This window comes from Dasypus novemcinctus, chromosome 5 (genome assembly GCF_030445035.2).
Source record: "Dasypus novemcinctus isolate mDasNov1 chromosome 5, mDasNov1.1.hap2, whole genome shotgun sequence".
Taxonomy (NCBI): domain Eukaryota; kingdom Metazoa; phylum Chordata; class Mammalia; order Cingulata; family Dasypodidae; genus Dasypus; species Dasypus novemcinctus.
The window spans coordinates 131,642,617-131,711,291 of record NC_080677.1 but is presented as its reverse complement, the minus strand read 5'-3'; the positions used below and the strand labels follow the sequence as shown (position 1 = coordinate 131,711,291).

At 50.6% G+C, this 68,675-nt stretch overlaps 4 protein-coding genes across 6 annotated transcripts; all 4 read left to right on the top strand.

Annotated features, from left to right (window-relative positions):
- The first annotated feature begins 44 nt into the window (after positions 1-44).
- H2BK1 (H2B.K variant histone 1) lies at positions 45-2,608 on the top strand. Its single transcript, XM_071215350.1, has 2 exons — positions 45-311; positions 2,335-2,608. The coding sequence occupies exons 1-2, from the start codon at positions 180-182 to the stop codon at positions 2,449-2,451; spliced, it is 249 nt and encodes an 82-aa protein (XP_071071451.1). The 5' UTR covers positions 45-179; the 3' UTR covers positions 2,452-2,608.
- A 1,962-nt stretch (positions 2,609-4,570) lies between these two features.
- On the top strand, positions 4,571-21,117 carry IQCA1L (IQ motif containing with AAA domain 1 like). Its single transcript, XM_004458284.2, has 19 exons — positions 4,571-4,601; positions 5,232-5,559; positions 6,463-6,582; positions 6,908-7,093; positions 12,419-12,490; positions 14,059-14,291; positions 14,699-14,783; positions 15,210-15,335; positions 15,487-15,562; positions 15,976-16,082; positions 16,785-16,868; positions 16,997-17,052; positions 17,854-17,936; positions 18,092-18,199; positions 18,445-18,644; positions 19,007-19,093; positions 19,405-19,582; positions 20,011-20,249; positions 20,893-21,117. The coding sequence occupies exons 1-19, from the start codon at positions 4,591-4,593 to the stop codon at positions 20,998-21,000; spliced, it is 2,487 nt and encodes an 828-aa protein (XP_004458341.2). The 5' UTR covers positions 4,571-4,590; the 3' UTR covers positions 21,001-21,117.
- A 3,691-nt stretch (positions 21,118-24,808) lies between these two features.
- ASB10 (ankyrin repeat and SOCS box containing 10) lies at positions 24,809-42,835 on the top strand. 3 transcript variants are annotated; one of them, XM_004458288.4, is made up of 6 exons: positions 24,809-25,455; positions 25,604-25,871; positions 27,966-28,485; positions 31,859-31,972; positions 32,238-32,424; positions 33,498-42,835. In XM_004458288.4, the coding sequence occupies exons 1-5, from the start codon at positions 25,143-25,145 to the stop codon at positions 32,421-32,423; spliced, it is 1,401 nt and encodes a 466-aa protein (XP_004458345.2). In that variant the 5' UTR covers positions 24,809-25,142; the 3' UTR covers position 32,424; positions 33,498-42,835. The 3 variants fall into 3 exon arrangements, with proteins under 3 accessions (XP_004458345.2, XP_004458343.2, XP_004458342.2); XM_004458286.4 differs by lacking the exon at positions 33,498-42,835 and adding an exon at positions 32,606-32,891; XM_004458285.4 differs by lacking the exon at positions 33,498-42,835 and adding an exon at positions 32,541-32,891.
- Positions 42,836-50,227: 7,392 nt separating this feature from the next.
- GBX1 (gastrulation brain homeobox 1) lies at positions 50,228-67,962 on the top strand. The gene is given in 3 exon segments (XM_058298005.1): positions 50,228-50,349; positions 50,446-51,053; positions 67,409-67,962. Coding segments are annotated over 3 exon segments (1,284 nt in total).
- Positions 67,963-68,675: the final 713 nt, after the last annotated feature.

Genomic DNA, 68,675 nt, shown 5'->3' with positions numbered 1-68,675 from the left:
TAATATTTTTTTTAAATGAATTAAAAAAAAAAAAAAAGAACCCAGAGTGTGTTAAGCCAAGCCCCTCCCCTGCTACCTCTCTGAACTAGGTGCTTAATCCCAGCCACACCTGGTGGAGCAGCTGACTCCACAGAAGCAGTTCCAAGGAGTGGGAGGAGGCTGTTACGTGGAGCAGGAGGATGAGCACTGAGCTTGGACAGGAGCAGCAGTCTAGGGGCAGAAGGGGCCGTAGTTCTGGGGACAAGAAGTCCAAAAAGCGTAGCCGGCGCAAAGAAACCTACTCAGTGTATATCTACAAGGTGTTGAAGCAGGTGAGAGTGGGGAGCAAAGGTGTGTGTGGAATACAGTGGCAAAAAGTACTTGAGAGGGCAACAGAACCGGGAGTCCTGACTGGGTTGTAGACCTAGTACTGAGGCAGGTGGCCTCAGAAAAGTCAGGCCTCTGCTTTTCAGCTATTTGAGCTTGATCTCGAGGGTCCCTACAGCTCTCAGCATCTGTTGTGTACCTGTGATATGCATGAAACATTTAAAATGTGTTCCCATCACCACGACCCAGAAGTCTACATGACTTTTGGACAAGATTATGTGGAACATGAGGTAGGATATAATTAAAGAACAAAGGGTCCCATGGAAGTGCCAGGCTGAAGCTAGATGATCAGGTGCTAAACACATGGTATTAGTGGTGGCTGCACAGAGAAGCAATTAGTGTGAACTGAATGCTTAAAAAGGGATATCTAGACAAGCAGGGCTCAACTCTTTGAAGGGTTTAGGTATTGGCCTCCTTACATAGAATGAAGATCCTTAGGTCCCTAAAGACACTGTTGTTTAACCTGATGGTGGCAGAGGCTGGGTTCCCCTTACAACTCCTCTTGCTTGTCCCATTCTAATACAGCACATGCTTCCAGGCACTCTCTGTGTGTCCTACCAGCCAGATGAGAGACATCTACTCTTGAGATATAGCACATTGACAAACATTTTGGGCACCAGTGGGTATCCCAACAACCAATGTGTCTGGAGAATCCAGAGCAATGTAGCCTTAAAGCCATTGCCTTGTTCAGCAGAGCTGTGTCTAGGTAGAGACTTCTTTGTTGCCTGGCCTGGATCTCTCCAACCTGCCTAAAATTTTTAACCCTCCATTAGATATGACTGCAGAAGGGGAACCTCTGTCTCCAGTCTGAAACCCATTAGCAGTTTTAGTAAATTGACAGCCTGTTGCTATCGAATGCTTTAATTGCTTATGGTGCCAGGAGACAGACTAAAGGGTCCTGAAGTTAGGGTAGAAGAAGGTTATATTGAGATCTGCAGCTTAGTCTACCTTTGGGGCAACAAATCAGTGAGTAAAGGATTGGATCAGAGTTGACTTGCAGAAAAGAGTGCTACTGAGGAAGTTTACCCCTTTACCCAAACATTGCAAAAATCACTTTTGCTGAGAATAGCAGCTGTTTTTAACTCAGGCAACTCTACGGATATTAAGGTTACAATGGCAACAGAAGAGATTTAGTTTAACCTTGTATTGACTGCAGATTTTCTCCTATCTATGGCAGCTAGAAGTGGTAGAAGGAGTATGTATGTGGCAGGAGTTAAAAACCTTGGGTTCTGGTTGTCTCCACCATGAACCTGATGTATGTCTTCAGGCAGTTACCTCCCCTCTGACAAAAAAAGTTAACAATGTCTACCTTACACTTAAGGATTATATTATTAGGTCCCTACCATTTGTTTTGCTGGAGATCATCTAGTTTAAAAGCTTATATGTGTCAGACAAGGCAAGTGCCTTATTCAAGGTCAGTGATTTCATGGCACTGCTATAGGCAGAACCTGGGTCCCCTGACTCCTAGTCTGATGTTGAACATGTGTTCTATGAAAATGCTCTTTGGAGAGTAATTTGGAAATTAGCAAGTACACAAACCCTAGAATTTAACCATCATGCTTATACAGGTTTTCAAAGGTGTGTGCTTCTTATAGATTGCCATCTAATGGCAAAAAACAAAACCCCTAACTTTCCATTACTAGAGGAATGGGTCATATAGACTATCATTCTATCCATGCTATGAAAAGCTATGCAGTTGCATGAATGAGAAAAGTGAGATGCACCTATAACTGATTACATTTGTTGATATAGATGCTTATGTGTACTTACATACAAGAAACTTAATGGTGTTATTTCCTGGGATTGGAAGATATTGGGGGGAAAAAATCCCTATTTCCATGTCTCGCAGAGGCCAGTGAGGTACTCTTGCAGTCCTGCCTCTGACTTTCTACCAGGCTCCAACTCAGTTGAGGTTTGAGGAGTTGGGCAGAGCCTGTGTTAACAAGCCGGTCCTGCTGCTTCTCCCAGGTGCACCCTGACATTGGCATCTCTTCCAAGGCCATGAGCATCATGAACTCCTTTGTGAATGATGTGTTTGAGAGGCTGGCTGGGGAGGCCACCCGGCTGGCCCAGTACTCCGGCTGAACCACACTGACTTCCCGAGAAGTCCAGACAGCAGTACGTCTGCTGCTACCTGGGGAGCTGGCCAAGCATGCTGTGTCTGAGGGCACCAAGGCTGTCACCAAGTACACCAGCTCCAAGTAACCTAGGCCTTAACATAAATAAAGGGTGAACTGCTCCAGTGTACTGTGGTGATTTGAAAGATGGGTGTGTTCTGGAGAGAAGAGTTAGCAGCACTTTTTGGCTGCTTACTATTCATTAGTAAGGTGGTAGTGCTTTTTAAACAGATGAGTATTTTAACCCGTTCTGAGCTGAAGTAGGACTTGGGATCTGCACTAAAATCCTGACTTTGCTGCCGGCTCTTTCCATCATAACTTCCCTGGGCCTGAAATTCCTCATTTGTGTGAACTCTTTCAAGGTTGCTCTCAGTCCTAACAGTTTAAGATTTTGCGATGCCATTTCCAGCAAATTACCACTGTGTCCTGTATGACAGGTACTGTGCTGCTGGCTCAGGGGCAGAAAGATCGCTTCTTTAAGGTACAAAACTTGAAGGCCTAAACCAACTTGGAAATAACGTGCTGAGATCAGTAAGAGGTTTTACTGCACTCTCCCCCCACCCTCTTGTTTTTCTTTCCCTTAATTTCCAAACAAATTGGTGGAGATGTTTTTTAGACTCATTTCCCCCCAATTTTATTTTGAAAAATTTCAAACCTACGGAAAAAGTGCAAGAATCTGCAGTGACCACTCATCTGTCCTTCACCTAGATCCACCACTTACCATCTGACCACATTTGCTTTCTCTCTCTGAGAGCCTCTTGTGGGCATGTGACCTATAAAATCTCCTCCAAACTTTGAGAGGGTGGGGTGAGGGGACAGGATTTAATGAACAAATCTGAAGTCCTACATTCCTTTGTAATTGGATAGACGAGCTTGTCATCTTCAACTTGTACTGCAAAGGCATCACCCTCTAGTAGTGGCTGACATTGGGATGCAGTGCTATGTACTTCACAAGTGTCTTCTTAAACACTTCCCAGTGAGATCCTAAGAGATGACAACTAATCCATATTTTGGTCACACAGCAAGAAAGGGGCAGGTCCAGGAAATCTGGCTTCTGACCCTCAACCCTCTAGCCCAATTTTTTTCATACCTTACTATTCAAGGTGTGATTCACAGAGCCAGCAGCATATACAGGATCTTGGCGCTTGTTGGAAATGCAGAGTCTTTGTCTACATATCAAATCTTTGAATCAAACTCTGCATCTTTTACAAGATCCTCAGGTAATTTGTATGTACATTAAAGTTTGAGAATTCCTTGTTTCTCAGTTCTTACTGCTTCCTCCCTTCTCCCTGTTTGCTTGGCTCATTCCTAAGTCCCTACCTAATGCTGAGCCAAATAGGTCACCCCTCAGCTGACCCAAGTCAGACTGCTGCTGCTATGTTTTGTATTTTCCAAAGAATGGTCTCCTGAGCCTGTAGCAGTGCTTCGGGTGTACCCACAGATGGCTCAGAATGAGCCCAAAACACCACCAAATACTCCCCTTCTATGCTTTCTAATATCATTCAGTACGTTTGTGCTCACTTCCAAGTGGAAGAAGTTGTGACTTTAGAGCCTGAACTCAGGCCTTCTGACTCCAAATGGAATGCCTTTCCACCCCCTCACATCATTCTTGCCTCCCAATGCAGTCATATACTAGAGTAAAGGTAGGTTGGGTGTAATAGGAGGCTATGTCTGAATTAAATTTGGGTTTCCTCTGGATGAGAAATAGCAACTGGAGCAATGCCTTTAGGACTAACATTTATCCAGAGCCTTGCAGCTTACAGGCTGCTTTCCAATAGAGACCATATTTGGTTCTCACATAATAACTAGCCACAGTTGACCCTATAAGCTGTGTGTCCTAAGATTTACTACTTGGGAGCCTGCACCACAGCTCTCCCTTCCCTTCAGTGTGCTGCCTTCAGGACATCCTCCATGATAAGTGGTTCCTAATCCTGTACCCTCCAGCGCCTCGACAACAGTCTTAGAATATTGGTACAATGGAACAGAACTCTTAAAGTCAGGCTGTTCTGCTACCTGACTTTGAGGGGTAGAGTCAGTGGAACCACTGAGGTTCTGTGGATTCCACAGTCAGCTCACAAAGGGCAGCGTGAGGGAGCGAGTGGGCACCATGTCTGAGGGGTGAGTCGGGTGGTGGGATGGAGCCAGCAAAGTGTCCCCCAGATCCCAGCAGGCTGAGGCAGTGGTTGCTGGGGGTGGGGGAGGGGCTGGTGCTGTGCAGGCACTCTAGCCCCACCTGGTCCCAGGCACATAGCCACCGCTCCCTTGGCTCCACTTGCCTGGGGTACGGTTTTCTCTCCTCAAACTTCCCGGGGGACTACTCATTCCAGAAGCAGGGCCCTTCTCTGTATTCATTCCTCACCCCCACTTCCCACTCTCAAACCCAGACCACTGCAGCATTTCTGGGCTGCACCCTTACCCTGAAGGGGCAGACTGTCCCCTGACCCCCAAAAGGTCCCTTTCTTACAGGGAGCCTCAGCCCTACACCCATCCCTCTTGAGCCCCTGACTAAATGCCATGCCCACTCTTCACTCCCCTTGCTAATCCACCAGTGGATTCCCCTCACTGACCCCAAGCTCACACCCATGTCGGCGCCCACTGTAACCGTGATCCCACGCCCCTGCTGATCCCTCACCTCACTGAACCCCACACGCTCCAGAACCCAGAGTTCACCACAGACCTCAAAAGGCTCAGCAGCTCCCAACTCCCCCAACTGCTGCTCCCCACCCCTCCATGCTCCCTCCTCTCCAGGGCTTACCAACGTCTCTGGGACTCCTCCCACGTGACCCTGCAAGAGCTGCTGGACAAAGAGCAGCCCCTGCTGGAACCCGTACCCGACCGGGAGCGTCAGTCCTTCCAGTACAAGCTCTCGTCGCTCTATCTGTACTACCTGGGGCTGATGCGCCGGCTCGACACGGTCTACGACCAGATGGTGCAGCCGCAGAAGCGGCGCCTGCTGCGGCGCCTGCTGGACGGCGTGGCGGGCCGCGTGCTGGAGCTCAAGGACGAGCTGGTGCGCGCCGATTTGAGCGAGTGCCACTGCCTGGACAAAGCGCTGCAGGACCTGAAGCTCACGCCGGTGGGCGTGGCTGGGGGGGGTGGCTGCGTGGAGCCACGCCTCCGGGTGGGGGGAAGGGGGTGGAGAGAAGGGCTGGCTTTGACTTGCCACGGACACCCCTAGTGCTGGGACATGAGTGGGGCGGGGGCGCGGGGAAACGGACCACCGAAAGGGAAGGAGGGCGGGGGGCAGAGGATGGAGTTTGGGCTTGTAAAAAGGGCTCAGGAACCAGGGGCGCACGCAGAGCGGGGTATGGATGGGGGCCCTCGCGCATGGGAAGACTCACGAACCGCACGGATTGGTGAGGAAAGGCCGTGGACCAACGGCGTGGGCATCACCTGGGAGCTGATTAGAAAATCCGAATTTCAGGCCCCATCCCAGACCTACTGAACCAAAAACCTGCATTTTAACAAGATCCTCGGGTGATTTGTAAGGTCAAGTTTGAGAAGGCTGGTCTAGAGCACAGAGCACATGCAGGCGGCCTCCAGCCCTGCCCCAAGTTCCCAGTTGAGTCACTGCTCCAAGTCCACACCAGACACTCTCCAACAAAGTGTCCACGCCCAACTGCATCGGACTCAGCTGTGCACTTTTAAAAACCAAAACAGATATCCCAGGCCCTGCCATTCTGATACGGCGTATCTGGAGAGGATCTAGGAATATGTATTTTTAAGAGCTTCCCAGAAGATTCTGATGTGCAGTCAGGCTAGGAACCACTGCCCATGACCTCCCATGATCTTCCAGAATTCAACCCCAGAAAGGCGGAAAGAGGGAAGGTCCTTGGAGGGATCTGCCCCGAAACGCATGCAACCCCACCCCAGGGCTCTAGGACTGAGGAAAGTGGTGTGGGACTGGGTAAGCAGCCAAAAATGGTAATGGACCTGGACTTTGGGTTCCTGACTCTTCTTCCCCCATATTGCCCCAAAGGTAGAACTGGAGGTTCCAATTCCCAAATACTTCCTTTTGGAGCAGTCCATAGTTCTGAAGGAACGCGAGCTGCTGCTGCTGGAGATCCTGAGAAGAATAGAGCCCGTGTCCTCAGAGGAGGTGAGGGTGTGTGGGAGACTCCCCTCCCGGATCCTCACTTCCTGCCTCCCCAAAAAGAGATGCTCCCTTCCAGAACACAGGCCCTGCCCTTCCTATGCCCCACCTCAGAGTGCTCTTCTGGTAACCTCTGGCCGCCTTCAAGGCTGCTCTTGCGTTCCTTGCAAGCCTCCAACATGAAACGAGAGGTGCAGGCGCCAGGCAGCCAGATGCCCCTGGGAGTACCAGGCCTCTAGCTCATCCTTTGGTGGCTGGTCTCCCTGCTGCCCACTCTGTAGGCAAGTCCTAATCTCATCTCTTCCTGCCCCTTTGCCTCTGCTCTGGCCAGAGTTTTCCCGAAATGCACCGGACCGAGGCCATAATCCTGTTGCAAAGGGCTGAGCGTGCCAGACAAGGCCGTCTCCGAGCCAAGTTCATGCGAGAGATTCGGAAAGAGGAAGAGAGGGATCAGAAGATTCGGGAGGCTGGGAAGGACAAGTTCACCCAGAATCAAGCAGCTACCAGCATCCAGAAGGTAACCCTGGGCTCCTAGTAGGAGGGCCGGGCAGAGTCAGCAGGGTCAGCTCCTGCAGGAAACTGCCTGGCTCAGGCAACTGATCACAAGAGGTTTCAGGGCGTGCATTCTCTTTCCCCATAATTTGATTCTAAACTGCTTGTGGATAGAGACCTTAATTGGTCAATAAACATGTATGCTATTTGTTTATTATTTATTCTATGTCTCCATCCCCAAAAGGAGTTGGAGTGGGATATCATAAAAGTCCCAAAAACAGAGGATCATTAAATGTAGGGAAGAGCTATAATAGTGTAGAACATAATTCTAGAAACTCTTAAGCTTGTTAAATATGAGCCCCTAAATATATCCTGAGCCTCCTGGTAACCAAGGTGTATTAGTCAGCCAAAGGGGTGCTGATGCAAAATACCAGAAATTGGTTGGTTTTTATAAAGGGTATTTATTTGGGATAGGAGTTTACAGATATCAGGCCATAAGCGTAAGTTACTTCCCTCACCAAAATCTATTTTCACATGTTGGAGCAAGATGGCTGCCGACATCTGTGAGGGTTCAGGCTTCCTGGGCTCCTCCCTTCCAGGGTCTTGCTTCTCTCTGGGTTCAGGGTTCCTTTCTTCCCAGGGCTTGCTTCTTCCTGGACTCGGGATTCCTCTCTTCCTGGGGCTTGCTTCTGTTTCCTCTGTGAGGTTGCTTCCTGGGGTTCCAGCTTAAGGCTTCAGCGTCAAACTCCAACATCAAATCTCTAACATCAAAAACCCTCAACTCTGTCCTTTGCCATGCCTTTTATCTGTGAGTCCCCACCCAACAACGGGTGGGGACTAACACCCTAATGATGTGGCCCAATCAAAGCCCTAATTATAACTTAACCATGCCCAGGTACAGACCAGACTACAAACATAATCCAATATCTATTTTTGGAATTCATAACCACATCAAACTGCTACACTCTACCCTCTGAATTCCAAAAAGATATTACAATATTGGAAAAAACTCTAAATCAGTAAGAATGCAAGTACTAAATCACATCACAGTCAATTTAAAGAAATAGTTTGTCTTTGGGCAAAGTCCTATCTGCTACAGACCTCTGAACCTCACAAAACAATTTATCTGTTTCCAATACACAAATAGACAGACAAACGATAAACATTTTCATTACAGTAAAGAGAAATTGGGAGGGAAACATGAGCCACCAATCCTCTACAGTTCAATAAACCTGCAGGGCATCCTCCATTCGATTTCAGTCTGAGAGTCATTCTTAAAATGATGGGTTCTTCTCCTTGGGGCCTTATGGGAACCCACCCTTTCCACATGCTTGCCCAGTGGCCATTTTCTTGGTTTCACCCTCATCAAGCATCTGGGTGTCGACCAAGCTCCAGACCTCACCCTCCAAGAGTGTTGGGGTGATTGCCACACTTTACCCAATCTTTGGATTAGCGTCTTAACCCCCCTAGTACAGTGATGTGAAGACAACATTCCCCCTAACCTTTGGCATACAGGTTCAATCCTCTCAGAGCAACAAGTTGACCCCCTGGCTTTCCCTAACCTTTGGCATGCAGTTTCAACCCTCTCAGAGCAATGAGTTGACCACCTGACCTTCCCTAATCTATGGGAGACAGGTCCACCCCTCTCAGACCTGTGTAGTGCTGACCTTAACTGCCCTAATCCTTGGGGAATGTGCTCCACCCTCTCTGTACCCTGGGGTGTCAAAACTCTCCCAGAACATTGGATAGGAACATCCACCCTCTTCAACTGCTGGTGCAAACTCACCCTCTCTGTACACATGGGTGGGGTTCCTCTCTTGGCCCAAGGTGATGTCTTTTTTTTTTAAGATTTATTTATTTATTCCCCCACCCTCACCCCATTGTCTGCTCTCTGTGTGCATTCACTGTGTTCTTCTGCGTCCACTTGTATTCTCATCAGGTGGCACTGGGGATCTGTGTCTTTTCTGGTTGCGTCATCTTGCTGCGTCAGCTCTCCGTGTGTATGGCACCACTCCTGGACAGGCTGCAGTTTCACACGGGGCAGCTCTCCTTACACAGGGGCCACTCCTTGCATGGAGGGCACCTTTACGCGGGGGCATTCCTTGGTGGGCCGGCACTCCTTGCACGCAGCAGCACTGCATGTGGACCAACTCGCCACGTGAGCCAGGAGGCCCTGGGTATTGAACCCTTGGACCTCCTATATGGTAGGCAGATGCTCTATTTGTTGAGCCACATCCACTTCCCCCAAGATGATGTCTTAATTCAAGATCTCAGCTTCCGTGGTTTTCCTCTTAAAGCTGTTTCTCCTTCAATCTCTCTTTTCCATGTCCCTTTTAGTCCAGGCTGACAGTGGTTTTGTTCATACAGCTGTCTCAAAAACCTTGTTGGTTTAGCAGGCAAGAAGCAGGGGTCCAAGGCATCAGACAGTAAGACTTTCCACAAGTCTTTCCGAGATAACTGCATCTTCAATCCTGATTTACCAGTTCCAAGTTTAGTTAAGTCCTCCAATGGGGCACTTTCATCTGGAACTTTGATTTCCAGAGGCTTGGAACTTCCAGAATCAGTTTCTGTTTTCTTTGTGCCTGACAGTTCAGTCCTCAGCATATCTCTTTCATCTAGCATTTTGCTATAAGCTGCAAGCAGAAGCCAAGCAGCATTCTCCAGGTTTACTTTGGAAAGTTCTACAGCTAAATGCCCAGGCTTGCCATTTTCAAATTCTGCCTTCCATACAACACCAGAAGTTAATCTTGCTAAGTTCTCTGCAACTTCAAAACATGGATCGCTTTTCCTCCAGTTTCCAATAATAGTTTCATCATTAACTTCTAAGGCATCATAAAAAAGTCACTTTACCATCCATCTCACAATTATTTCCTTCTAAGGCCTTACCAAAAATAACTTTAGGCTTCATATTGCTACCAACAGTCTCTGCAAAGCAATTTAGGCTTTTTCCATCAAGCATCTCACAATTCCTCCAAAAAATACCCCTTACCCATTTATAAAACTGTTCCAGCATTTTGGTAATTGCAAAAGCACTACCCCACTCCCGGTACCAAATTCAGTAGTAGTCAGCCAAAGGGATGTTGATGCAAAATACCAGAGATTGGTTGGTTTTTATAAAGGGTATTTATTTTATAAAGGGTATCTGTAGGAGCTTACAGATACCAGACCATAAAGCATAAGTTACTTCTCTCACCAAAGTCTATTTTTACATGTTGGAGCAAGATGGCTGCCGACATCTGCGAGGGTTCAGGCTTCCTGGGTTCCTCCCTTCCAGGGTCTTGCTTCTCTCTGAGTTAAAGGTTCCTTTCTTCCCAGGGCTTGCTTCTTCCTGGACTCGGGATTCCTCTCTTCCTGGGGCTTGCTTCTGTTTCCTCTGTGAGCTTACTTCTTGGGCCTCCAGCTTAAGGCTTCAGCATCAAATTCCAACATCAAAACTCCAACATTAAAACCCCTCAGCTCTATCCTTTGCCATGCCTTTTCTCTGTGAGTCCCCACCCACCAAGAGGTGGGGACTAATGCACTAATGACGTGGCCCAATCAAAGCCCTAATCATAACTTAACCATGCCCAGGTACAGACTAGACTACAAACATAATCCAATATCTATTTTTGCAATTCATAACCATATCAAACTGCTATATAAGGTAAAGGGAAACATTATGAATTTGAGTTTGCTGACTATTATAATCCAGGTATTCTCAAATTTTGTGCCTCCTAAGGTCATTCTTTTTCTTTAATATCCAAATAGTATAGTATTGTCCCCATCCTGCGTCACTGCAGGAAACCCCACTCCCTCCTTCAGTTTCCCAGTGAATTCTTACCTGCCCTGGTTGCCATGCCTGTCCTTTTGCTCTGGATGACCACGCCACCTTTTATGTGGTCAGCTCTTGCTCTCTACACCCTCCTGATACCAGGCACCCTCCAGGCAGCAGTGGTCAACAGTTTTACTAAAGGCCAGAGGGGCCCTAAGAAAATGCAGAGAAGGAGCACTTCCTGCTCCTGCAGCAGTCACTGCTCCTGAAGGCCATTGGCCATGCCTGGTCACAGGATGCCTCTTGTCACTGCTTCTTTCCAAAAATGGCCCCAGAACTGCTGACACGGGATTGGGCCCTTGTCCTCTCTCAGCTCAGTCCCCTCTCCCATCCTTTTTCTCTCTTGAGGACCAATGCTTCAAAAACCCGTCTCCTGGCCTACTAGAGGAAACTTTAAAAACTCATCCCACCAAAAAACAAAAAACAAACAAACCAACTATCAAACAAACACAACAAAAATCTCCCTGAATGGGCTAGAGTTTATGATATGCTCAGCAGCCCCTTCAGAGCCCCTGGGTTTGACGACTGCACCCAATGGCCAGACTGCCCCGAGGACGAGGACGTAGAGGGCTGCCTGCCCAGGGGACTCTTTAAAGCAGCCTTTCAAGGAAACGGGTCTGCCCCAAAGAGTCCCACTTCTCCCCTGAGAGCCCAAAGAAGTCACTTTGTCCCCATGGCCAGACATCAAGATGACAGAAGTATTGAGTTCCAGCCTTGGGGTTTCCCAGGAAAGAAGGTCTCAAGCACTGAGTCACTGTGGGGCCTTTCCTGCACTAGTCACAAGAGCAGAAGGACAAAGCACAGACCCAGTCCCTGCTCACTGCAGCGCTGCTGTGGGAACAGGAGGTAACTGGCTAGAAGTTTGCCCTGCCTCCCTGGTCTTGCCTCCCTCTGCCCAGTGCCCCCACCCTCCCACCCCACAGGTACCAGATTGTGAGAGCAGTGGGGGGCATGAGACAAAGAGCACTGGGTCAGGAGTCCAGAGACATATCCCAGCCCCAATTCTGCATTGCCTGGCTCTTTGGCCGTGGAAAAGGCAGGCCCCACTTCTGGTTTCAGTTTCCTTGTGTGAAAACTGTAGGCATTAGCTAAGGGATCTCCAGTCTCCACAGTGCTGATGTCTATGTCCCTGTGTGGAATCAAGTTTTCACTCCAAATGCTTTGGGAATGCTGAGAAGGGAGAGAGCATGGGCTGCTGTTTGGAGGAGGTGGTACTTGGACTGTGATCTGAGCCTCAGAGAAGAGCAGAAACGAGGGTGCAGATGAGAAAGAGGGAATTCCTGGTGGGGCCCTGAGTGAACCAAGCTGGGAGCTAGACTCGTTGGGGACACGCCCCACAACCGCCTCTTCTTTGTTGTTCCTGCTTGGCAGTGCTGTGTTGATTGAGGCCTGGAGATGACCTCCCTTGGTAATTCCCCCCACTGCCCACCAGCTCCCTCTAGCCGTGACCCTCTGCCGCCTTCCATCCCTGAGACAGTGGCTGTGGGCTGTCCCAAGGGCCGAGCCCAGGAGCTACCTCCCTGGCTGCCCCTCCCACAGGTGTGGAAAGGCTACCTGCAGTGGAGGCGCACGCAGCAGGACCGGCAGGCAGAGATGGAGTTCATCGGCATGGTGAGGCCCTGCCGCCGCCCCCAGCGCAGTGCCGGCGCCTGCGGGCCCTCCCCTCTTCTTCGCTGCCCCTCTGCTCCCTCCACCCCAGGGTCAGCCCTGTCCTGCCCCCCACATCACCCAGGACGGTGGGGGGAGTGAGCAGGGAGGTGGGGGGAGTGAGCCAGGAAGTGGGGGCTAAGGATTGTGATATAAGGGAAATTCAGGATTTGGTTCATAAAGAGAGGGGAGGACAGGAAAGCCACCACTGAGCTGTGTCCCTTGACACCCGTCCCTTTTCTGGACTCACTGGAAGGATCTCGAATGTGGGACTGGGCGAGGGAGAATAGTAGCCCAGAGCCTCCTGGGCCCCACACCACGCCCCGCCTGGAAGGAAGAGGTTGCATGGGTGCAAAGGCAGAGGAGGGCCCAAGGCCAGCTGCAGCATCACTCCGGGGCGAACTGGGAGCCTAGGTGGGGTGGGGCTCCCCCCCAAACTAGGGCTTTTCTGGCCACAGGCTTCCCCTTTGCTCTGAGGCCCCTGCCCTGCTGGGGAGCTCCGTAATGTGTGTTTGGGCAGGAGAATGTGGGTGGAGAGTGGTGGAGAGGCCCGTGTGCACACGCGTGCATGCGTGTCCGGGAGGGGGTGAGCACGCCGCTCTCCCTGAATCTCATGTCCTCCCTGCTCTCGGAGGGATCTTTAGTCCCAGCCATTCTCTGATGGCCTCGGACACCAAGGCCATGACAGGGTGAGGGTCACGACCCCCGCTGGGGGGGACGGCTGCAGCACCAGGAGATCCCGTGGAGGCCTGGCCCATGAGGCTGGCTGGGAAGGGGCCTGGGCAGGGTGGGCCTGGCTGGACTTTGGAGAGAAAGAAGCACACCGAGGACTGACGCTGTGCAGGGCAGAGGCAGCCGCGTCTGGGCAGGGCTGGACTTGCTGCTTTGGGAGGGTTGGGGGCTGCAGAAGGAGGGTGGGGCTCAGGGCCAGGTGGCGTGGGAGAGGAAGTCAGAGGCTTGTTTGGGGGGGGGGCGCCCAGGAGAGCTGGACGCCTCCGAGGCAGGCGAGAGCAGGCTGAGGGAGGCAGGGTCGGGAGATGGGGAGGGGAGAGGGGGGCCGTGCACCAGCAGTGGGTGAGGAATGAGCCCGGCCGCCCGGGCCCATCAACAGTGTGAGCTCAGCGTTTTCAGTAATTGTCTCTGCGCAGAGTGATATTTAAAATACATTTGGGAGCCAATGAGGCAGGAAAGTGGCTGCGAGTGCGGCTGCCAACGCGGCCGCTGGGGCTGGGGGGTGCGCGTGGGGGCTGGGGCCGGAGGCTCACAGGGGAGGGTGTGGGGGGGAGCGGGCAGGGGGGGCCAGCCCCGATGCATCCAGCAAACTCATTATCAGAGTAATTTACGCGGGTGACTTTCGGCTCCAAACACAATTTCCGCCGCTACGGGCCTGCCCGCTGTTCCGTGCGGGCGTGGCGGGGACTCGGTGAGGGGCAGGTGGGTGGGCCTGGGGCAGCGGGCTGGGTCCAGAGCCCACCCGGGCCCTCCCCGCCCCCCCTCCTGAGTCCCGCAGCCTCTCTCTCCACTTCCTCCAGCTGCCCTCGCCCCGCAAGCAGGGGCTCTCGCCCCGCAAGCAGGAGCTCTCAGCCACCGCCTGCCAGGGCAGTCTCGTGGCCATGGCCGATGTGCGGAGGCTCCACCAGCTGGAGAAGGAGGAAGAGTTCCAGCGGGCCATTTCTCAGGCCTACGCTTCACTCCTGGAGACCGAGGGGCCCGACATGAAGGAGAGAATGAAGGAGCAAATCCGACAGTGGTTTATCGAGTGCCAGTCAGTGTCCCCGGCCACTGCCCACACCACCCGCAATCCTTTTCCTCCTCACCTCAGTAGGCTTCTCCTGCCTGGCCTGTCCTGTAGATTGGGCCCTCGCTCACCCACCACCACCTCCCCAACACACGGCTAACACGCTTAAGCTGGGGCCTCCACCCATGGGGCCCGCTGGCACAGGAGCCCCAGATTCCCTGAATGGAAGAGAAAGTGCCAGAAGAGGAGGGGAACGCGTCCAGGAATGCCCCCTGAGCTATCTGCCCTTCTCTTCTGTAACTCTCCGCTCCCTCCCTCCATCTGCCTGATCTTTCATCCTTCTCTAGCCTTCCTTCTACCCACCTACCCTCCGTCCACCTGTCCTCCATCCACGCATCCATCTAGCCACCCCCTCTCATCTCTTGCCTACTTAGTGCCCTGACTGGCCGGTTCCCTGATTATCCAGACGAGGCTACCGGAGGATCCTACCTGATCTTTGCAGACAAGACTCCAGAACAGGTGCCCTGGAGGTGGGGACAGGAGTTTTCTGTGTCAGGCCGAGCCTGAGGTTGTAGAGTCCCGAGTGTGAGCTGAAAGTGAAGGTGGGGTGGAAGGGGAGGCCAGAAGAGAATGTGGCCAGAGGAAATGCTCGTGACTCACTGGAAGGTCTGCCTGGGGGCGAGGAAGGGGCTACGGTGACAGGAGGAGGCATCGGGGACAGGCAGAGGAAAACCCTGTCTGAGGGGACAATTTTGGCTGTGGAACCCCAGGGCCCTGGAGAGAGCCAGCAGCTCTGGTCAGCATCCTGTTTCCTTGGTCCTGGGCCCCAGTTTGGAGTGTGTGGACTCAGCCATCTTGACCCCACCACTACCAGGGTCTGGGGGTCCCCGGAGCCAGGGCCTGGGTTCTTTTGCTCCTATAAACTCCTTTCGGTCTTGGCCACAGGTGAGAATGGAACTGGAGCTGCAGGTCCAGGAGAAAAAGAAGGATCAAGAGAAAAACAAGGAAGGAGAAAATGAGAAAAAAAAGGAGAAGAAAAAAATAGGAAAGGAAGACAAGACCAAGAAGGGGGTGAGACAGCAGGGCCCGCGGCGCGAGTGGGCAGGGAGGAACAACTTCGGGGGTTGTCGTGGTGGGAAGGCTGGTCTGGGGAAGAATTAGGGTCAGGGTGTGTGATAGGTGGAGGTCATGGGGTCAAGGTCAAATGATGTCTCTATTCTAGGAAGCAGATACAATGCTGAAAATAATGCCATCCAAATTCATACCTGTGATTAATGCCGGACACGAGGAGTACATAAGTAAGAGGGGAGAAGGCTGCAGAAGAGCGTGCAGGGCTCAGGCCTCATGGGGTCTTGGGGTGATGCCTGGACATGGGGAAAGTGGGGCGTCTGCCATATGGATTATGAAGGGGGTGGGGAGGTGCAGGCTGAGGGAATATTGTTAAAGGGGGAGAAGGGGTGTGATGCCATCTCTTGGGTGGGAGGGCTGTTGTGGCTTTGGTCTGAATCCCGGGGTCCTTGGGGCCTCCGACGGTGGTCTCGGAAGAAGCAGTGCCACACAGCCCAGTGGCTGACAGGCTCCTGGCTCGCGTGCACGCGCAGGGGCACGAGTGTGTGTGCGTGTGCACGTGCCTACTATGTGCACGCGGGTGGAGGAGCGCACTCCCCTGGGCCCCTGACCTTCACTCGCCCGCTCCATTTTTCCCTGTCAGAGCGGTGGAAGAACGGACAGGGGAGGGCACACCCCGATCAGAGCTTTGACCTTGAGACCCTCAGGGAGGAGAAGAGGAAGGAAGTGGAGGTGGAGATCCGGATCCAGGTGTGAGGGCTCAGCCCGGAGGCCCTGCACCACCAGGAGCCCCACCTGGTCTCCCCGACCCCCACCCTCCTCTCTAGACCTCTCCACCTTCCGTGCAGGGTCCTAGCTCCATCTGCTGCCCCGCTGGGTCCCCATCTTTCTCGGCCTCTCCCTTATCCCCTTTCTCCCGGGGGCATCTCATGCAACATGATGGGAGAGGGACACGGGAGGGACACCGGGCTGAGACTGGCTGGGGGGTCTGCGCCCACACACCACTCCCCTCCTTACTAACCCTTAAAGAGCTCCCACTGTGTGCTACATCCCACACTATGTGCTTCAAACGCTTTAGATCCTGTCGTCTTAAAACAACTTCGGAGATAGGTGCCCTTGCTTCCCCAGTGCTGTCTAAGGGAAAGCAGATGGAAAGGTCAAACAGCCTGCTCTAGGCCACACGGATTCTAAGTGGCCAGTTGAGAGCAAGGCTCCTGGGTTAGACTGAAATTGGGGTGTGGACTGGGGCCAGGGGAGGACGGGAGAAATGCAAAGGCTGAAGGTTCTGAAAACATGGGTAGGAATGTTGGTAGTGGCCGCCCCTGCTACCTCCACTGGGCCTGTTGGGTTTTTCTCCGAAGATTCTCCCCTTCCCTCCATCCCTGCCCCCTTCCTCCCCTCTCCCACCTGCCCTGCCCCAGCCACAGGCTGCCCTCCCGTCATCTCCCCCAGGTGGATGAGCTGATGCGGCAAGAGCTGAAGAACCTGCGTCTGGCAGTGGACAGGGAGGAGGGGAGAACCTTGAAGACCCCCAAGGCAAGATGAGGGGCTAGGGCCCGTGACTGTGCTGAGGGGGGAGGGGCGGGGGGTGGGGAGGAGGCCCACGTGGGGGGAGGGGAGGCAAGGCACAGAGAACAGCCACCTCTGTGCTTGTTTCCAACCAGAAGAAGTCAGGGAAGAAAACTGGCAAGAGGAAGGAGAAAGACCTGACCCCAGACAGGTACCGGGCCTTCCTTGCAGTGCCCACCTGGCACTGTGGGCTGGTGGAAAGAACCCTGGGCTGCTGGGGCTGATTCTGTTGCTGCATGACCTTGGGAAAGTCATTTAACCTTTCAGACTTCCTGTCCTGGTTTGCCAAGTACCTGCCCTGCCAAACGCATAAGATAGCTATGAGGGTCACCTCAGATGATAAGGAAGGGCTTTGACACGTCTAATGCAGAACACAGATGAAAAGGGAATATTGTCATCAAGGTTCCCCTCATCCCAGATCTTCTTTTCTGCCTTGGTCTTAATCAGCTCTGCCCCCACCAAAGCCCCCTCCCCCTGGGTGTCCCATCTGGGGCACAGAGGAACTTCCCTGGGGTCCCTTTCCGTTGATGGTAAAGAGAGCCCTGGAGCACGTGAGTGTTAGTTACTTTAATGCCCATTCCTCCCAGGAGGAATGACATCTTAAATGTGAGTCTAGGAAGAGGACAAGGCTTAACCCAAATGACTGGGTTCTCACGGTCGAACTTTGGGCAGTGAACAGACTGCGGCGGGGAGTAACTCCGAGGGCGGTTGCTCTTCCAGTCCCCAGGGCAGCCTCACTGGGGGCAAACCCGCTGCCCGGGAAGGGTTTTGGTGTCTGCTTCCCCCCCACCCCTCATATCTGCTGCTGATGGCTGTCTTGCCGTCCTGAGATTTTTAACCCCAGAATGGCGGGGCCAGGAGGCGCCACTTCCTTCTGCCCACTGTACCCCCTCTTTCTGCCTCCCTCCCCCTCCATCCTCACTCGCTAATGTCCTCTGGGTCCCTCTGCCAGGCCCCTGGACTCTCTGTTTGAAGAGCTGGTCGTTTTTGGCATTCTAAGGAAGAATCAGGCAGTGGCGCTGAAGGACTATGTCGGTGAGACCCCTCCTCAACACCTGCTTCCTGCCGAAGCGCGGTCCCACATCTCCCCTCCACCCGTCGCGGACCCCTGACCGCAGACTGCGGCTCAGCTGCTCGCCACGTCCCCAAAGGGAGCCTGACCTTGGGGATTCCCTCCCTTGGCCCTGCAGGTGATGGCCTCTATCTTGGGTCCATTCTGAATTTGGCAAACAAGTTGCCCATGCCCTCCTTGTTTGACATACGACAGAACTTGGCCTTGTACGCGATCCTTCGGCTCGGTGAGAAGGCCCTGGGGACAGCAAAGACCCTGTACCGGGGCAGGTGGCTTTTGGGGGGACTGGGGTTCAGGGGAGGGTGGCTGTCACTCTCTACTTGTATGCCTGGCAAATTGCTCAGACATGGGGGAAAGATAGAGCAACCCTGACCTGAACCCTTACCCAGCCCAGCCCAAGGCCCTTGGCCTTCCCTGTTCCCCCACTGCTGACCCACCCCTTGCCTCTGGCCCCTGCTTCCTCCCTCTCAGGTTCCCCAGATATACACTCCATGGCTCCCCTCATCCGCTCCATCCTCCTGGTGGGCCCCTCCGGCATGGGAAAGAAGATGCTGGTCAACGCTGTGTGCACAGAAACCGGTGCCAATCTGTTTGACCTGTCACCTAGCAACCTGCAGGGCAAATATCCTGGCAAGACCGGGGTGCAGATGATGATGCATATGGTCTTTAAGGTCTGACTCCGCTGACTTTTGACTTTTCTAGTGTCAGCCTCGTAAGCACAGGGCAATGTGAGCTTTATGCTTAGATCACCCTTCTGCCCATCTGGTGTGAGTTCAAGAGGCGGCGAGGCCTCCCAGGCTTAGTATGCAGCAGCCTTCCCCCCTCCCTGAGAGAGGCAGTGAACGTTACACAGGGTGTGCTGTGCAAAGGGCTGGGGTGTGGCTTCAGGAGGAGGTAGGACAGAGGGCCTGGGAGCTCCAAGGTCACGCATCGCCCAAGACCAGCCCTGGTCCTGGGTTTCCCCACCACATGGGGAGTGACCCCTGCCCAGAGACCTCTGCAATGTCTGATTTCGACTCTCTGACCTGTCCAGGTGGCTCGACTCCTACAGCCCTCTGTGATCTGGATTGGGAATGCTGAGAAGACTTTTTATAAGAAGGTCCCAAAAGAGGAGAGGGAGGTAAGAGCGCTGGACTGAAGGGCCGTCCGTGGGCAGGCAGCCTGGGTCAGTGTGAGAGCCCGTGAGCAGGGCTGGGAGGCCACAGCTTTTTAAAGTCACCCCGCGCCTAAGCCGCTGTGTGTCCTCGGCTTGGTCCTCTCTCCTCCTCCTGCCTTTTTTCCTCCCTCTTAAAGCAGAAATAACCACCTCTCCCGATCTGCATCTCAGCCTCGGTGTGAGGTTCAGCAGAGCAGCGCGGGGCGTGTGCTCTGCGGATTTAGAAGCCCTGTTTGAAGGCGCCTGGCCCCATCACCTCTCCTTCTCCGGAGCAGATGGACCCAAAGCGAATAAAGAAGGATCTCACCAAGGCCCTGCGACTGCTGGGTCCTGGGGATCGCGTGATGCTGATCGGAACGACAGACCGGCCGCAGCTGGCTGAAATGAAGGGGCTGTGCCGGACCTATGAGCGCATCCTCCTCATTCCCCGGCCGGATTACGCTTCCCGCTACGGTGAGGCCCCGGGGTGGAGGCCAGGCATGGCTGCCCGGCCGAAGCCCCTCCACCCCGTCTTCCCCTCCCCCTCCCCTGCTCTGTGCCCTCACCTCTCTGGCCAGTTGCTCTGGAAGGACCAACGAGGCCAGAGGCCCAGGGGTCTGAGTTCTAGCCTCAGCTCTGGAAACGTGGGCAAGGAGCTTAAGTTCTTGGTGTCTCCACGTCCTCCTGTTAAGAGGGAGGCTCATCCTTACCGTTCCTGACCATGCACTTTTCCAGCGGGGCTGTGGTAGGAGACGGTGGATGTAAACCCCAAAGCACCAAGCTCATTTACAGAGACCAGGTCAGAGTATTCTTACACCTGGCCGCCCCACCCGTGTGCCCCGTGTCCCCGCCCTGGTGCCCGGTGCCCCTCCTGGCCCCATGCCCTCCCCCCGTGCTTGCAGTGCTCTGGAAGCATATGATAGAGACCCAGGGAGTCCAGGTGACCAAGAGCCTGGACATCAGTGCCCTGGCCAAGGTGTCCGATGGCTACACGCCCAGTCACATTCTCCAAGCCACCCAGTCAGTGCTGACCGAGCGGCGGCTCCTGCAACTGCTCAAGCGGCCCCTGGTGGCCTCAGAGTTCCTGGGGCATCTGGCAAGGCTGGACCCAGTGTACAAAGAGGAGGAGGACTCCCTGAAGGTGAGGCTGGGGGCGGGGTGGGGAGGGAGGGCTGTGGAGCAAGCGGCACCAGCGAGGGAGCTCGGCCTTCTGGAGCCCGTCCCACAGCTCACCTTGTACCCCTTTCTTTGCCCACACCCCCCACCCCCAATTACCAGACGACAGGTTAACGTGAACACGGATTTCAGCTTGGAAGGGAACACGAAATCACTAGAGGGAAAGCGAAGGGATAGGAGAATGTGGGCAAGACCGTCTCACCTGAGTTTCCTTCAGGGTGGGAGCCCTCAAGGGCCAGTGAGAGATTAGGAGGCTTTGGTTGGTTTTGACACCAGCTGCTACCCCCACCCCCAGTCAGTGCCCACTCTCCATGGGTGACAGGGTGGCTTTGGGAGCACTTGACGAGGGCTTCAGGGATGGAAGGAGGAGGGCTTGGTGGGAGGCAGGAAGTCCCCGGGGAGGGGGGACCCCTTGAAACGGCTGACACCTGTGACCTGGAGTATTTGGCGGGGAGCAAGGTCCCGGGAAGACGGGGAAAGGCCGCTGAAGACACAGAATCCTGTCAAAAAGGAAAGGGAGGTCAGGAGACAGAGCTGAGGGTCGGATCCCCAAGGACGAGGCTCTCCGTCTTCTTCTCTCCTCCTTCCCTCCTCCTCCTCCAACTAAGGATTGGTACTTCAAGACTCCGCTGGGCAAGAAGAGAATGCAACTTAACAAGGACCAGTTTGAGGCTGAGGAGGCCAGGCAGGCAAAGGACAAGAAGAAGAGGAAGTGATGGCTGAGGTTGGAGGGGTTGCCCAAGCTCAGCCGGCGTGGGCCTGGGTGGCAGCCGCAGTGCCAAAGGGTTAAGGATCCAGAGGGCAGAGGTATAAATGCCCAGTGGCTTCAGGGACCGAGCTCGATTTTTGTCCGTCTCCGTGTCTTCCTGCCCGTCATCTCTGTGCTCTCTGCTGTGGCCTGCTGTCGCCTCCACCCCATCTCCCTGGCTGGAGCGCCAAGCCTTTGCCGGCTCCGACTGCCGCCCCATCTCTCCTCTGGCCCCACCAACAAGACTTCATTGCCTTGTCATTTTCCTGTCCGGGCTTTCCAGCTATCTTCCTCCTAGAGGTATTTAAGGGAGAAAAGTAAGAAGAGAGAAAGGGAAAGGAAGGCCAGCAGTAAGTATAAAAAGGTTAACAGACCCTGGTTAGGTTAGTCAACCCAAAGGGGTAGTGAGGCAAATACCCAAATAAAAGGTATTTATTTGGGGTGGAAGCTTATAAGTTGCAAGGCTCTAAAGAGTCCAACTCAAGGTACCGGTTGCGGTACTTCCTCACCAAAATCTGTTGCCACGTGTTTTTTGTTGTTGTTGTTGTTGCTGTTGTTTTTAAGGATTTGTTTTATCTATTTCTCTCCCCTTCCCCCTGTTATCTGCTCTATGTGTCCATTCACTGTGTGTTCTTCTGCGTCCGCTTGCATTGTCAGGTGGCACTGGGAAACTGCGTCTCTTTTTTATTGCGTCATCTTTCTGCATCAGTTCTCCGTGTGTGTGGCGCCACTCCTGGGCAGGCTGCGCTTTTTGCACATGGGGCAGCTCTCCTTGCAGGACGCATTCCTTGCACGTGGGGCTCCCTTATGTGAGGGACACCCTTGTGTGGCACGATACTCTTTGCACGCAGCAGCACTGTGCGTGGGCCAGCTCACCACACAGGTCAGGAGGCCATATGGACCCTCCATATGATAGGCGGGTGGCCCTATCAGTTGAGCCATGTCTGCTTCCTGTTGCCACGTGTTGAAGCAAAATGGTGGGTGATGTCTGTGAGTGTTCAGCCTTCCTCTTTCCTCTTAAGTCTCCATGGGCCCAACTTCTTCCAATCTCAATTGTAGGCTGGTGGGCTCTTTTCTTTCAGCTCAGTTGCTCAAAGTCAGTTGTAATCTATCAGGCAAAAGGTTCATCTCTCATCCTCGGGCCACAGGATCGAAGTCCTCTCCTCTCCCGTGTCTATGGTGCTCTCTCTATTCCTCTGCGTATATTCTCCTGTATTCTTCTTGAGTGAGTGTCTGTTTATGTAGCCCACAAAGGCAGTGGGGACTCAAACTGAGTCACCCTAATGACGTGGTCAAATCAGAGCCCTAATCTTAACATAATTTCATCAAAGGCATCTCAGCTGAATCTAATACAGTCAAAGGGTATCATGCCTAGAGGAACAGACCAGTTAACAGATATAATCTCACTTTTTGGAATTCATAAATAATCTCAAACTGCCACACTGGTTCTAACTCCATTTATCAGGTAACTCCCTGGATAAGTTTGTGCAATCCTTTTCTGTCTCTGAGCCTGTATTAGTCAGCCAAAGGGGTGCTGATGCAAAATACCAGAAATTGGTTGGTTTTTATAAAGGATATTTATTTGGGGTAGAAGTTTACAGTGACCAGGCCATAAAGCATAAGTTACTTCCCTCACCAAAGTCGTTTGCCACGGGTTGGAGCAAAATGGCTGCTGACGTCTGTCAGGGTTCGGGCTTCCTGGGTTCCTCTCTTCCTGGGGCTTGCCTCTCTCCAGGATCATCTGCTCTGCTATCTCCACCAGGCCAGCTGTAGACTATCAGGTGAATGCTTGTTTCTCTTCCTGGGGCCTTCTCTCTTTCCTCACGACCAAGCTCCTCTGTGTGCTTACTGCCCAGGGCTCCAGCTCAAGACTCCAGCATCAAAAACTCCATCACCAAAACTCCAACAAACTCCTCTTTTCTCTGCGGTGCAACGTCCTACAGATGTGGCCCAATCAAAGCCTTAATCATTTAATCAAGTAAAAGTAAAACCTCTGAATCCAATACACTTTAATATGTCCTGAGGAAAAGACCAGTTTACAAACATAATCCAATATTTTATATTGGAATTCATCAATAATATCAAACTGCTATAGGGTCTCAGTTTCCTTATCAATAAAGTGAAGAGAGGTTAGACTAGCCGTCTCTAAGTTCCCTTTTACTCTAAGAGAGTCATCTAGGAGAGGATCCGGGGCAGCGGTGGGGGTGGGATGGGGGGAGAGATGGTTCTCCAGAGAAAGAGCTCAACGTGGTAGTGGGACAAATGGAGGGTCTTCTCAGGGGGGTCTTCATCTCTTTTTCCCAAGAACCCCTCCTTCTTCCAGCCCACCTGCACAAGCTCTGGGCCCCTTCCTCTGACCCAAAGCCCTTCCTGCAGGGGGCTAAATGAGATGCAACCTCCTACCTTGGGTGAAAGTCTCCCTGTGGGTTCCCCCTTGGTGGGAAGAGAATAGTGCAGAGAACCGAGGGAGCAGGAGATCAAGATGCCAGGAGGACTGGGAAGCCTCAAAGTCCTCTTGAAGAAGCAGAACCTCTGGCCAATGTAAGCAGTGGGGGAACAGAGATCCAGGTGTGTGCACAGGTAGCAAAAGCCCATCAGAATGCAATGAAGAGTGAGAGAACTGGGGCTGGAAACACCGAAGAGACTGGTGGGCCCAAGGGGTTGGTTTTGAATTTTCTTTCTCCCCTTCTGTTCCTTTTTTCATCCCCCAGATGAAAGAAATTTTGATGTTCTCATGTAGCTGAATAGGCCGAGAAGACCCTCTTTTTCCCTCTCCACTGAGACCCCAGTCTAACTATGGCCATCTGGGACACCCAAGGGTCATCTTAGGGAGATGGGGGGGTGCTTGTCATCACCTGACATGGGCCGTGGGCGTTTCTGTTGCTGCCTGTGGGCTGCACCCCGATTCCTTTGAAGCAGAAGCCTATCTTCCAGACAACCCCTGGAAGGGGCGTCTCACAGGGTGGGGGTAGTCTCTAGCCTCTGCTCTCAACACCGCTGCGGACCTCTCCCTTGGGTTTGGGAGTAGAAGGGTGTGGGGCTAAGAGGCGGCATTTGGGAGAGCAGGAAAAGTGATCTGGCATCCTCACTTCTCTCCCGTTAGGATCAGGGCCCAACAATAGACTGCTTTTGGTGAAGGAACGCTAAAATGCAAGCTTGGAATTCCAGGTTCTAGTCCTGGCTCTGCAACAAATTAACGGTGTGACTTTGTGCAAATCTCTTTCCTTCTCTGGGCTCCATTTCCTTCATCTGTGGAATTCCCGGCTTGGCCCTTGGGACTTGCCCCTCGGTCTCTTTTCTTGGCTCCTCCCTGTTCCCAGCCTGAGGGTTCTAGCTCTGGTACGGAGAGCAATGACGTCCTGGCCTATTTGTGGCTCAGCCTGTGTCTGCTCCCCCTGCTCCTCCCACACTGGGCCTCCGGCTGGCTCAGGCCCGGGCTCTGCCCTCCCGGTTCAGCAGCTGCCAGTGCCCCACGTCCTGCTGCTTGGGCCCGCTCTCCCAGACACTAGCCATGCCCAGGAGAAGGAACTCTCCCCCCCCGCTGGGATGCCTCCCCTGCCGGGACTGGGCTCTGAAGTCCTGCCCAGCCTGGGGGGCCCGTAGGCCATTGCCACTGCTGTGCCGCGACATGGGCCTGCAGAACGCGCTCTACACCGGCGACCTGGCGAGGCTGCAGGAGCTCTTCCCCCCCCACAGCACGGCCGACCTGCTGCTGGAGAGCCGAGCTGCCGAGCCTCGCTGGAGCTGCCACCAGAGGGGTGAGGGGCCGGGCACAGCCGGGGCCCCGGGCTGGATGCGGGTGGGGGTGGCCTGCGTCAGGCACAGAGGTACCAAACGCTTGAGGTCGAGGAGAAGCCCTTGGTTGTTTCTCCCCCACCCAGAAGCAGGTCCAACAGCCTAAATCTTGGCCCCGGGGTAAGTCATGTGGAGCCCAGAATAGCTCCTGCCGGACCTCGTGGCCAGGGCAGCTCCGAGCTCAGGGACACAGAGACCCTCTCCCTCCATCTGCCTGTTTTCCCTTCCTTCTCTGCTCCTCTTCTCCGGCTTTGGCCTCGACCTCCCCTTCCCCACCGCCCTCGCTCCTTTCCCTCATGTTCACACTCTGCCCTCATGAGCTGGTGGTCTCCAGAAGATTGCAGGGGGCAGGGAGAGCCCCCCAGTGACAGACACGCCCTCTGTGCCAGGCTGGTTGAGAAGCCCCACAGAGGGTCTGGAGAGGGTCAGGAACCTGGCCAAGGCCCCATCGTCGTCCGCACGGCCTCGGGACCTGCCCTCGACTTCTGGCAGGCGGTGCTGGTGGGGGACGTGGGCTCGGTCTCCCGCATCCTCGCGGACTCCGGTTCTGGCCTGGCTCCCGATTCCGTCTTTGACACCAGCAACCCAGAGCAATGGAGGGATTTCCGCTTCAACATCCGCGCTCTGAGTATGGGCCGGGGGCAGGGGTGGGCTGAGCGGGGGAGGGGGCGGCTGGGAGAGGGAGCCTGGGCCCGTTTCTTCCCAGGCCCCATTTGCTGGCAGCCCGTGGCCCCCGCTGCTGGGAGTCTGAGACCCGTGCCCCTCTCTCCCCCTAGGGCTCTGGTCTCTGACGTACGAAGAGGAGCTGACCACCCCGCTGCACGTGGCAGCCAGCCGTGGCCACACCGAAGTTCTGAGGCTGCTCCTGAGGCGACGGGCGAGGCCAGACAGCGCCCCTGGGGGCCGCACTGCCCTGCATGAGGCCTGCGCCGCTGGGCACGCTGCGTGCGCCCACGTGCTGCTGGTGGCAGGGGCCGACCCCGACGTCCCTGACCAGGATGGGAAGCGCCCCTTGCACCTCTGCCGGGGGGCTGGCACCCTTGAGTGAGTGTCCCTTCACCCAATCCCCTGTTCCACTCTGAAGAGGGGCAAAGAGATCCTCCCTGGGGGAGACATGGGAGACTTCAGGGTCTGGGAAGGAGGAGCAGGGGCTCAAGGTCAGTGGTCAGGATGTGACTACTCCCAAAGCTGTCCAACGATTGGCCCTGCGCATTTGGCATGACCTTGGGCAGTTTTCTGGTTCCCTGGGTAGGGAGGGGGGCTGTGTCAGGGGCCCAGCTTCAGTGAAGTTATCTGCATCTACCATGGGAAAGTGGTGTTGCTGGGAAGTTTCATTATCTTCTGAGCGGATTCTATGTACCAGGCACTGTGCTAAGTACAAGAGCAACTAAGCCACAGTCCTGCCTTCAGGGAGCTTATTGTTTAGTGGCTGTAGACTGAGGACCAGAGGCCTCCAGGCAGGGCATGCTGTGGTCCCTGAGGGCAGGGTCTGGACCTACATTTGGCAGGTCTAGCTTTTCCATATCAGATGAATGGGCTCGAGGGACTGTCACAGACCAGACTTACAAGAGACTGATGAATACACCCAAAAGTGACACTTTATTACTTCCTGTAGGGAATATTCCTTTGCAGTGATCCAAATAACTGTGGCCTTGTATACCGGAAATTTGGGAGGCAGGATGAGCCCTCACTTACAACTCTTTCTGTGGGCATGGAATCCAGGTAGGGGGAGCCTTGGCAAATCTTTCATGACCTGCCTACAACAGAGGCCCTCTCTTTGCGGGCTGCACACGCACAGGATTTCACATCTTGCCCCATTTTTGATCCTTGTTTTTGATCCTTGGGTTCCCCTTTCGTGCCCTTCTCCCTCCATTAGTCTCATCAGCCCTCAGAGGCTTCCCTTGACTTAATCATGTTACCACTGAAGATGGGCGCTCTAGCAGCGTGGTCCAATAGAAATAGAATGCGAGTCACAGAAGTCATTTTAATTTCTCAAGGAGTCCCATTAAAAGTAGAAAACAGACAAGTGAAATTAATTTTAATAATGTATTTTATGTCCAAAATGTCATTTCAACATGTGATCAGTATTAAAAAAATAACGAATGAAGATATTTTCCATCCTTTTTTTGGTACTACGCTTTAAAATTGATAGGCACTTTACATGTACAGCACAACTCAATCAGAAGTATTCAGTAGTGCTCAACAGTGACGGGTGGCTAGTGGCTTCTGGATCAGAGAGGGCAGTTCTGTACCACCTCTCACTTAGCTCTGGTCATGTTCCAGGCAGCCCCCCTGAGATCACACTCATGGATAATAACTCCTCCCACTCTTTAGTAAACAAATGTAATGAAAAAATTATAATGGAGAATCTCAAGCATTTAGCAAGGTAGACAGAATAATACAACAGCCCAGGATGGTTCACCCCCTATGCTATCCACTCCCCTCGCCCTAAGTGTTGTGTAGCAGCTCTTCAGGCACTGTCTCAGGTGCTGCTCACGATAGCCTCGTGTGGTCTATGTAGCGCTAATTACTCCCACTCTACAGATGAGGAAACTGATGCTTCATTTTGGTGCACGAGTTACTGCAATTCCCCGCGTCCCTCACAGCATAGACTATCGATAGTCTGTGAGGACCATCCTGAAGTAAAACCGGTTGACACATTCTGGTTTTGTTGTGCATTGTCCACTGCTCCCATTTCCATTTGGGTCCATCATCTAAGCTCCCTGCTCCCGTCCCAGCAGGCAGAGTCCTCTCTGGTTTCCTTAGCTGTGAGACATGAGGGTAACCAAAGAACCTACCAGACAGTGTCATGGGGATTAAATAAATTCAGATGTGTAAAGCCCTTAGAACACTGCCTGTTGTAAAGCCAGAATAATGATTTGTCACGTGTTTTCTCATTGAGAAGTTAGTGGACGATGCCCACGGAGTGTATTTGCAGTTTAAAAGAGGACATTGCTGCTCCTAAAGGACATTGCCTGATTGACTAGTGACGGGCAGGATGGAAGGTGAGGGGCGGACAGGAACCGGAGCTGCCCAAGGCTGCCTAGTGTTGGCTTTGGCTGCTCATATTATCTGCAATGCCAGGGCTGAAGGGCTCTGCCCTCTGTTCCTCTCCTCTGCCATCCCGCCCCTTCCTAGGTGTGCAGAGCTGCTCCTGAGGTTTGGGGCCAAAGTGGATGGTCGGTCCGAGGAAGAGGAGGAGACGCCTTTGCATGTGGCGGCCCGGCTTGGCCACGTGGAGCTGGCGGACCTACTTCTCAGACGGGGGGCATGCCCCGACGCCCGGGATGCCGAAGGCTGGACACCCCTGCTGGCCGCCTGTGATGCCTGCAGCCCGTCTGCAGTCGATGCCGAAGCCACCGCCACCCGCTGCCTCCAGCTGTGCCACTTGCTACTCGCGGCTGGGGCGGACGCGGACGCTGCGGACCAGGACAAGCGGCGGCCCCTGCACCTGGCCTGTCGCCACGGCCACACAGCCGTCGTCGAGCTGCTCCTGTCCTGTGGCGTCAGTGCCAACGCCATGGACTACGGGGGACACACGGCCCTACACTGTGCCCTGCAGGGCCCGGCCACGGCCCTGGCCCAGAGCCCAGAGCATGTAGTGCGGGCTCTGCTCAACCACGGGGCTGTCCGAGTCTGGCCTGGGGCCCTCCCCAAGGTACAGGGGCTGCTGGGGCAGAGAGGGGCCCATGGATGGTGTGGGGCCCCGGAGACCCAGGCCCATGTCCCTGCTTACTTCGGAATGAAGTCCAGACACTTGGGCACATAGATTAGTTCTTTTTCCCCCGTCTTTCATGCCACAATTAAGCAAAGCCCAAAGAGGGACCCAGGCCACCAGGCAGCACATGTGTGGGTTGTGACCAGATTATAAAGGATCCAGAAAGGAGTCAGGACTGATGCAGGTGATAGGGAGCTAAGGGTCTCCATCCAGGGAGTCAGTGGAGAAAATTGTGTTTGAAGAAGCTCTGACCAGTGGTGGGATCAGTTCAGTGATGCTGGATAGGGAAAAAAAGTTCTCCCAGGGCAGGAGTGATGAGCCCATGCCTCACTTTCCCACTTGCAAATGCACATGGTCCAACTTCTGAGAGCTTAGCGGGACATACCCATTGCACAGACCAACAGCCACCCAACTGACACCTGTTTTATTTTTATTTTTTTGAATTAACACATTTTTAAAATTAAAGTTAATAGACCACATAGACTGTTACATTAAAGAAACATAAGAGGTTCCCATGTAACTCACTCCCCACCCCACAAACTGACATCTGTTTTAATGCTAATTTTCCATCTATATCTTATTTTGCTATATTTTTCCCTAAGAAGATTCAACTTCAAGTCCTATGCTACTGGTGCACTCACAGGCGGGGAGGGGGGTGCCTTGTAATATGCCTTAATGGAAGGTTCGAAGGTTCCGTGATGTGTGTGTGTGGGGGGGAGGTTATATAATATCAGGGATGGCATGGGGCCTGGGTGCGGAGACGGGGGGCACCTGTACTCAGAGGGGAGCGCGTCCTTGCAGGTGGTCAGGAAGGAACGAGTCTCTGAGGGCAGCTGGGTGTGGCAGGCCCCCTCCCGCCCCGCCTCGGGGATTGCCTGGCCCCACGAGGTCCTGGGCGCAACCCCTCAGTCTCCGCCCCTCCCCTTGGCTCACAAACGTACACGCATCTGTCTGGATTCCTAAGCAAGACCAAATAATTAAACAACCCGAGAGTTCGGCAGATTGGTCTCCCCTTTGGGAAAATACAAGAAAATCAACAATTAACACTAATTAATCTCCTATTAACACCAGATAATTAGGAGACGAGCAATTCCCTGTAATCTGACGGAGGCTCTGACAGCTAATGATTCCCCACCGGGGAGGGGGCGGGAGGAGAAGGCAGCGGGCGGCAGGAGTACCTCAGCCCCCTCCCGCCCCGGGCTCCGCCCCCACCCGCCCGCTGGGAGCTGGTCCCGCAAACAGCCCCTTCCAGCCTTGAACCAGGTGATCGAAAGGTGCGGGCAAGTGTCAGCATCCATTTTCCAAGATCTGCAGCTGCCCTTCCTCCCCAGGCTTGGCTGGGGTTCCCCACCCTGGATGGCCGGGCAGGGAGGCCCCCAACAGCGTCTGTGATCCTACGTCGGCCCCAGAAAATTCTGGGAGCTGCCACTTTGGACCCGGAGCTCAGGAGCCCTGGATCTAGGGTCTGGCCTTGATGCCTGTTCCTGTGACTTTTAGGCAAGTCCTTAAAAGTCTTTGAACCCCAATCTCCTTGCATGTGATACAGACTCTACCTAACAGTGGTGAAAGGGTTGTAGGAGCACAGAGGGTAATAGCAGAAGCAAACACAGCCCTGATGACACATCAGGCCCGGGGCTAGGGTGCTCCATTCGCTCCCTCCATCCTCTCAACCACCCCTGGGGTAGGCGGTGCCTAAGACGGGGTTCCAAGGCCAGACACACTAACCCCGTGGCCCTGGGCAAATCCTGTGACCTCTGTGGGCCCCAGTTCTGTAAAGTGGAGGAGGAAGGATCTGGCGGGCAGACAGGATGAGTGAAGTGCGGGGGGCGGGAATCAGGCAGCCTGCATGGTAGACATGAGGAGCAGGGAAGAAGTCAGGTGCAGCAGCCTCTTCTTCCTGAGCTCTAAGGAGGGGTGAGGTAAAGAGGCCGGTCCCAGGGAGCCGGGTCTGGGGCAGCTTGGGGAGACCGCAGTGGAAGATGGGGGCTGCTTTTCCAGTTGCAGGGCAAGAGTCAGGGCCTCATGTAGGTACCCCACTTACCCCAGGGCCCCGTTCCCTAGCCCAGGCCTGGCCTTCACCTGCTCACTGCCCACCAGCACTCCCAGCCTGCCAGGCAGAAGAGTCCCCTGTCCTTTTAACGTAAGTCCATGACCCTCCAATTAAGTGCAGTTGTGTGGGTTTATGTGCACGGTGCTGCTTGGGAGATGGTACATAGCTACTCTCAGATATGAAAACTGGTCGTTGACCACTGCTCAGAGTTTGAGATCCAGCAAGTGAAAGAGTGGAGAAAGCAGGAAAATGGGAGGGCACGATGGTATCCTTGTGTCCTGTCTCCATGTGCAGCCGCCTTCCTGACCACCAGGACCGCCCTGCCACAAGCTGCTCCTGCTGCATGCCTCACTCCTCAGGTCTCCTTTCTGGGCCTTCTTGGCCACTTCACATCAAATGGCGCTCTCCCCAGCCACTCTCAACCTTACCCTGCTAAGCTGTCCTTGCGAAAGCATGTCTATAAGTAGTTCTGTGTTTATTACGTTTTCCCTCTGAAATATAAGCTCCCAGGTGACAAACAGCTTGTCGGTCTTCTTTACTGCTGTATCCTCAGTGCTTGGCACATAGTAGGCCATCAGGAAACTGTTGAATGAATAAATGAAAGAATCTAGCCCCAAACTCCCCTCCAACCTGATCCCCTGACCACTCCCATCAAACCCTCCACTGCAGCTGCGTGCAGTCCTGCTTCAGCCCTTCTTCCTGAAGTGCCCTCCTGAGATCTACTCACCTTTCCCCACCTCTGGGAAACCCACTCTGCCCCTCCAGCTGCCCTCCTCTACATCCCCATTGTCAGTGTGTCTCTACCCCTCACTTGACATTTAGCAGATTTGGCTGTATAATTTGTCTTCTTGGACCAGGAGCTCCAACAACAGGTCAAGGGTTCCATTCCTATCCCACAGAAAATCCAGCAAGAGCCTTGGAGAGGGAGACAGAAGGTTGGGCAAGAGAGTGTCAGCATTGAGGGCAAGGAGCCACAGTGCCTGGTTTCGAATGCTGGAACTACAACTTGTGATTCTGGGCAATTTTACTAGCTTCTCTGTGCCTTGGTTTCCCTTCTCTGTATGGGAACAAGAGTCCACACCTCGGAGGGCTGAGGATAAAAAGAGTTCATACATGTGAAGCGCCAAGAAAAGTGTCTGGCACGCAGTATGAGCAGTGCAAGGGTGTGCTGCGAGCTGTCTGGGAATCCTGTGGAGGCTGACTGGGCACCGGCAGTGTGGGTGACCCTGAGGTTGTCGCTGCCTCTCTGCCCCCCGCCCCCAGGTGCTGGAGCGCTGGTGCACGTGCCCGCGGACCATCGAGGTGCTGATGAACACCTACAGCGTCATACAGCTGCCCGAGGAGGCCGTGGGCCTGCTGCCCCCGGAAACACTGCAGGTCAGACGCCAGGGCTGCTTCAGGAGACCCTCCCTCCCTCCCTAACACTCACGGAGCCTGGCCCAGAGAGACTCCCACCTCCTACAGGGAAGCTCCCACAGACCCCCACTTTGTCCCCAAAGAAAATACCCAGAGACCCTCTCACGGCCCAAGAGAAGAAAACTCACGGAGTGGACACCCCAAATATTCCTGTCACCAGCCTCCTCTGAGGAGCAGGTGCCGCTTCCCAAAGCCTGCCTCTTACCGAGCCCCATTCCGCCCCCAGAAGCACCACCACTTCTATTCCTCCCTCTTCGCCTTGGCGAGGCAGCCAAGATCGCTGCAGCATCTGAGCCGCTGCGCGCTGCGCTCTCACCTGGCTGGCTACCTGCCCCACGCCCTGCCCCGCCTCCCCCTGCCGCCCCGCCTGCTCCGCTACTTGCAGCTGGATTTCGAGGATGTGCTCTACTAAGGTGAGTCCTGGGGGCTCACCTTAGCGGGGGTGGGGAGTAGGCAAGAGAAGGGTGGGAGCAGGCCTTGGCCAGGAACCAGCCCTCCTGACTCCAAACCTGTCCTTCCAAACACCCAGCGCCTTTTGGGAGAGCCTGGAAGCAGGCACCCCAGTCCCAGGGTGTGCCTGCCTGCCCCTCACAGGGCCCTGAACCCAAGCCTGAGTGGAACCAACCCCTGGCCGAGGCGCCCTGTCAGCACGAGGTCCATTTCAGCGCTAAGGCACAGGTGCTGGGATTCCTGCCAGAGAGAGAGGCAGAGGCCATGGCAGCAAGGCGACGTTTCGCAGAGAGAGAGATGGGACTCACAGTGAGAAGATACCCTCCTCTTGGGGGTCTCTCAGGTGCTCGACTCCTGAGGCCCCACTCGAGCCCATCCTTGTGTCATAAATCCAAACTCTGTATGCACATTAAAAATCTCCAGGCCTGGACTGTTTGGTGCTGTGTCCAGCAGGGCCTTCCTCTGAGCTGGCTCACCCACCAGGGAGTCAGCTGCAGACTCTGTGTAGGCAGCTTACAGGGGTCCTGCTGTATCTGCCCCGCAAAGCGGCTCCCAACCTTCCCCTGTGATGTCACCATCCTCCCCTCCCGCCCCGTGCAAGGGTGGGAGTGGCCGCCAGGGGACAGAGTGTCAAGAAGGCCTGAAGGAGAGCCAGAGGCCGGGTAGAGCAGAGCGGCTGTGGACATGAAGGCAGTGAAGGTAGCTGCGGCAGGATGGGAAAGGGTGAGATGGAAAAAGAATGGGAAAGTGGGGCAAACCGGCTGGAACCACCCCGGAGGGGTGATGGATGGGTGAGGGGAGCATTAAAGACCCAGGTTTAGAAAATAAGTAAGCAAATAAAATGATACCTATTGCCTGACAACGAAGGTCAGGGATCACGGGCTGCACAGCCGGTTCTGGTCTCTATTTGCTCTTTTTTAAATTTAGCTTTGTAGTGGAAAGAGTGCTGAGATGGGTTAGAGGACCTGGGTTCTAGGCTTAGCGTTGCCATTAGCTTGTTGTGGAACATAAACTTCTTTGCCTCTCTGGGTTCAAGTTTCCATAAAAGAGGGAGAAGGAAAGGGTCCCTAAAGGTGTTGGCAGTGCCAGGATTTGAAGAATCTGCAGGAGACCCCAGCAGCTAGGAGCCGGCGGGACGCAGTTTACCGGAGCCGCAGAACAGCCAATCACGTGTATGGTAGTGCGTGACGTCAACGGTCACTGGACAGATTTCGCTGGGGCCGGGGGTGCTGGTGCGTCGCACCTCGAGCCTTTCCCGCCCACCGCGAGGCGGGGAAGGACGGGCCCGGGAGAACGCCGGGGAGCGCCGGCCGGCCTGTCCGGCTGCAAGCCAGAGACGGGGAGAGGGGGACCCCGAACGCTGCCAGAGGAGGGCTGCGAGGGGGCGGAGGCGAAGAAGCGAGCCGAGGCCGGTGAGCGGGCCCCTGCTTCCCACGCTGACTCTCGCGGCCAGACGCGGGGCCCGCCCAGGGTCGGGGGGACAGAGGGCGGCCGTTTTCAGAAGGGGCGTCCGGGCCGGAGCCCAGGCGCCCAGGCGGGAGGGGTCGACCGTGGCCGGCCCCCTGCAGCTCTGGAAACTCCAGGCTGGACCTGGGCCTGAGCGCACAGGCCCCACCGCAAAAGGGCGAGACCAGGGCCATGAAGCAGCGGGACTGGCCGGCGTGGGGGCAGGAGACGGGCTGGGGGAGGCCTGCCCTGGCGAGTTATACTTACTGTAGAAGACCTGCCTGGGGCGTCTCCAGTCGTGTCCCAGGGTGGGGCCCTGGGGGGTATGCCCTGTCCGTCACTGGTTTGCTCAGCTATGCTCTAGGCATTGCAGGTACAGGGCATACAGATCCTTCCTCTCTAGTCCCCACTATAGTTTACTTTCTATTAGGGAGAGGGAGACACTAAATAAGTAGATGAGAAGAGACTAGATATTATTAAGAAGTACTACGTTGAGAAATGTCAAAGGGTGCTGTGACAAGTGTTTAGGGGTTATTTTAGATTGGGTGACAGGGAAACTTCCTTTTTGAGGAGGTGATATTTAACCTGAGAACTGGATGACGAGGGCCAGCGTGTGAACAGAGTGGGGGAAGAACAGACCATGCAGAGGGAATGTGGATTAGACTCTATTAGAGGGTTTTAAGCTGCGGAGTGATTGAGGTTTTTATTTTGTGGGGTTTTTTTTTTTTTGCTCACCCCCCCTTTATCAGAGAAGTTGTGGATTTACAGAACATACAGGGTTCCCATACCCCACCACCCCACGACCAACACCTTGCATTGGTGTGCAACACTTGTTACAATTGATTATAGCACTCTTTTTTTAAGGAGGTACCGGGGATTGAACCCAGGACCTCATACATGGGGTGCAGGTGCTCAGTCACTGAGCTGCTTCCCCAATAGCACATTTTTATAATTGTACTATTAATTAAAGTCCATGGTTTAACTTTAGCGTTCACCATTTGTGTAATGCAGTTGCATGGTTTTTAAAAAAAGTTTTTAGTCTGTTACCATATAAATAGTCTAACATTTCCCCTTTTAATCACATTCAGATAAGTATTTCGGTGCTGTTCATTGCATTCACAATGTTGTGCTATCATCACCACCATCCATTGCCAAAACATTTTCATCATTCCAAACAGGAACTCTGTACATTTTAAGCCTTAACTTCTCATTCACTATCCCTACCATGTCCCCTGGTAACCTCTATTCTAGATTCTGATTCTATGATTTTGCTTATTCTAATTGTTTCAGATCAGTGAGATCAGGCAATATTGGTCCTTTTGTGTCTGACTTATTTGACTCAACATGATGTCTTTAAGGTTCGTCCATATTGTCACATGTATCAGGACTTGATTCCTTTTTATGGCTGAGTAATATTCCATTGTATGTATATACCACTTTCTACTTATCCATTTATTGGTTGATGGACATTTGGGTTGCTTCCATATTTTGGCAGTTGTGAATAATGCTTCTATGAACATCAGTGTGAAAATATCTGTTCAAGCTCCTGCTTTCAATACTTTGGGGTATATACCTAGTAGGGGGTTTGCCATGTTATATGGTGGTTCTATACTTAGCTTTCTAGGGAACTGCCAAACTGTCTTCCACAGTAGCTGCACCATTTTACATTGCCATCAGCAATGAATGAGTGTTCCTCTTTCTCCATGTCCTCTCCAACACTTGTTTTTGTTGTGTTGTTTTTTAAGATTTGTTTTTTATTTATTTCTTCCCCACCCCGTTCCCCCCCATTATCTGTTTTCTGTGTCCATTCGCTGTGTGTTCTTCTGTGTCTTCTCATTAGGTGGCTCTAGGAACCAATACTGGGACCTTCTGGAGTGGGAGAGAGGCAGTTACTCTCTTGTGCCACTTCCGCTCCCTATTCTGTTATGTCTTCTTATTTTCGCTCTTCTGTGTCTCTTGTTGCATCATCTTGCTGCGCCAGTTCTCCATGTTGGCCAGCACTCCTGCGCAGGATGGCTTTCCCGCTCTGGGCGGCATTCCCACACAGGGCGGCACTCCTGTGCGGAGTGGCACTCCTGCATGGGGCAGCACTCCACGTGGGCCAGCTCTCCACTCTGGCCAGCTTGCTGTGCAGGCCAGCATTCCTGCATGGGCTAGTACTCTGCCTGAGCCAGCTTGGCCTCACCAGGAGGCCCTGGGCATTGAACCCTGGACCTCCTGTGTGGTAGACAGGAGTCACTTGGTTGAACCACATCAGTTTCCCTAACACTTGTTTTTTTATTGTTGGGGTTGTTTTGTTTTGGTTTTTGGGTTTTGTTTGTTTGTTTTGTTTTTTAATAGCAGCCATTCTAATGGGTGTGCCATAGTATCTCACTGTAGTTTTGATTTAGGTTTTAAAAGATCTCTCTGGCTGCTGAATGGTTTGGGAGAGGGGAAGGAGATATAGAATATGAGAGACCAGTTAAGAGGCTACTGCAGTAACCTAGATAAAAGCTAGGATAGTAGTAGGCAAGATTTAGGATCCTTTTTGGAGAATTGATGGGACTTGCTGATGGAGTGGATGTGGGGGACTGAAGTAAACAATAATGCAAGATGACTCCTAGTTTTTTTTTAATTTGAGCAACTGGATGGATGGTGGTGCTAATTATTAAAATGGGGAAGATGTGAGAAGTGGATGTGGCTCAAGAGATTGGGCTCCTGTCTACCATATGGGAGGTCCAGGGTTTAATTTCCGGGGCCTCCTGGTGAAGGCCAGCTGGCCCGGGCAGAGTACTAGCCCATGCAGGAGTGCTGGCCTGCACAGCAAGCTGGCCGGAGCAGAGCTGGAGCAGCAAGGTGATGCAACAAAAAGAGACATAGAGGAGAGACAATAAGAGACACAGCAGACCAGGGAGCTGAGGTGGCACAAGGGACTGAGTGACCCTCTCCCACTCCAAAAGGTCCCAGGATTGTTCTTGGTGCCACCTAAAGAGAAGATAAACAGACACAGAACACACAGCGAATGGACACAGAGAGCGGACAATGGGGTGGGGTGGGGTGAATAAATAAATAAATAAATAGATCTTTTTTAAAAAAGATGGGGAAGATGAGAATGGAGCAGGGGTAGGGGAATCAAAAGGTCTGTTTTGGTTATATTAAATTTGAGATGCCTTTTAGACATCTCAGAGGAGTGTCAAAAAATCATTTGGATATATAAATCTAGGGTTCAGAGGCAAGGGCTGAGGTGACTTCCAGGAAGATGGCAGATTAGAAAGACAAGGTACTCTCTTCTTTCACAGAAAAATAGCTAGAGGACAGGCAGAAACAACCTGGAAAAAAATGTTCTGGGGTTTAGGACACGAGGGGAAGTTTGGACACCACCCAGAAGAGAGAGGGGCACAGGAAAAGAATCTCAGCTGAAAGACTGTGAGTAGAAGCTGCAGCTGCAGCCACCGGTGCCCCTCTCCCACCCTATGAACAGATAATTTTGAATTTTCTGGTCTTGGGCCCTGCCACTATGGACAGAGGGGGCCACAGGGATCAACCTCCCCAGAAAATGGGGGAGAGTGGGATGCAGCCTAAGGCTGATTTAGCTTTTGGCCAACAAATTTGGTCCACTGTGTCCCATGAGTCCTTCCAGGCCAGCAGGGGCCACATCACTCTTTGCCCTGGGAGTCGGCACGAAACTAATGAGATTGGACCCTGTCAATCACCCACTCTACTGACCGGGACTGGTTGTTGAGGCTGTAGAGGATAGTGGAATTATTTCCTACCTGGGAAAAAAGTGGGCTCCCAGCAAAGGTTGAAGAACAGCCTCTAAGAAAGTTTGAAACACAAGGCTTTTAGCCTCCAGGCAGGATCCTTTATCACATTATTGCTATTGGTGTGTGAGCAAACACACTCCAACCAGACTTTGAACTGAGAGGGCTGTTGGAAGAGTGCCATCTGCTGGCGGGCCAAGGAAGTGCATGTGAGGAAATTTAAGAAAGAGGCTTTTTCTGGCCTTTACAACCTCCCTCCCCAAGGTTATTGGAAGCAGGACTGCAACCTGTTACTAGGTCAATGGCATTTGAGCAACTAACAGGGACAGAGAAATTAAGCATCAGAGTAAACTCACCATCATAATGAGATGCCCAGATATCAGCAAAAAATTACAAGCTATACTAAGAAAATGGAAGAAATGGCTCAAGCAAAGGAATATAGCAAAGCCCCAGATGAAACACAGGATATGAGACAACTAATCAATGAGATTCATACAAATTTCCAAAATCAAATGAATGAGTTGAAAAGCAATATGATAAAGTAATAAAGGACATCAAGAAGACACTGAGCACAAAGAAGAATTGGAAAATCTGAATAGAAAAATAACGAGCTTATGGGAATGAAAGACATGATAGGTGGGATAAAAAAAAAAACACATTAGAGAGAGCAGATGTAGCTCAAGTGGTGGAGTGCCTGCTTCCCATATACCAGGTCTGATTGTTTTTTTTTTAAGATTTATTTTATTTATTTCTCTCCCCTTCCCCCCCCACCCACCCATTGTCTGCTCTCTGTGTTCATTTGCTGTGTGTTCTTCTGTGTCCACTTGTATTCTCGGCAGCACCGGGAATCTGTGTTTCTTTTTGGTTGTGTCATCTTGCTGTGTCAGCTCTCCACGTGTGTTGTGCCGCTCCTGGGTGGGCTGCGCTTTTCTCGCTGGGGGTGGCTCAATGCAGGGCGCACTCTTTGTGCGTGGGATTCCCCTATGTACACCCCTGCATGGCACAGCACTTCTTGTGCTCGATAGCACTGTGCATGGGCCAGCTCACCACACGGGCCAGGGGGCCCTGGGTTTGAACCCTGGACCTCCCATATGGTAGGCGGACACTCTATCAGTCGAGCCATGTCTGCTTCCCCCAGGTCCGGTTTTGATCCCCAGTACCCCCTAAAAAATAAACAAATTGAGAAACCAACTCTCATTGGGAAGCGGATGTAGTTCAGTGGTTCTGAGCTTGCTTTCCTATGTATGAGGTCCTGGGTTCAATCCCCAGTACCACGTAAAAAAAAAAAAATAGAGGCATACAACAGCAGACTTGAAGTGATAGAAGAAAGAGTAAATGATACAGAAAGCAGAGTAGCTGAAATTGAAGAGAGGAAAGAATGAAAATTGAGCAGGGGCTCAGAGAGCTGAATGACAATATGAAACACAACAACACATGTGTCATGGAAGTTCCAGAAGAAGAGAAAGGAAAAGGGGCAACAGAATATTTGAGGAAATAATGGCTGAAAATTTCCCAACTCTCATGAAACAAATGAATTTACATGTCTAAGAAGCACAGCATATCCCAACCAGAATAAATGTGGACAGACCTACTCTAAGACACAACTACTCAGAATGTCAAACATGAAAGATAAAGAGAAAATTCTGAGAGGAGCAAGGGAGAAGCAAACTATCACATACAAGGGATGCCCAGTAAGAGTTAGTGCAGATTTCTCATCAGAAACCATGGAAGTAAGAAGATGGGTATGATATAATTAGGATACTGAAAGAGAAAAATTGCCAACTGAGAATTTTATTTTTTTTAGGTACCAGGGATTGAACCCAAGACCTTGTACGTGCAAAGCAGGTGCTCAAACACTGAGCTACACCTGCTCCACTAGCCAAGAATTTATTACCTGGCAAAATTGTCCTTCAAATATGAAGGTTAGTTTAAAATATTCACAAAAGAATATACACAAAAGAAAAAGAATAGCAAACCGTTCCCAAAGCAAGCAGAATGAAAAAAATAATAAAGATTAGAGCAGAACTAAATAGAGTTGAGAACAACAACAACAACAACAAATGGAGAAAATCAAAAAATGAAAATCTGGTTTTTTGAGAAGATCAATAAAATTGACAAACCCTTAGACTAATAAAGAAAAAAAGAAGATACAAATAAATAAAATCATAAATGAAAGGGGGGGATATTACAACTGACCCCACAGAAATAAAAAGTATCATAAGAAGATACTTTGAGGGAAATGGACTTGGCCCAGTGGTTAGGGCGTCCGTCTACCACATGGGAGGTCCGCGGTTCAAGCCCCGGGCCTCCTTGACCCGTGTGGAGCTGGCCCATGCGCAGTGCTGATGCGCGCAAGGAGTGCTGTGCCACGCAGGGGTGTCCCCCGTGTAGGGGAGCCCCACGCGCAAGGAGTGCACCCATAAGGAGAGCCGCCCAGCGCGAAGGAGGGAGCAGCCTGCCGAGGAATGGCGCCGCCCACACTTCCCGTGCCTCTGATGACAACAGACGCGGACAAGGAAAAAAGACGCAGCAAAAAGACAGAGAAAAAACAGACAATGGGGGAGGGGAGGGGAATTAAATAAATAAAAATAAATCTTAAAAAAAAAAAAAAGAAGATACTTTGAGAAACTGTTTGCCAACAAACTACACAGCATAAACGAAATGGACAAATTCCTAGAAATGCACAACCTACATTGACTCTACAAGAACTTAACAAACCAATCACATTTAAAGAGACAGAATCAGCATAAAAAATCTCCCAACAAAGAAAAGTCCAGGTACAGATGGCTTCACCGGTGAATTCTACTAAGCATTGTGAGTAGAATTAACACCAATCCGGTTTAAACTCTTCCAAAAAATTGAAAAGGAGGGAAAATTATCCAACACATTTTATGAAGCCAAGATCACCAAAGCCAGATAAAGACACTACAAAAGAAAACAAAATTGTAGACCAATCTCTCTAATGAATGTAGATGCAAAAATTCTCAACAAAATAGTTGCAAATAGAATCCAACAGCATATCAAAATAATTTTACACCATGACCAAGTGGGATTTATTCCTGGTATGCACGGTTAGTTCAACATAAGAAAATCATTTAATGTAATATAGCACATTAACAAATTGAAGGGAAAAGAAACACTTGATCATTTCGATCCTTGCAGAAAAGGCATTTGACAAAATCCAGCATCCTTTCTTGATAAAAACACTTTACGATAGGAATAGAAGGAAAATTCCTCAATATGATAAAGGGCATATATGGAAAACCCACAGCCAACTTTGTGTTCAGTGGAGGAAGGTTGAAAGTTTTCCCTCTAAGATTGGGAACAAGACAAGGAAACCCACTGTCCCCACTGTTATTCAATATTGCGCTAACAGTTCTAGCTAGAACAATTAGACAAGGAAAAAAAAAAAAGGAGGCATCCAAATAGGAAAAGAGGAGGTAATACTCTCACTATTCATGAATGATATGATCCCATATTTAAATTTTGAAATGCCTACAACAAATCTACTTGAGCTAATAAACAAGTTCAGCAAAGTGGCAGCATATACGATCAACATGCAAAAATCAGTAATGTTTCTGTGCACTAGTATTGAATAATCTGAGGGGGAAATAGGAAAAAATTCCACTTACAATAGTAAAAAAAAATGACTAAAATACCTAGGAATCAATTTAATCAAAGAAGTACAGGACCTATATTCAGAAAACTACAAAACAATGCTAAAAAATCAAAGAAGATCTAAACAAATGAAAAGACATTCCATGTTCACAGATTGGAAGACTAAATATCTTGAAGGTATCAATCCTACCCAATCCTACCCAAATTGATCTATAGATCAAAATTGCAACAGTTTACTTTACAGAAGTAGAAAAGGTAATTACCAAATTTATTTGGAAGGGAAAGTGCACTGAATAGCCAAAAGCATTCTGAAAAGAAGAGCAATGTGGGAAGACTCACTGCCTGAGCTTGAACTATATTACAAAGCTACAGTGGTCAAAACAGCATGGTATTAGCATAAAGATAGACACATTGATCAGTGGAATAGAATTGAGAGTCCAGAAATGAACCCTCCCCCCTATGGCCAACTTGTTTTTGACAAACCTACCAAGTCCACATTACCAAGACAAAACAGTCTTGTCAACAAATGGTGCTGGGAGAACTGGATATCCACAACCAAAAGAATGAAAGAGGACCCCTATCTCACACCATGTGCAAGAATCAACTCAAAATGGATCAAAGACCTGAATATAAAAGCCAGGACTGGGCAGTGGACTTGGTCCAGTGGTTAGGGCGTCTGTCTACCACATGAGAGGTCTGCGGTTCAAACCCCGGGCCTCCTTGACCCATGTGCAGCCGGCCCCTGTGCAGTGCTGCTGTGCGCAAGGAGTGCCCTGCCACGCAGGGGTGTCCCCCACGTAGGGGAGCCCCACACTCAAGGAGTGCGCCCTGTAAGGAGAGCCACCCAGCACAAAAGAAAGCGCAGCCTGCCCAGGAATGGTGCTGCACACATGGAGAGCTGACACAACAAGATGACGCAACAAAAAGAAATACAGATTCCCGTGCCCTGACAACAACAGAAGCGGACAAAAGAAGATGCAGCAAATAGACACAGAGAACAGACAACTGGGGTGGGGAGGAAGGGGAGAGAAATAAATCTTTTAAATAAATAAATAAATAAAAGCCAGGGCTATAAAATTACTAGAAGATGTAGGGAAACATCTTCAAATCTTGTGGTAGGTGGTGGTTTCTTGGATCTCACACCCAAAGCATCCACAACAAAAAAAAAAAATAGATAAATGGGAACTCCTCAAAATTAAATAACTTTTTTGGGAAGCAGATTTGGCCCAACAGATAGGGTGTCTGCCTACCACATGGGAGGTCTAAGGTTCAAACCCAGGACCTCCTGACCCGTGTGATGAGCTGGCCCACACGCAGTGCTGATGAGTGCAAGGAGTGCCACTGCCATGCAGTGGTGTCCCCTGTGTAGGGGAGCCCCACACACAAGGAGTGCGTCCCGTAAGGAGAGCTGCCCAGCACGAAAGAAAGTCCAATCTGCCTGGGAATGGCACCACACACAGAGAGAGCTGATGCAGCAAGATGACGCAACAAAAAGAGACACAGATTCCCGGTGCTGCTGACAAGAATACAAGCAGACAAGGAAGAACACACAGTGAATGGACATAGAGAGCAGACGGGGGGGGGGGGGGGGGGGGGGGGGGGCGGGGGGGGGAGAAATAAAAAAAAATCTTTTAAAAAATTAAAATAAAATTTAAATTTTAAAAATTAAAAAAAATTAAACACTTTTGCACCTCAAAGTACTTTGTCAAAAGAGTGAAAAGACAGCCTACTCAAAGGGAAAAATATTTGGAAATCATACATCTGATAAGGGTTTAATATCCATGATATATAAAGAGATGCTACAACTTAACAATACAAAGACAAGTGACCCAATTTTTAAAAAATGGGCAAAAGACTTGAATAGACAATTGTCCAAAGAAGAAATACAAATGGCGAAAAAACACATGAAAAAATATTCAACTTGCTAGCAATTAGGGAAATATAAATCTAAGCTACAACGTGATATCATTTCACACCTATTAGAATGGCCACTATTAAAAAACCAGAAAACTACAAGTGTTGGAGAGGATGTGGAGAGATAGGAACACTTATTCACTGTTGGTGGGAATAGAATGGTACAGCTGCTGTGGAGGACTCTTTGGTAGTTCCTAAAGAAGTTGAAATTGATTTGTTATGTGACCCGGAAATACCAATGCTAGGTATATATGCTCAAAAGAACTGAGAACAGTAACATGAACAGACATCTACACACCAATGTTCATAGGGGCATTATTTACAATTACCAAAAGATGGGAACAACCCAGGTGTACATCAACTGTTCAATTCATAAATAAACTAAACTGTGGTGTAGACACATGATGGAATATTATGCAGCTGTAAAAAGAAATGAAGTCGTGAAGTATATGACAACAGGGATGAACCTGGACATTATGTTGAGTGAAGCAAGCCAGGCTCAAGAGGAGAAATGCTGTATTGTGCTATTATGAACTAAATAAGTGTGTAAACTCATAGTTAATAACTGGAATCTAGGTCACCAGAAAATAGAATGAAGTTAAAGAATGGAAAGCTAGAGGGTTAACCTCTGCAGAATTGTTAAAAAGTTTGTTTGTTATCTTTGGAAATGAACAGAAAAGGTGAAAGCACAACATAGTGTTTGTAACTACTAGTGCTATTATATGGTATGACAGTGGTGAAAAGGAAAGTCTAAAATAATGTATATTACTAAAAGAAAAGCTAAAATAAATGTAACATGGGACTGTATGGCATAATAAAATCACATGTGAAATATGAATATGGGTAATATTACATATATGACTCTTTTTCTTTGAAACTGAACAAATGTATATTAATGTTACAAGATGTTAATATCAGACAAAAATAAATCAACAAACATTATGCTAAGTCAAAGAAACCAGACACAAAGAACTATATTTTGTATGATATTTCTATAAAAATACAAATATAAATCAATTTATATAGATGGAATTAGGTCAGTGGTTATGTAGGGCCAGGGATGGATAGAGGGATTGAGAGGTGACTGCTAAAGGGTGTGGAGTTTTTGTTTTTGGAGTAATGAAATTGATGTAAAATTTTTTGTGGTGATGAATGTACAACATTATGATTATACTAAAAGCCATTGATTATATACTTTGGATAGTTGTATGGTATATGGATATATCTCAATAAAACTGCTTTTAAAAAAAAGAGTGGATGTGGCTCAAGCATTTGGGCATCTGCCTCCCACATAGGAGATCCTGGGTTTGGTTCCTAGTGCTTCCTAAGGAAGATGAGTTGATGCAACAAGCTGACAAATGAGCAGGCACAAAGAGCAGGGAGAGGATGTGGCTTAAGCAGTTGGGCAACCGCCTCTTGCATGGGAAGTCCCGGATTCAGTTCCTGGTTCCTCCTAAAGAAGACAAGTAGAGACAATGAACAGACAGATGGGGGAGCCATCTGGGGTGGAGGGGCAGACAGGCAAGAAACCAGAGGCAAGGGCAGGTTTAGGAATATAAATGTGGCAATCGGTTTATGAAAGATGTTTAAAGCTCTGTTCTAAGAAACTCCTGACTCTCAAGGCGATGGCTTTCCTGAGAGAGTAGTCTTGTTTATGAATTTTGATAGAAATTCCATTTAATCCCATCCATTTAATTCATTCTATGCTTCCTGAGTCCCAGATTTTAGATACTAGATATTCCACTGTGAATGAGATATCTTCCTGCCCTTAGTGAATTTTCAGTCCAGTCTGAGAAAGGAGTGTGTGGACAACTAGTTAAAATACAAGGAACAGGGGAGCAGATTTGTCTCAAGCAGTTGGGCTCCCATCTATCATATGGGAGGTCCAGGGTTCGATGCCCAGGGTCTCCTGGTGAAGGCAAGCTGGCCTGTGTGGTGAGCTAGCCCACGTGGAGTGCTGACCCACACGGAGAGCTGGCACAGCAAGATGACCCAACAAAGGGAGACACAGAGGAGAGATAATAAGAGATGCAGCAGATCAGGGCGCTGAGATGACGCAAGAGAATGATTGCCCCTCTCCCACTCTAGAAGGTCCCAGGATCAGTTCCCAGAACCACCTAATGAGAATACAGGCAGACACAGAGGAACACACAGCGAATGGACACAGAGAGCAGACGTGTGTGTGTAAATAAATAAATAAATCTTTAAAAAAAATAAGGAACAGGGGAGTGGATTTGGCTCAAGCAGTTGAGAGCCTGCTTCCCACATGGGAGATCCCAAGTTCTGTTCCCGGTGCCTCCTAGAAAAAACAAAAACAAACAACAAGCAAAAGAAACGAAAAAAAAAAAAAAAACTCAGGGGACCCGATATGGCTCAGTGCTTGAGTGCCAGCTTCTCATATACGAGGTCGGGGATTCAATCCCTAGCCCGTGGTACCTCAAAAAACAAACAAAAAACCCCACAAGGAACAATGAAATGAATGCTAAATAAATAAATGTAGGAGCAGGAACTGAGGGCAGGAAGAGGAAGCCGAGGAACAGGGACAGGGACAAGGATTTGGGAAGACTTCACAGAATGGGGTGGGGGGATTGGCTCTCTTAAAGTTGTACGGAGGAGGGAGATTTCTGACCTGGTCTAGAGAGCATTGCATCCTAGTGGGATGCCTTTTTAGGGGAGGGGAGAAGGAAAGGCGGTGTAGAGTGGTCAGTATAAAGGGGCATAACCTGAAGTGTTCTCTCAGCCGGGTAGTGTTAGGCCAGGTCTTTCCTGGGGTTAGACTTCCAGACACACTTGCAAGCCCCGGAGCTTCCTCCCCAGCCTCCTAGCTGCTGTCCCGCGGGCCCAGAACCTCTCCCCGGTAATTGCTTTCCGTAATGTGTTTGCTCCAAACCAATTTCACGCCTCCGTGAGGACTCCGCCCTGCACTGGAGGCTCGGACCTCCCCACCACCAACCTATCTGCTTGTAAACACGTATGCACACACGTACGCACACATTTAATGCAACAGATACACCGGGTTCAAGTACCCAGACACGAAAAACAGACATGGACCCACACACTTACATACTAGACTTCAAGGCACTCGTGTACGATCCCCACCCAATCAGTGCACTCCCGGTTAAGTACCCAGAAGCGCCACAGCGCCCTCGCCCTGGGACCCTCACCTGGTCCTACGCCTTTGCCCTCGAGTCTCCTGGGCTAACACCAGGGGGCGCTGCAGCGCTCCGCACCGCACTCGCGGTGGCTGCACTTGCGCACTGCTGCCAGGAGAGGGTGCCCGCGGACAGAGAGGACTCTCCCGCCAATAAGGTGGAGTCGGAGGTAAAGAGCTCTGCTGGCTTTGATTTGAAAATACTTCGTTCTTTATTAGCACCCTAGGTGCTGGTTTCCATTTCCATGAAGTGGAAAGCAGATGATGGGGTTCGGAGATGGGCACAACTGGGGAGGGTGGATTCAAAGTAAAATTCCTCCGTAAAATTCCTCCATCAGGAGCATTTACAAACCGGTGGGGTGGTGAGAGTGGGGCGTGTGGACAACCAAAGAAGCACTTTTAGAATTCCATTTTAGACAATGAGATGAAGTTCTTGCCCACAGTGGCCCTGTTCAGGGATTGAGGGGGAGAGAACCACGGAGTTCTCTCCTGGTAAATAAAGGAGCGTCCAGGGCTACTGTCCCTGGCCTTGGTACTGATGGGAGAGCGAGAAGCAGTTTTCTGGAGCGCTTCTGCTTCGGGGGAAGATACGTTTCATTCTTGGCCGCTCTGCTGTTCGTTGTCCGTTTAATGCATTTGAAAGGCATTTCCTAATATTCACTTAATCCTAACGGCAGCTCCTGGACTAGGCAGAGCAGGTGTAAATAGCCCTTTCTTACAGATGGAGAAGTTAAGTCAAAGAGGAGACGAGGGTCGCCTTACCCAATAAGGAGTCAGAACAGGAATTTGATTCTAAGTCTTTTTATTTTAGATCCGGTGCTTTTTCTTTTTGCATGCTGCCTCAGTTCATGGTCCAGGAAAGGGGCAGGGAGAGGGTACTATGTGTGTGTGAGGGGTTTTATCCCATTTTAGCTAGTGAATGTCAAGGACTGTCCAAGTCAACTTCATGATCCCGGCATGGCAAGGAAGTGTACAGTAACACTGTTAAGATTTAAATACACTATGAAATACAGCATCTAACAAACATACCCCGTATCAAGTCAATACACAGTCACTGAGGTTTCCTTTGCCTCAGTTCAGAATCGGTGGCCCACTGGGATATGTTGGCACCAAGGCTTTGAGCCTGTACTCTCTGTGCCGGCCTGAGCTGAGAATCCCACAGTACTAAGTATAATTCTGGACAATAAGCCCTTGGCTTGAGCTGGATGACATGCATCTTCAAGATCAGAAGGGTCTTTCACCTTGAGTCCTTGACAATAAATGTTCTACTCTGTCCCACCAGAGTGACAGGCTTATTAAAGTGGCCCTTTTCTGCAGGACGGGGATTGGTGAGAGGGAGATGTTTCCCTATATATCCTTCTGAGCTTTTGGATTTTTGTACTATATGATTTTATTACCTGGGGGGGGAATGGGTAAATGAAAAAATTTTAAATGACTTTTTTTTTCATGCCTTATTTGGTGCTGTGAATGACTGTTCAGTTTTAATTTCAGTTATTGTAGCCCAAAGTTCCCTCAATAAGTCATCAAGTCAATAAGCCTCTGTTACTATCCAACACTGTAAAGCCATCAAACTGAGTACAGTACTTTGACCTCTTATTGTTTAAGTAACACACACTTTTTTTTTGCCAAGCCCAATTTGATTATTCAGTCAGCTAATTTTTCTTTATCTGTCCTTTTCTAAGTAAAGACACTTTTGAAGTCTGGTCTTCCACATTGTACCATGAAGTGCTTGGCAAATCTAACAAAAGACTGTTCTGAAGAACGTCTTTAGGCAAGGAGGTCCTAGAGTCCACCAGTAAGTGGGGTCCCAGGCCTAAGTTAAGGCACCTCTTTCTCCATGCCGACATCTTCCCACCAGGCTCCTCTCTTAGAGCCCAGGTAGACCAGGACTGTGTGGAAATGACACTCTCCTCTCCTTTCACCTCACCGATGAATTGTCAGTCAAGGCATAATGAAAGAAAGCTCCTTTCCTGGGTCATACCTCTTCCGCAGGTCCACTCTAGTGATGGGGCTTCCAGGGTGCGGACGTTTAATAAATCAGCCTGACGGTCACCTCAGTGCTGTGCATTAGGCCACCCAGCACTCTGGATGTGAACAAATGCCACTGGATTCCAGAGCTGCCTTCTGTCCTGTCCTGTCTCTGCTCTGCCCTGCCCTGTCTCGGGCTCCTTGGTCTAGGTTCTCCTCCTCACCTGACCCAAATAATTTCCCCTATCTAGACAGCATCTTCCTATCAAAGCCTGGCTTTGATATTCCTCATTTTCACCAGCTCCACCTGACTCTCGGTTTCCTAGTGACCGGAAGACCCTCACTTACCTGGCCAGCTCACTCTACATCCTGACGCTCGGATCCTCCTTCTTCTATTGACTGTGGCCTCTGTCTTTCTTGCCTACTGACCTGACGCTCCTGTCAAGCCACAGTGCCCATGACTTTTGCCTCTGGATTGACAACTCCACTGCTGGGAATCAGGAGGAGGGGGAGGGTAAAAGGCGCCACTATTTCGGTGTCTAAGAATGGGGGAGGCGAGCAGAGTCACCCGCAATTAGCGGATAATTAGCGCTGCTGACCCTCGGGGCTCATCAGCACGCCCGGGCCGGCCCCCAGCAATCAGCCAGGGCAGGTCGAGAGTGTCAGGCCCCGGAATGAATAGGGCTCATCACGCGCTGCAGCCGGGGAGCCAATCAGGGAAATTAATAGCAGAGCAGAGGGAGAGCGCAGGGAGGGAGACAGAACAGACAGATAGAAGACAGACAGACAAGAGCTACAGATAAAGGCGAGAAAGGAGGGGGGCAGGGGGGAGGAAGACTAAGACAAGCCGGGATAGGGACTGAGAGATGGAAACAAGCTTAAAACGAGAGGGTTAGGAATAGAAATGGGGCAGCAAAGGGAAGAAGCGTGGGAGAAAGGAAAAGAATGGAAAGGATGGGAGGAAGATGGAGGGGAAGGTGAGAGGAATGGTAAGTACCTGGCAGAGTGTGGGAACTCGAGGTACCACAGAGGCGTGGAGAAGGGAATAGGAAGTTGGTGATGGAGGAGAGAAGGAGGAAGAAGAGCTAATGCCAAGCGAGCCGAGAGCAGGAGAAAGAATGGAATGGGGTGGAGAAGAAATGACAGGAGGAAAAGGGACCTGAGCCGAGTGGCCCAAAGCCGCGACGCCCAGCGGCGGAGCGGCGCCCCCTGCAGTCTCCGCGGGCTCGCTCCCCGCAAGCGGGCTGCGCCGAAGGGCGGCGGGCGCGCGGCGGCTCCGAGGGTGCCGAGGGCGGCGGGGACTCTCGGTCCCGTCCACCGCGCCCGGGACTTGCTCTCGGACCCCGCCAAGTCGTCCGCTCCAGGGTCCGGAGAGCGGCGTCGGGGGCGGGGGGGGGGGCGGGAAGGAAAGCCGCAGGCCGCGGCCGCGTGGCGCCCCCACCCCCCGAGGGCGGCGTCCGGCGGGCGGGGGGCTGGCCCCTCGGTGGCCCGGCCGCCCTGGCCGCCCTGCCGCGCCGCCGACTCCCACCTGGCCTCGCCCGCCCCGGCCCGCGCGCCGCCCCGCGCGCCCCGCGCGCCCCGCCTGCCCCCGGGCCGCCCGCTGCCCGCGCGCCCTCCGAGCCCGGGCCGAGCCCGGGGCGGGTGGGCGCGGGGTGGGGGCGGGGCGGGTGGCGGGAGCGGGACCGTCACAGCAGCTGCCGCCGCCTTCTCGTCCGCCGCAAACTTTCACAAAGCGGCGGTGTCCGGCCTCATCAATCTCCATTAATAATAGTTGGTTGGGCCGCGGGGGGCGGGCCGAGGGCGGGCGGGGTCCCGGGCCGGGCGGGCCGGGCCGCTGGGAACGGGCTCTGCGCACGGAGCGGGAGCCGGGCGGCGGCGGCGGCGGCGGCGGGCGGAGGGAGGAAGTGAAGCGTAATTTGAGGAAGATGGATGAGTCCGGAGGGCGACACCCCCAGCCCGCCCGCCCGCCCGCCCCCTCCCTCCTTATGAGAGAGAGTGAGCGCGGCGCCGGAGCCACACTGCGCCGAGCCCGCTCCCCGCCGCCACCTCCGGCCCGGGAGCCAGGGAGGGAGCCCGCTCCGCGCCGGGCGCCGCAACCCGGGGGCGCCGGGCTCCCCAGCCGCGGGGCGAAGGCGCCCGAGCCCCAGCCCGGGACGCACGGCGGCGCCGGAGCGGGAGCGCCCCGGGGCGCCCGCAGTTCCGGGCGCGATGCAGAGACCCGGCGGCGGCGGCGCCCCCGGGGGCAGCGGCGGGGGCAGCGGCGGCGCCCAGGGCACTGCCTTCTCCATCGACTCCTTGATCGGGCCGCCCCCGCCGCGCTCCGGCCACTTACTCTACACCGGCTACCCCATGTTCATGCCCTACCGGCCGCTGGTGCTGCCGCAGGCGCTGGCGCCCGCGCCGCTGCCCGCGGGCCTCCCGCCCCTCGCCCCGCTGGCCTCCTTCGCCGGCCGCCTGACCAACACCTTCTGCGCGGGCCTGGGCCAGGCCGTGCCCTCCATGGTGGCGCTGACCACCGCGCTGCCCAGCTTCGCCGAGCCGCCCGACGCCTTCTACGGGCCGCCCGAGCTCGCCGCCGCCGCCGCCGCCGCCGCCGCCGCCGCCGCCACGCGCAACAACCCGGAGCCCGGCGGCCGGCGCCCGGAGGGCGGGCTGGAACCCGATGAGCTGCTGCCCGCCAGGGAGAAAGTGGCGGAGCCCCCGCCGCCGCCGCCGCCGCCGCCGCACTTCTCGGAGACTTTCCCAAGTCTGACGGGTAAGTGCTGTGGGCCGGCCCGGGCGCCGCGCGGGAGCCCCGTTCACCTGGAAGCCCCGGCCGGGAGCCTCACGCAGAATCTCGGCACCTGCCAGGAGCCCTGGAGCCCCAGGCCCCAGACCGCAGGTTCTGCGGAAACCGGCTGCGAATTCCGTGCCAAACACAGCACCTCTAGACCCCAGCACGCTTCCACCCTGCTCTGTCCCAAGAGTGCTTGCAGCCTCGCCAGATACTTCCCAACACTCCTTTACAGTTGAATGCCTTTCCCCCCAGCATCCTAGCCCTGCAGCGTAAAATCCCCGCGGCTCCTTTTCAAACCCCCTTCATGTTTCTCCACTGCCGTGAGTAGAGAAGCTGCAAAGGGTGCGATTCCTGGGGACACCAGCAAGACCCAAGGATGAGGGGTGGGGGCAAAGGAATCCTTCCAGCTTGGACTCTGCTCTCTGCTGTCAGTTCAGTAAGAGAAGGCATGTTCTGACTTCTGAGAAGATTGCATTGACCCCAAACGCCCAGAGGGCGGGGTGCATGGGCCCCACTGATGCCGGAGCAAAGGGAGGGTCTTAAAGTGGTGGTGCCTGTGCCTTCCCCTTAGTAGTAGAGCTCACTTCTGGATTGGCTGATCTAGAGCTAAACCTTGAAGAGCCAAGGAGAGGGCCTAAGAGGGAACGGCATCTGGCTGGCAGAGGGCCTAGCACCTTCTGGACCTAGGCTAGCTTCGAGGCTGAGAGGCCAAAGGTCCAGTTGGGTTGGATGTGGTCCAAAAGGCCTGGAGTGGAGAATCCAGATGAGATTCTGGACCCGGTAAGATTCAGCTCAGATATAATTCAGGAGCCTTGGATCCTCCTTGGGAGGGTGCCCTCTTGATAGGGGCAGGATGTATTACACTGAATCAGGTTATATCAACTCACTTAGAGCCCTCCTGTCCTTCTTATTAGTCCTTAACCCCTAGAAGCCAGAAAAGCTTTCTCCTATCCAGGGGCGGATCCAGATTTTATACAATTTGGTAGACCCTTTTTAGAAAAATTACAACTGCTCGCAAATGTGGGGGTCTCTGAAACTTAAACTTCTCCACAATCCGGAGGAATCTGCCTCTGTGCAACAGTTCAGCATATCCAACTTAGCAGGTGGAAGGACTGGGGGCTGACTCTGTCAGCAAAAAGAGCCAAGAGCCTGTGTCCTTTGCCTCGAGGGGCAATTCTGGGCCCTTCCTGAAATTGTCCAAAGAGCTAATCACTCTTCCAGATCCTGAGGGCTGCTGTGGGGCCTGTCTTCCTGGGCCCCGGGCATGTCGGCTTCAGGGATTCAACTGTTGTTTCCATTTTTGTACCCGGTCAGGCCAAAAGTCAGAGCAGCATCTCCCAGCGAGGCTCAGAAGGAAATGATAGAGCAGCCACTGGAAGGTGGGAGGAAATAGCCATGAGATAAAAGGGCCCTGGGGGTGAGGAAGTAGTAACTGGTAGGCTGATCTTGCAAAGAAAGGATCAATAGGATTTTTAGAATAGGATGGTTTTAAGGAAGAAAGAGAGCAAGGCTCGCCAGCAGTGAGGCGGCTTTGGAAGCAATAGGACCAACAGAGCTGGAGGAGGGACAAGACTCCTGGGGAAGGGACGAGCTGGAGGGGGCAGGAGGCTGACACCCCTTGTGGAGGAAAACTGAGGGTGAATAATGCCAAATCAAGAGAGAACAAGCAGTTTGTCCTACCCCTTCAGGTTTTGCTCGGTTCTCATTTTGACTCATATGTGTAATGGTTGCTCTTCACTGAAGCAGGTAGATTATTGACTATAAAATCAGTCATTGAGAGAAAGGAATAAACAGAAGAACAGTAGAGAATTATTGAGGAGAAAGGAAGAGAGGGAAGGACCAAGGAAAGAGCAGTGTTCTGGGAATATGCAAAGAGAGACTATGACTTAGTAATGGAGACAGGGGAGGGCTGTCTATTGGAGGAGATATGTACAAGGAATTTCTCTCCTGGGCTAAATGAAGAGGGAACGACGTCTCGACCAGAAGTGTGTGTGGGAAAGAGTTCTGTCTCGACGACAGGTTTGGGAGGGGGCTAAATAAAAATACTAGGAAACAGGAAAAAGTTTTGACACTAGGAGTCATTTTCTTTAAAGGTTTTTCAATGCTGGGAATGATGGGAAACAAGAATATATCTGTATGGAATGATGAAAGAAAGATCATCATCTGAGGAAAATGTTGGAAACAAAAAAAGAGACTTGTGTTGTTCTTGGAGTAAAGGCAAGGAATTTCTTTGCTAAGAATGATGGGAAGGAGACTGTTACCCAGGAAGAATTTGGAGCCATTACTGGAGTGAAGGTAATAACTCACACTGGGAATAGATACCAATAAAGGGTTCGTAGTGGGGCTGCTGGGGCCAAGCAGTAAGGAGGTTAGAAGTCAGTAGAAACGTCAGGAGAGAATAATGCATGAGAGATTTTATATGACTGCTGCTCCTCATCACTCTCAGTACAAACTCTCTCCCAACTTCCTCTCCACCTTCCCAGTCTTGAGTTTTTCCCGAAAGAAAGAAAATGTAATTCCAGAAATGTTAGACAGAAAATCAAACTGGGGAATGATGATGCATGACCCACACTGTAAATGGTTGGAAAACGAATACTTTGTTTTGGGAATTGTATTAGAATACTTGGAGTGAAATAAGAGTTCTCTGCTGAGAATAATGGGATTGAAATCTCAAGATTAGAAAAGTTTGGAGAGAGTGCTGCCTTTAAAATGCCAGAGGAGGAATTCCTGTCCTAGTATGACTAGGTGACATTTGTCTGAGATTATTCTTAATTTACATTTGTTTGGCGTTCTACAATTTACTTGCCCCTTTAAATGAAATTTTAATGAAGATAGGCCATTTTGGAGAATGATGAGTATAAGAATTAGAGACAATTTTTTTTTAATTTGCTGAGAGTTAAGACACATATCCACTCTCTACTAGATTGATGAGGATAAAACCAGAACTTTATTACTAAATTTGATTGCAGGGGGAGAAGTCGAATTTGCAGGTAAAAAGAAATAGTGTACAGAAATTATGGGATAGAGAAAGTACTGAGAATGGTAGATGAAAAGAATCCTAGGCTAGGAGCTTGGGGAATTGTGAGGAATCTTGCTAGGAGTGATAAAAAAGGAGAGAATTTTGAATTAGTAAGGACAATTTATAAGTACAAATCAATAGATGAGCCAGAGCAGTGCTTTCTAATAGAAATATAATGCAAGCCATATATGTAATTTAAAAAATTTTAGTAGCAATTATAATAGTAGTAATAAGGGCAAAAAGAATCATGAAATAAATTTTAATAATACATTTTTAACATGTCCAAAATATTGCCATTTTAACATTAATCATATAAAAATTATTGAGATAGTTTAAATCCTTTTTATGTCCTAAGCTTTGAAATCCAGTGTGTATTTTATACTTACAGCACATCTATTTTCAGACCAGCCACATTTCAAGTGGCCACTAGCCCCATGTGGCTAGTGGCAACCACATTCAACATTCCAGATCTAGAAGATTCATAAGGACAGAGTCATGTGAAAGTGATGGGGAGAAAAGAGTTTTGAACTGGACTAGAGAGTAGAGTCCCCATGTATGAGGAAGAGAACAGTAAACTCTGAATGGCATAAACAAACAACTCTGCTTTGGGTGGGATGGGGCAGAAATAATATAATTGTGTGTGGGTGTGCCTGTGAGAGCTGACCGAGGGTAAAAGAAACTCACCTGCTGGGTGAAAGGTGTGCAGAGCTGTATCACAGACATGCTGGGTGAAGAAGATGCTGTTCCTGGGGAAAGGGTGAAAAGAGGTGTCCTCTTGGAAAAATGCAGATGAAAGCCTTAAATTGGGGGTATCTAAAGCAACAATTTCATCCTGGAAGAGAAGGGCTGGATTGCCTGAAAACAAAAGCTTAAGAAATGAGGGATGGCTGGCGCTCTGTATACAATTGTTGGCTGGGTGATAAAAAATACAGTGAAAGATTAGTATGAGAGCTAATGCCCGTGCTGGGCATGGTGAAGAAAAGAAGACATCTGTAGCTGGGGTGATAGAGAAAATAAGAGAACAAGATGAGAAAAACCTAGGAGCTTTCATTGTAGTGAATGTTACTAAAGAAAAACTAAACAGGAAAAGATTTGGTAATTTCTGAATAGAGATTGGCAAAGATAATGGAAGTCATGCAAGGATACCAGGGAAAGGTTCTGGGAGCAGGCCATTCGAGTGTTGGTTTATAAGCTGAGCACCTGAATGTAGCTAGAGAACATTTAGGTGACCACCAATTAATTTCTGAGTAGGTATGACTGTCGAGATATGATATTTACTTATGAAGGAAAAACAGGAAATGATAATGTGATGTCGATTCAGGGGCTTTTGTTAAAAACAGAAGGGAGGTTTTCCTGGAAGTGATGGGGAGAAGAGCTTTAAACTGGAACAGAGAGTGGAGTCCTCATGTATTAGGAAGAGAACAGTAAACTCTGAATGGCATAAAAATATTAGCTGAATTGAAACCTAGAATTTTTGGCAAAGAGCATACAGTGAGAGCAATTGTTACACCAACATCTATAGAAAGGCCACCACTGCATTAACTTAATGTGATTGAAGGAATGCTTTTTTAGGAGTGGGGGCATATGGGTTCAAGCCTCAACTTTGCCACTTAGAAACAGTGTAACTCTTGGCAAGTCACTTGGTTTCAGTTCAGCTAACATTTTGTGTGTATCTATTAGGGGATGAGTATAGTCCAGACACTCTAGAAGATTTGGTCATGTAATTTCTTTAGACTTCAATTTCTCATCTAGAACATAAAAGTTTTGGCTCAGATGATCTCCAATGGTCCTTTCAATTCTGTAGAATAAAAGTTTATTTTTATTCTACTTACTAAAGTTTAAAGTAGGGGACCCATGGGCCTCACGCTCAGGAACTCTGCAGATTTATTTGGACAGGGAGCAAAATTACATCTTTTTATGTTATTAACTTCTAAACTAAAAATTGGCACTTCCTTTAATTATGAGTGTTGGCAAAAAACAAAACAAAACATGATAGGTTCAGGAGTACCTGTGATTTTTGTCACCAATAGAAATAACATCGATGTTCTATAAATTTACAGTTTTGCAAGACATCTTATTGCTTAAAGAATTAATAAATAAACATATGCTTATATCACAAATTCATTTTTAAATGTTTGATAACTTTATTTTCATATAATTGGTTTCTGATGTAATCCTATGTATTTGATTTTATGCTTCTAAAGGCATTATTCTGAGAAAGGGTACATAGGTTTCATCAGACTGCCAAAGGAGATCATGGCACAAAAAGAGTTAAGAAACCCTGGTTGGGAAGTGATAGAGGGAAAATTTGGGGGTGGGGGCGGATTGGAACAGAGTACTGAGATGACAGCGAAGGTAACACTTGGGAGAGTTGGGAAAGAGAAGGGATCTCTGCAGTGACATATGTAAATATGAAGATGCCGATTATACATGATTAGGGGAGACTGATTAAGGAGTAAATTCTTATACTCAGAGTGATGGGCATGAATAGTCTGTACTGGTAATAATGGGAAAGAGGCAATAATTGGAATAATGAGGGAGAAATATTTTAATTGGGAAGGAGGGGGAATGTAATAAGAGGAAAGTGCTTTGCTTTGAGAGTAATGCTACAGTAGGAAGCTTTGGGCAAGAATTTTGCCTTGGAAATCAATATTTGTGGTGAAATTGATTTGGAATTAGGAAAATAGAAACGCTAGAAATAATCGAGTAGATGTGCAAAGAAAGACTAAAATAGGAATGGTGAGGAGTTAGGTAAGAGAGAACTTTTATTTAGAGGGAAGGTGAAGCGTCCTCAAGCTGGGATCTAATGCAGGGGAGAGGAAACCCGGTATTAGAGAGAATGGAAAGAATGGCATGCTCTTTTGCAGGTGGTGATGTGCAAGGTCTCTGATGGTGAGGAGGATGAAAGAAGCCTACTAGAAGTGATGGAGGTTTGGGCTTCTGTTGGAAATATGACCACAATGGGGTAAAGTTAGCAACTTAGAGTAATGTGGAAGAGATATTGGTGTGCTTGGAGTAATTGGGAGAAAGGGTGATAAGGAGAAGAGATGCTTGGATTTGGTGTGATAGAAGAGTGACCCACACTGGCCAAAATATGTTTTTTTTAGGAAGAGACAGCCTTGGACTGCAAGTAATTATGAGGTTAGGTCTTCACTAGCCATCACGGAAGAGAAAGGAATAATCTTCAAGTGATGAAATGAAAAATCTGTGTTAGAAGCAGGGGGACTACAGGAAGTAATGGAGGGCAGTGGTATGAAGAAAAAGCACAATGTCAGAAACGAGGGTTAGGAGAAACAGGAAAATACTTCTGAACTGGGAGTAATGGGAGACGGATTCCCCGACCAAACAGTGGAGAAGACGGTATTACAAGGAAGCCATGGAGAAGATGGAACTCTGTGCTGGGAGCAATGCGAAGAGAAGTGATACAGAAAAGTACCAGAAGGAGTGAGGAAGGTGCCGTTATCCTGAGAGGGAAGGCAGCAGGTGCCACACACTGGGATGGACGGTGGCGATCCTCTAAGTGATGCTCCAGTGCTGCAAGTGTGTCACTGAGTGGCCTTGGCCAGGGCACACCTCTCTGTGGCTTTGCGTCCTCATCCGTAAGATAGAGGTTCCACTTGAGGGTGATCCCTCACTGCCAGCTCGACAGTTCTGTTTTTATCAGTAAGGGTGCCTTTCTTAATGAGTTGTCTCTAAAAAAAATAAAGGTATCCTGAGCAAAGGAGCACAGGGAGGGAAAGCCTGTGGGTTTTGGAGCTGAGTTTGTTTTGGTCGCTAAGGCGGAGGAGGCATCCTGGGGTGTGTGATTCTGAGGTGCAACCGAGGCTGGGCTTTGGGATTGAAAACCCTTTGTCACCTAGACTGGGGAGGTGCTACCTGAGCCGAGGCTAGGTGCAGCCATCATACCAATGAGACAGAAAAATGTTAGGTGAAGGTGGGAAGAGGTCTTGTCTAGGCCAAAAAATCAGCAGATCAATTGTGACGGACTTTACCTGGAGAGGAAGGAAGCAGTGCCCTGACAGAGAGTGATGAAAAGAAAACTTATCTTGTGGATTGAACTCCTTGGACTCCTATATTTCTTCTCTAGATGGTGACAGTATTTATGATGGGGCACCATTAGAATTCAGTCTCTTTTTAAGAGATGTCACGTAGCACAAAGGAAAAGAGCATGGGCTTTGGGCAAACAAATCTGGGTACAAGTCTTGGCTCTGCCACTTACTTTGTGATTGGTTTCCTCATCAGTAAAGTAAGGGCAACAGTACTACCTCACAGAATTGTTCTAAGGACTAACTGAAAAGGGATTTTTACAGCATACTGAAAGTAATCAGTGTGCAAGAAATCATCGCTATTGTCATTGTACTAGACATGGAGGGGAGCTTTCCCAGGAATTAAGCTGGGAAAGACATCTCTCCTAGGAGTCATGTAGGAGGGATGGCACTATCTGTACCGATAGGGATAAAAATGTTTCTGGGAGTGGTGATATAGTGCTAAATTGTGATATACATCAGAATGCTAGAACACTGTGCTGAAAAGAATAGGGGTAAATTTTGTCTTTGGCTCTTTCTACCTCCTTTTCAGTTTCCCTGCCTCACATTTTAGCATCCTCTGCAAATCAGAAGCCTGCCCAAGTCCCCTCTGCCATGCCTCCCCTGGACCCCATAAAAAAAAAAATACCTCTCCCTCCTTTTCTTTCCTCACCAAAATTCCTATTTCCTCACGTATCTGACCTCAACTGGATGTCAGGAGCAAAGCCACTAGCTTAAACGAACTCATACTCAGGTGGATTAAGTACTTCAAGGTGGTGGAACTTTAGGTGTGTTAACGTGACTAATTTCAGGTAATGTAGAAACATTATTTTGGATGGGTGAGTTGTGGGAGAGAGGTGGAGAGGCTTACTTACCCTACAGTCCCTGAGATTTTTGTCACTTCAAGGAGCATCACTGTATTTACTTAGAACTCCTTGGGTTGCAAGTGAAAGGAGCAACTCCAATTTAAACTAAAATGGGGATTTATAGATTCATGTAACTGCAAAGTACAGGAGTGGACCCAGAAACGCAAACAGTGTTGTCAGGTCTTTCTCACTCTTGACTGGCTTCTCTCTTGTCTAAAGCCTCGTTTTCTTTTAGACAGCTTCCTTCATTTAGTGAGCCTTAGTGGAGGACACAAGCATAAAGAGTTCTGAGCTTTTGTAGTCCCAGGTTAGGGTCAGGGGATTCTGGCGTGTAACACATCCTGGGGAAGGAGTGCGATGAACTTGCCTCGCCGGGTCCCAGGGATTGGCCACATCTAGGTCCTGTGCCCCGCTGTGGTCACAAGGTGGAGGCATGCGATGGACAGCCCCATGCTGTCCTGAGCAAAGAGAAGCGGTGCTGCTATTGCACAAAAGAGGTAAGGGGCGCTGGGCAGACAGAAATGAACTCGAAATAGATGCCTGGCACAACCAGGAAGAAAGATAAGTATATTCCCTCAGCTCCCTTTCAGTGCTGGGAGGAAAGCCTTTCCCCACTGGCTAGCTCAGTAGTCCTAGGGGTGACTGTGAAGCTCTGAAGAGAGTTCTGGAAGGAGGAAAATTGAGATGGAGAAAGTAGAAGAACTTTCATTTCTTAATGAGGCTGTCTTGTCACTCTGATTCCTGTAATAAGAAAGAGCTCTGGGAAATAGACGTAGCTCAAGTGGTTGAGCACCTGCTTCCCATGTGTGAGGTCCCAGGTTCAATTCCTGATACCTCCTAAAAACAAACAAACGAGGAAATCGGCTCCCATTGGGGAGGGGATGAGGTTTGTGGTTGAGCACCTTTTTCCCATGTACGAGGTTCTGGGTTCAATCTCTGGTACCTCCGGAAAAAAAAAAATCTCTGTTAAGGGATAAGGGAGAAAGTTAAAAACCAGAAGCTAGAGAAAATCAGTAATAAAGTGAAACTTTCCCCATGATTTGACAATATTATTTAATGAATGAGAAAATATTTTTCTGAAAAAAAGAGAATAACACAGATTACATCATACAAATAATGATAGGAAAAACTGAAGAAAGACCTGGTGGATATTTGGTTTTGGAGAATGATGAGAAAAAATAGCCTGTTGAAGGACAAAGGTAACCGTTGGAGAATGAATCCTCTTCGATGGGAATAATAATTTCTCAGAGAACGTTAGAAGATATCAGTGATTAAGACAAAGTTGTGGGTGGCAGAATTGGCCCAGTGGTTAGGGCGTCCATCTACGACATGGGAGGTCCGCGGTTCAAACCCCAGGCCTCTTGACCCGTGTGGAGCTGGCCCATGCGCAGTGCTGATGCGCGCAAGGAGTGCCGTGCCACGCAGGGGTGTCCCCCGCGTAGGGGAGCCCCAAGTGCAAGGAGTGCGCCCCGTAAGGAGAGCCGCCCAGCGCGAAAGAAAGTGCAGCCTGCCCAGGAATGGCGCTGCCCACATGGAGAGCTGACACAACAAGATGATGCAACCAAAAAAAACACACAGATTCCCAGGCTGCTGACAACAACAGAAGCGGACAAAGAAGAAGACGCAGTGAATAGACCAGAGAACAGACAACCGGGGTGGGGGTGGGGGTGGGAAATAAATAAATCTTTTTAAAAAAAGAAAGAACTGTGAAAGGAATGAGCTCTAAAGTTGGATTTGATGGGGAGGTTATTTACTAATGAGACATCTGAGGAAAGGACTTTTTTTTTAAAGATTTATTTATTTCTCCCCACCCCCTCGTTGTTTTGTACTCACTGCTCTCTGTGTCCGTTCGCTGTGTGTTCTGTGTCTGCTTGTCTTCTCTTTAGGCAGCTCTGGGAACCAACCCTGGGACCTTCTGGCATGGGAGAGAGGCACTCAGTCTCTTGCACCACCTCAGCTCCCTGGTCTGCTTCGTCTCTTATTGTCTCTCCTCTGTGTCTCTTTTTGTTGCATCATCTTGCTGCACCAGCTCTCCTGCATGGGTCAGCACTCCTGCGCAGGGCACAACTCCTGCACAGGTCAGCACACTGCCATGCGGGTCAGCTTGCCTGCACCAGGAGGCCCTGGGTATGGAACCCTGGACCTCCTGTGGGGTAGACGGGAGCTCAGTTGCTTGAGCCACATCCCCTTCCCTGAGGAGAGGACTTTTGCTTCAAATGGGAGGGGAGGAGAAGATACTTTACTGGAAAGCATTAACTGGAGATTTAGGAGACCGTTATTCTAGACATAGCTGTATGACTTCAGAAAATCATTTAAAGGTTCTGAAACTCTGGTTTTTCCACTTGAAAATAAGTTTACTACTAATAATCGATCGACCCTACTTCAGTGAGTTGCTTGAAGATAAGATAATAAATGTGAACATGTTTTCTAAGTTAAAAGTCACGCTAGCAGTGTTACCAAGGGGTGAAAGGAGATCTGCACTTGGAGCCATGGGAGAAATTGCTCTGAACTTGTCATAAAAGTGCCAGGGGGCTCTGGATGGGCAGTGCTGTAGAGAATATTCTATTTTGCTTTGGAGTAAAGAATGTTAAAGAGTAATGGGAAGAGTGGCAAGAGAGAAAATGAAAACAAATCTCCCTTATTTTACTGAAAATTACAGGAATGAGTAGTAGCATCATGGAAGCATGGAATTAATGGGGACGAGTGAAAAACAAACTCAAAGCGAACTGGTTGCTGTAAATGAGGGGAAAAAGTACAGACTCTGATCAGAACAGGAGTAATTCGGTATTGGACGTGGTGGTGAAATGGGAATGGGAGTGCTGGCAAACCAGGCCTCTGTCTGAGGGGTGATCTGTCTTCTCCCACCTCCCCTTCTGACCCAAACAGTACTTAAAACGGTACTTACTAAGAAAAAAAGAGTAGTTGAACTGGAGGATCCTGAGGGATCATCCTGGGAAGGCGAGGGGAGGGGAGAACCTTTCCTGAGAGTGTCTGAGAGAAGTTTTAAGCCGAAGTTTGTAAAGTGGAGGGAAGGGACGTCAGAACTGAGAGCCATGGGGGAAGGGCTTCTCCTCCGCGAATAATAAAGACTCGTTGTTTTGTCTAGTTAATGGTTTTCAGATACGCTCTAGTAGGGCAGGAGCTGTGATGCGGGGATGACTGGGGGCGGCGGAGGGGCGCTGTGAGTCCTCGTGGGTGGGGGGGTCTCAAGCGATCCTTCCCACCCCTCGGCGGTGCCGTGCTCCTCGGTGGCTGTCACCGCGGGACGCGGCCTCTAGGTGGTGCTGGCCGGGGCTCTCCAGCCTTTCTGTTGGAGAATTCCGCCCTGGGTTCTTCGGTCCTTGATTTCTTCCCCAGCCTGCCCTGACCCGTTCCCAAGACCCCGCGACTCTTGTCTCTGGAGCGATGTCGCTGTCCCCGGGCTCCCACCCACGTGGTCGAGTGGGGGGGGGGGGCGCACCCTGCCCTCTGGGGTGGGCTGAACCCACCTGCATGAATTTTTCAAGTGATCAGGTTTGAAATCTTGTGACTTCAGGTTCTTAGGCTAATAGCACCCACTAGGAGAACTCACCTGAACCCGGCTGTTTGCTATAAATCCCCTGGCCAGAGACCAAACTTTTTTTTTTTCAGCTCCAGACTTGCCCATAGAGAACAAGCTAGAAACTCAATATATTCTTCTTAGTACTCGTAATGTTGTTTTCGTACACAAAGGACAGAACCCTTCTGTTTGGACTACCTACCTAGCACAGACAAATTATTTACAATTTGAAAGTTTTTATTTTTTGTTCTGTTGACATTCTCATCAGAATCATCATTTTCCATATAAAATTTTCAATACATTCTTGTTTTGTTGATCGAGTTGGTTCCTTTTTTGTGTTATTCGTATCAAGCAAGTATAGCGTCTGCAATTGAAGATTTGCTTTTATGGACACTCTATCCACCAAGTCCAATTATTCTAAGTCCAATTTTGCAGATAGAAATTGCGTCAAAAGATTCACTTCTGTCAGTTTTTAAAAGATAAATTCTTCGATGTGCAATTTTTGTTTATATTGTTTGATTATCCTTACTGTTAAATTGGATAAAAGAAAATAGTTTGCATTTCTTTCTTAGCTAATTCAAGAAAAAACACTAAGGAATTCACCTCAGCCCTTTCAGGGTTGCTGTCTTGTTAGGGTTGGACTACTGTATTGCAAAGCCGATTCTTCGGTTTATTTTTCCATCAGTTCCGGTATTGTGTTCTAAAGTGCCCCTTCTCTTGGTGGCACGACAAGCAAATGCTGGGCCAAAATGTTTTGCTTTCTCCAAATTAACTAAATCTGGGGGCTAAATGTAGAGGTGTTTAACATAAGAGAGGCGACCCCTGCGTTCCCGCACGCCGGTCTTGAGTGTGTACTTTATATTAAATTCTCGTTCTACTAAAAATAAACAAGCGTGTGAGAAAAAAAGTTTATGCTTCTTCCATCTGATTTTTTCCAGTTATCCTTTATGATTTTTTTTTCTTTCAGAGAAGTTGTAGGTTTACAGAAAAATCATGCAGAATCCCCCCCTTTAGAGAAGATATCTCCCTTCTCTAAACTTTTCAGCCCTTTTGGTTTCCCCGAGTTCCTGAATCATTGATTTCTGCCACAATCTGGCACCACTTCTCTCCTGCCCAGTTTCTGCCTGTTTCTGGCCTCCCCTTCTCTCCACTTCCGGGGTGGCAGTCCCAGTCCCAGCACGCTCTCTGCTCCCCTGAGGCGTGCCCCTGCGTCCTGGCCCCTTTGTGGTACATCTCTGCTGCACCCCCCACCCCACCTCTTTCCAAGAGTCGTTTATCAAAGTCCTCAATGTCAAGACTTTTGGTGGGTAAGAAACTCTCGCCTCTGCCACTTAGCATTCCACCCCGACAAGGAACAGAAGGAGGCTCCTTGTGTGGCTTGAAAAGCACACAGCACTGAAGGTGGCTTGCGTGCGTGGGCTTAATTTTAGGAAATCTGTCTGAAGGCAGGGGGATAGATGATAAGATCTCACGAGGGCCCTGCCAACTCAAGGAACCTGGGAGCCTCATCTCAATCATCATCAATTTAGATTTATTGGACACCCACCCCCTGGTGCTTAGAACTGTGCTAAATGATTTTTATCTTTCAAGCCCTGAAATCCAGTTTCTGCCTTTTCTAGCAGCTGTTTAAAAGATGGTGACTGACATTGGGCTGAGTTTAACAAGCTTTTAAAAAAAATTTTTTTTTTTTTTACTGCCTATTATGTTTTTAAAATTAAAGTTAGAGGATGTAGTAATAATAGTTCCTCATTTCTTTTAGGATAAGATCCTATAGATTTCCACTGCATACTGGTTCCTCTCCACCCAATGTGTGATCAGAGGACATTGGAAAAATGAGTAGGATAATATTCACAGAGAGGCTGTATTAGGGGTCCCAGAGCTAGGGAGGGTGGGGTTGTCAGAACTATGTTAGGAAAAGAGAGGGGATAGCAGTGAAAAAGAAAGGGAGAGAGCTTGGGAATGGTTTCTTTTATTTAGTCAAGAAATATTTATTGAGTGCCTACTCTGGACAAGTACTTTTCTAGATGCTGAAGGTACAGCAGTGAATAAAACATATCTATCCCTACCCTAACAGAACTTATATCCTAATAGGAAGACAGCCACTAAAATCAAGACTATAGCAAAAACTAATGCAAAGAAAGGAAATAAGGAGTCCTGGAGCTTTTACTTTTAAAAGGATGGTAAGGAGAGGTCTCAGTGATAAAAACCTGAAGGAGGCAGGGAAGGAGCCATTGCAAACACCTAGGTGAAGAGGATTCCAAACAGAGGGAAGGGTGTACTGAAGAGGGGCAGGATGGAACCAGTTAGGAGAAAATGTCATGAAGCAGGTGAGGGACATGGTGACTTGGACTAGTGTGGAAGCAGAGGAGGTGGTGCGAAGAGCTCAGACTCTGGACAGATTTTTAAAGTAGCACTAATAGAATTTCCTGAGGGATTGGGCATCGGCCGTGAGAGAGAGGACTGAAGGATTCCATCAAGATTTTTGGTTTGACAAACAGGGAGGATGGAGTTGCCATTATTAACCGAGATGGGAAGACAGGGTGAGCTTGGTTTGGGACACAAGTGAGTTCTATGGCGGTGGAAATAGTGTGTGTGTGTGTGTGTGTGTGTGTGTGTGTGTGTGAAATGAAGGAGGAAAGCAAGGATGCAAATCTTACAGAAGGCAAGATGGTTTGGCTAGAGGTGAGAGAAGGGAGAAAGCATGAGGTGTCTAGGGGTGATCTGGATGAGGTGCGCATTACCTATAGACGGTTTATCTGAGGACAATATAAGAATGTGGGTGCTAGTGAAGTTTGGGCACGCTGTTAAAGAGAGAGTGAGGGGGGAGTGGATGTAGCTCAGTGGTTGAGCACCTGCTTCCCATGTACGAGGTCCTGGGTTCAATCCCCAGTACCTCCTTAGACAGAAAGAAAAAAGAAAAAAGAATGACGGATGGTGAAGACTTTCAGTGGATAAGATGAATAGGAGTACTGGGAAAAACTGGGCGAGGGGAGGATTAGAGAAAGAATGAAATGCTCCAAGGAAGAAAAGGGAGGATGGTGGTAAAAAGAGCCTTGAGGTGTGAGGAGGCTGAGAGGGAAGATGGAGGACATGGGGAAAGCAACCTGGCCTCTAAGGGAAATGTAAAAATGGCTCTTGGTGAAAAGGAGTGGGTGTGGACGGCATCCGGGAGAGGAAAGGGCACCTCTGGGAGGAAGGCGGGGCGTGGGAAGTTATTGGGCTGGTATGGTAGCCTGGAGGGAAGTTCCTCATGGCAGGAGGCGTTGGGGACGTGGTAGGGGAGAGGGGCATCAGGTGAGCTCCGCAACGATGTTGTGTACACATACACACGGTCTCTTGTAAAGCATTTCACCTTTCCATGAATTTACTTTGAGTTGTATTCTCCACCTGAGAGTGTGCTTATGAGTGTACGTGTGATACGTGGTAGGCGTAGCTGCATTCTGAGAGACATTTCAGAACTGCCCCCCCCCCCAGGAAACTCTCAGAAAGGAGCTGATTATTTCTTGTTCTCTCTCCTTTTGCTTGGTTGTCTTTTGACTTGTGGTCATTGCACTGTTTATTGGTCCTTTAGGCAGAAAACAAGGGAGTGAAGCCCAAAAATACTGAAAACATTTGTGAAACATTATCTGAAGTTTTGACAAAAATTTCAGTGGATAAGAAGCTCCACTAATGAATTATATTTCAGAATTATGGATAGATTAAAAATGTTATATGCCTGTGATTCCAAATAATCACTACTGAAGTAGTCAAAACTCCCTTTTCACCACTTCCCTTTCCATGTTTTCTCTTGTCTGTTTCCACTTCTTCCTCCTTTTCCCATATTCCCTCCAGCTGGGCTAACCGCAAGCTCAGGATCCTAGGATTCTGGACTTGAGCAGAAAGCAGCTGTTTGGGCTGCCCCAGCGACCTTGCCAAGCAAAGAGGGTAGGTGGGAAAAGAGATGATAACATTTTAAAAATAAGGGTAAGGAAAAGGATTGAAAAGGGATCAGAGGGGCTGAGTGGTTGGGAGCAAAATCTGGCCACTAGGCAAGGTGGTGGGTGGCTGGGAGCCCCATTCTGGGTTGGATGGTCTGGTTAAGAACTGGGAAGGGGCATGGTGAGGAAACTTCCCAGACTCCCAGGTGCTTTAATAACGTCTGGGACCCAGATGGGGGAGGGGTGGGGAGTGAGGAAGGGGGCATCAAATGGCCTTGAGGTTTCATCTAGAAATGGGATGCTGTGATTGCAGATCTGGTGAAGAGGGAGAGGAGAGGGATTACTGCCTTGTGGAGGGGAAGATAGACTTGAGGTCAGGAGACGAGCTTCCCAGCGGGTCCGGATGAGGAGGATTCCTAGAATAACAAAGGTCTATAGCCCTGCTCTCCCGTCCATCCCGCAAAAGCCAGTCCTCCACCATTGCCCCACCGTTCCCTACAGCAGCTCTGTGGAGGCCTAGTCCCCCACTGCTTCCTTCTGCTTCCACACTGGAAGCTTTATGCTCTGGGTTTGGAGGGGTGGAGTAGGAGCGAAAAGCTGGGTCCTTGGGCTCTGGTTTGGAGGAAGCTGGGGAGGTGGGGGTAGGGCGGGGGTGGGGTAGGGAGAATGAGATGACCTGCGGAGGGAGGGAAAGTTCAGGGGTCACGGACTGGGAATGGTTCCTTTGGTAAACCACCTTGCCGTGGTAAAATCTGTGCTGGTTAATACCTTTCTTCCCATTTGTCTCCCTTGACCCTCTTCCCCATTCCCACCATCCTTCTGGTCTCTCTGGGCCGCATCTATTCCCCCTGCTATTCTCTCTTCCTCTTCATGTCGTCACTGCCCCCCCCATGGCTCCTTGTGCCTCCTCCCACCTCTCTCTCCCCCTTGCCTTCTCCCTCCCCATCTGTTGGTTTTCGCTCCCCACAGCGGAGGGGAAGGTGTACAGCTCAGATGAGGAGAAGCTGGAGGCCCCAGCGGGAGACCCAGCGGGCAGCGAGCAGGAGGAAGAGGGCTCGGGCGGTGAGAGCGAGGACGACGGCTTCCTGGACAGTTCTGCAGGGGCACCGGGGGCTCTTCTGGGACCTAAACCGAAGCTGAAGGGAAGCCTGGGGACTGGAGCTGATGAGGGCGCCCCGGTGGCAGCAGGGGTGACAGCTCCCGGGGGGAAGAGCCGCCGGCGCCGCACAGCGTTTACCAGCGAGCAGCTCTTGGAGTTGGAGAAGGAGTTTCATTGCAAGAAGTACCTGAGTTTAACAGAGCGCTCGCAGATCGCCCACGCCCTCAAGCTCAGCGAGGTGCAGGTCAAGATCTGGTTTCAGAACCGACGAGCCAAGTGGAAGCGCATTAAAGCCGGCAATGTGAGCAGCCGCTCTGGGGAGCCCGTGAGAAACCCCAAGATTGTCGTGCCCATCCCTGTGCACGTCAACAGGTTTGCCGTGCGGAGCCAGCACCAACAGATGGAGCAAGGGGCCCGGCCCTGAGCGCGCTGCCGAGGACTCGGGAGGCCGAGCCTGCTCGGGAGCCGGGTTAGGGTCTTGGGGACCAGAGGCGGCCCAGCTGGCACTTACCCTAGCTCCGGTGGGCCCCTGGGAACTGAGATGCAGACCGTTGGCCCTGAGCCCCCTGAGGCCCTCAAGACTAGGGGCTTTGGGTTAAAGGGGCTTGGCACCTAATTGCTGAGGCACCTTAGGGACTGAGGTGGACTTGTGGGCAGGGGTGGGGTTCTAAAATAAATGCCGAGGACCTGAGAGGTCCTGTGACTGGAGCCCTGGAAGCTTCTGACAGGGGCAGGAGACATCCAGGGGACACCTAGCCAAGCTGATCTCAGCTCCTTATTTATTTTGTGTAAACTTTGTACATATGGAGCGGTCTGTGTCTGTCTGTCTGCACCCCCTGGGAAGGGTTGAGAATGTTCCCTCATCCTTGGCCAGATTTCAGTGTCACCTGCCTTCCTTGGGGTCAGTACCATCTTGCCTCTTTGTAGTACAAGGACATGTGAAGAAATGAAATGTAGCTGTTGCTAGACTCCTTAGAAACTCTTCAGTACTCCACATCCTCTCCCCTTTAAGCTACCTCCACGTCTGCTCCTTTCCACTCGTACTGCCCACTCTTCACACCTCTATACCTCATTCTCCAAATGTAGCACTTATTTTCCCTTTACCCACTTATCATTTCCACTTCCTACTCTTTGGAA

What these genes read in the sequence shown, in the direction of transcription:
- H2BK1 (XM_071215350.1), top strand. Translation starts at nt 180, where the DNA reads ATGAGCACTGAGCTTGGACAGGAGCAGCAGTCTAGGGGCAGAAGGGGC. An exon ending in TCTACAAGGTGTTGAAGCAG is followed by an intron (nt 312 to 2,334) that starts GTGAGAGTGGGG and finishes TGCTTCTCCCAG; the next exon opens with GTGCACCCTGACATTGGCAT.
- IQCA1L (XM_004458284.2), top strand. An exon ending in CAGACAAGACTCCAGAACAG is followed by an intron (nt 14,784 to 15,209) that starts GTGCCCTGGAGG and finishes TCTTGGCCACAG; the next exon opens with GTGAGAATGGAACTGGAGCT. An exon ending in AGGTGGAGATCCGGATCCAG is followed by an intron (nt 16,083 to 16,784) that starts GTGTGAGGGCTC and finishes CATCTCCCCCAG; the next exon opens with GTGGATGAGCTGATGCGGCA.
- ASB10 (XM_004458288.4), top strand. Translation starts at nt 25,143, where the DNA reads ATGAGCTGGTGGTCTCCAGAAGATTGCAGGGGGCAGGGAGAGCCCCCC. An exon ending in CGGGGGGCTGGCACCCTTGA is followed by an intron (nt 25,872 to 27,965) that starts GTGAGTGTCCCT and finishes GCCCCTTCCTAG; the next exon opens with GTGTGCAGAGCTGCTCCTGA. An exon ending in TGCCCCCGGAAACACTGCAG is followed by an intron (nt 31,973 to 32,237) that starts GTCAGACGCCAG and finishes TTCCGCCCCCAG; the next exon opens with AAGCACCACCACTTCTATTC.